The sequence below is a fragment of the Aegilops tauschii genome, chromosome 6 (genome assembly GCF_002575655.3).
Source record: "Aegilops tauschii subsp. strangulata cultivar AL8/78 chromosome 6, Aet v6.0, whole genome shotgun sequence".
Classification (NCBI taxonomy): Eukaryota; Viridiplantae; Streptophyta; class Magnoliopsida; order Poales; family Poaceae; genus Aegilops; species Aegilops tauschii.
The window spans coordinates 247927925-248000013 of NC_053040.3; the positions used below are offsets into that span (position 1 = coordinate 247927925).

General features: G+C 43.4%; 1 protein-coding gene across 1 annotated transcript; it reads right to left on the reverse strand.

Moving 5' to 3' along the window:
• Positions 1–33659: 33659 nt before the first annotated feature.
• LOC109758292 (isocitrate dehydrogenase [NAD] catalytic subunit 5, mitochondrial) lies at positions 33660–38752 on the reverse strand. Its single transcript, XM_020317142.4, has 8 exons — positions 38536–38752; positions 38095–38267; positions 35212–35532; positions 34869–35030; positions 34691–34765; positions 34451–34560; positions 34302–34374; positions 33660–34120 (listed from the first exon to the last, which is right to left on the reverse strand). Exons 2-8 carry the CDS (start codon positions 38248–38250, stop codon positions 33929–33931), a joined length of 1089 nt encoding a protein of 362 aa, XP_020172731.1. The 5' UTR covers positions 38251–38267; positions 38536–38752; the 3' UTR covers positions 33660–33928.
• Positions 38753–72089: the final 33337 nt, after the last annotated feature.

Genomic DNA, 72089 nt, shown 5'->3' on the forward strand with positions numbered 1-72089 from the left:
ATCTTATGGGAATGAGCTCTACATGTGTTTTAATGTATGCCATGCCATCTTTACAGTGGTGTATACTATGTATTTTTTTTATCTCTGTGGTGACTAGCACAAGCATGCAAACTAGGCTTCGTGATGTTTCTGATTTCAGGGACTTAGTAATTTTACCAAGTCTGTGGCTGCTGTTATTTTGTTGCTATGTATCCATGTGTCTACAGAGAGATTCATGATCCTTTTGGAGATGTTCAGTAAGGATGTTTTGTATATATATTTGTGCTCTATCAATTCATGCCCTTGTTTGCAATTATGGAGTACCCTAGCATGACTCAATCTTGCTCTACTTTTGCTACAAAATGTTCCTGGCATATTGTTTACGTGTTATTCAATTTTGCCAAGCTTGTTGTAGTTGATCCTTTCATGCTATGTATTTACTCTTGCCATGGATAGTTTCATAAACATGCCATCTTGCTGTAGGTATGCTTGATTTGTCATGCATTGCTTTGTGGTGAGTGCTTCAAGCTCACCAAGATGCCTTCATAATACTGTTTCTGCCATGCTCTGTTTTCTGCTAAGTCTGGAACCTGTTAATGAAACTTGCTATGTTTACATGGTTGCCATCGTATCTTCTGATCCTTTTTGGCTTATGGTCAGTAAGGGACTTTTTTCATATGCATTTAGTAGATTCATCCCGTGCCTTGCTTTGTAATGTTAAGTTCCTGTAGCATGTTGATTTCATGCTCTGATCATTGCTACCTGATGCTGTTTCTACCATGTCCATTAATTTCACTAAGTCTGTGAACCTGTTATCTTTTGCACTTTTGCCATGCTTGTCTGAACCTGCTGTGTTGTGATCTAGCCGTAGCTCAGTGTTCATATTTTGTCAAGCATCTCCTGTAGATTACTTCCATATGCTTTTTTGCTATGTTGGAGTGCTGTAGCATAGTTTCTTGATGTATTCTAAGTGCTATTATGCTGTTAATCGCAGATTCGTGTCATTCTTATTTTGCTTGCCATTTGCAAACCGTGCATCCGTTTCCGGTGATCTTTATATCGATTTCAACCGAAATCATCTCATCTTTCCAGTGGTATGCTTGGTTTGCCAAGGTACTGCCTTGTTCATCATTTTTCTTCCGGAGCACGCATATGCATCGCATATCATATCTCGCATATAATACATGTTTTGCATCATGTTGCTTGTGCATTTCTCGTGATTGATTGTGGTTCCGTTGCTGGTGTTCTTGTTTTGGGTAGAGCAGGGAGACGAGTTCGTGAACGAGGAACCTGTTGAGTACGCTTACGAGGATCAAGCTTTCGACAACTCTGAGAACCTTGCACGCAAGATGACCATACCCTCGAAATCACTTCTATCTTTGCTTTGCTAGTTCTTCGTTCTATTGCCATACTGCGCTACCTACCACTTGCTATATCATGCCTCCCATATTGCCATGTCAAGCCTCTAACCATCCTTTCCTAGCAAACCGTTGTTTGGCTAAGTTACCGCTTTTGCTCAGCCCTTCTTATAGCGTTGCTAGTTGCAGGTAGTTGAAGTTGGTTCCATGTTGGAACATGGATATTTTGGAATATCACAATATCTCTTATTTAATTAATGCATCTATATATTTGGTAAAGGGTGGAAGGCTCAGCCTTATGCCTGGTGTTTTGTTCCACTCTTGCCGCCCTAGTTTCCGTCATACCGGTATTATGTTCCTTGAGTTTTGCGTTCCTTACGCGGTTGGGTGATTTATGGGACCCCCTTGACAGTTCGCCTTGAATAAAACTCCTCCAGCAAGGCCCAACCTTGGTTTTACCATTTGCCACCTAAGCTTTTTTCCCTTGGGTTTTCGCGAGCCCGAGGGTCATCTTTATTTAAACCCCCGGGCCAGTGCTCCTCCGAGTGTTGGTCCAAACTAGAGCATCGTGCGGGACCGTCCCTTGGCAACTTGGGTTACGTTGGTACCTGTACGCTTAGCTTATCCGGTGTGCCCTGAGAATGAGATATGTGCAGCTCCTATCGGGATTTGTCGGCACAGCGGGTGGTCTTGCTGGTCTTGTTTTACCATTGTCGAAATGTCTTGTAAACCGGGATTCCAAGACTGATCGGGTCTTCCTGGGAGAAGGTTTATCCTTTGTTGACCGTGAGAGCTTATGATGGGCCAAGTTGGGACACCCCTGCAGGGTATTATTTTTCGAAAGTCGTGCCCGCGGTTATGAGGCGGATGGGAATTTGTTAATGTCCGGTTGTACAGAATTTGTCACTTGACTTGTTTAAAATACATCAACCGCGTGTGTAGCCGTGATGGTCTCTTCTCGGCGGAGTCCGGGAAGTGAACACGGTTTCTGGGTTATGTTTGACGTAAGTAGGTGTTCAGGATCACTTCTTGGTCATTACTAGTTGACGACCGTTCCGCTGTTTCTCTTCTCGCTCTCATTTGCGTATGTTAGCCACCATATATGCTTAGTGCTTGCTGCAGCTCCACCTCATTACACCATCCTTTCCTATAAGCTTAAATAGTCTTGATCTCGCGGGTGTGAGATTGCTGAGTCCTCGCGACTCACAGATTCTACCAAAACAGTTGCAGGTGCCGAAGATGCCAGCGCAAATGACGCAACCGAGCTCAAGTGGGAGTTCGACGAGGAACGTGGGCGTTATTATGTTTCTTTTCCTGATGATCAGTAGTGGAGCCCAGTTGGGATGATCGGGGATCTAGCTTTTGGGGTTATCTTATTTTCTTTTGGATTTGACCGTAGTCGGTCTATTGTGTGAAGTGGCGATTGTAAGCCAACTCTCGTTATCCCATTCTTGTTCATTACATGGGATTGTGTGAAGATGACCCTTCTTGCGACAAAACCACTATGCGGTTATGCCTCTAAGTCGTGCCTCGACACGTGGGAGATATAGTCGCATCGTGGGCATTACAAGTTGGTAATCAGAGCCATCCCCGACTTAGGAGCCCCCTGCTTGACCAAATCGCTAGCATTGTTGAGTCTAGAACAAAAAATGTTTTGAGTCTTAGGATTATATATATCAGAGAGTAGGATTATTTTTACTCCTCAGTCCCTTCGTCACTCTGGTGAGGTCTCCTGACGTAGAAGTTTTGACTCTTCTCTCCTCAAATTTCACAAAAAAAAATTAGGATCACGCGGGTATCTTGGAATCGTTCCGATGGTTTTGTGACGAGAACATTGTTCTTGGTGCCTCCTGACATTTAGGGGTTGTGGCAGTGTCCCGGGGAGTTGAGCTCCGAGGTGTTGTCGTCACAATTTTATCGTTGCAGTTCTGGAATACCTGAGTTTCGCCGACATCGAAATCTCTTTTATGCAGTTGTTGGAGAGATCACCTCGACGCCACCCAGTACTGGGGCGGGAGTTCGGGAGTATTTCCATAACTCGTATAACGGATGCTTTTCGAAGGTTGAGGTAAACGATTTCCGAAGTTTTCTTGGTTATGTGTTGACAGATGGATATAGCTGGATCTAGGGATTGCTAGTTTGGGTGATATATTTTTGTGTCCCCTGTATCCCCAACACCAGATTGCATAACCAGATAGTTTCGGGAGTTTATAAGTGGGAATTCAAGTAGCTCCTAGGATATCTTTCCGACAAACGCATGATATGAGATTGGGGTTCGACGTCTAGTGGTCCGCCTTTCCACGGTTGGTTTTACAGTGGTCTCGTAGTGTCTTAAAGAGTCCTTGGCTATGCCGACTCGGGGACGCTTCGTATGTCATGTGCACTGCCTTGTACATGATGGTGTTGTACGATCGAGCCCGTGTGGGCCCCACCACGAAAACTTCGGACGAAATCTCTATCATATGTTTGTTCCGGCTTATTCTGCAAGCCAGTACTTTGTTTTGTTTTGAATTGTGGTATTCGAGTCGCTTCGAAGTCAAATGTTGATTCCTTACCTTTTTTTTCCAAGTGGCTTCTCAACTTATGGAAGTGTGATGATTTACTATGGAATTCATTCGTTCATCCTCGTTCGAAGGTTTATTGTCAAGACTATATGTTGCAATTTCTATCCGTTGATTCTACTTGTCTATTTGTCTATCAAGATGCTAACGGATGTCACCCTCTTCAGGATGGCTCCGCCAACGCGTCAGAATCCGGAACGCAATGAAGGGAGTCAGGCGAACCCTCCGCCACCACCTCTGCCTCCGGAGGCATGGCAAGCTATCATGGCAGCCACCAACGCCAATGCTCAGATGATTCTGCAACTCTTGCAAGAACGCACCCAAGGGCAAGGCAATCAAGGAAATCAAGGCCAAGGCAACAATCAGCCTCATTTCGCTACCCTCAACCAGTTTCTCGCAAATCAGCCCAAGTCTTTCAGCTACTGTGCCGAGGCCACAGATGTCGATGATTGGCTCGTGGACATCAACAAGCATTTTGAATGTAGCAATGTCAGGCCTGAGGACTATGTCAAGTTCGCTTCTTTTCAGCTGAAGGACCAAGCTGCTGATTGGTATCAACAATACAAAGATTCCAAAGGAGGTCGTGTGATCATTTGGACTGACTTCTGTCGAGACTTCAAAGCGCACCACATTCCACAAAGTGTTGTTGAGAGCAAGCGTGAGGAGTTCCGCAATCTCAAGCAAGGCAACATGTCTGTGTATCAATTCAACATCTAGTTTCAGAAACTTGCTCGCTTCGCTAAACAAGACATTCCTGATGAAAAGAGCATGATCTATCACTTCAGAGGTGGCCTTAGAGAGGATCTGCAGTTAGCTCTCGTTCTTGTTGAGCCTACTCAGTTTGATCAATTCTATAATATGGCACTGAAGCAAGAGGCTGCTCAGCTCAAGTGTGAGGCTTCTAAGAAGAGAGTCAGGGACGCAGTTTAGTCTTCTTCTTCCTCACTAGTGGCTGCTAAGCAACAGAAGTTCTGGTTGCCTCCTCCTCCTCCGTTTCGTCAGCCTTTCCAGCAGAAGAACAAAGGTGGCCATGGATCTTCCCACTCATCCAACTCTGGCTATCAGAACAAGTCTCAGAATCAAGCTCCAAAGTCGAATGCTCCTTATCATCGTCCACTCTCAGAGGTGACTTGCAACAAGTGTCAGCAGAAAGGTCACTATGCTAACAAGTGCTTCAATCAAAGGCGTCTTCTGCCTCCTCCTCCTGTGAGATCTTCCAGCAATGCAGTGGTCAAGCATAATCCAAAGTCTGCAAAGGTGAACATGATGAATGCAGCTCAAGCGGAGGAATCTACTGATGTGATAATGGGTAATCTCTCATTTAATGATATTCCTGCAAAAGTTCTTTTTGACACTGGTGCATCGCATTGTTTCATGTCAAGATCATTTGTTGCAAAGCATGATTTCATTTCGAAAATGTTGGAAAAACCCATGGGAGTTGTTTCTCCGGGCTCTTCTATGAGGGCTACCACAATGATTCCGGATGTTTCTATCAAGATGGGCAACTATAAATTTCTGTCTAAACCTTTTGTTCTTGGTGACTCGGATATTGATCTAATTCTCGGGATGGACTGGCTTTCTAAGCACAAGGCTCAACTTGATTGTGCTGCCAGGAAAATTCAATTGACACACTCTTCTGAGGATGTGATTATTTATGCCGCTCGTGATGAAACCATTCGGTTGTTTTCTCTCAATGAGAAGGGCGAATTGAATGCTATTTCTCAAATTCCAGTCGTTTGTGAGTACCAAGATGTCTTTCCAGAAGAGCTTCCGGGTATGCCTCCTCACCGGCCAATTGAGTTCGTTATCGATCTTGAGCCGGGCACTGAACCCGTTTGCAAGCGTCCATACAAGCTTGGACCCAAGGAGCTGAAGGAATTGAAGAAACAGCTCGATGAACAAGAGCGTCTGGGTTTGATCAGACCGAGTTCATCTCCATGGCGTTCTTTTTGTCCAGAAGAAGGATGGCACGGAAAGACTTTGTGTCGACTACCGTCCATTGAACAAGAAGACAATCAAGAACAAGTATCCACTTCCCAACATCAATGAGTTATTCGAGCAACTCAAAGGTGCTAAAGTTTTCTCCAAGCTTGACCTTCGTATGGGTTATCATCAGATTCGCATTCGTGAAGAAGATATTCCCAAGACAGCATTCAGAACAAACTTTGGTTCTTATGAATATACTGTCATGTCTTTCGGCCTTGTCAATGCTCCTCCAACATTCTCTCGAATGATGAATTTCATCTTCAACCCCTATACCAATGAATTCGTCCTGGTGTATCTCGATGATATCTTGGTCTTCTCCAAGAATAAGAAGGATCATGCCAAACATTTGCGATTGGTGCTCGACAAGCTCAGAGAGTATCAATTCTATGCGAAGTTTTCAAAATGTGAGTTTTGGCTTGATGAAGTTCTTTACCTTGGTCATATCATCTCTGCCAAGGGCATTGCTGTTAATCCCGAGAAGGTGTCTGCAATTGTGAATTGGGAACCTCCTTAGAATGTCAAGCAGCTTCGCAGTTTTCTTGGTCTTGTAAGCTATTGCCGAAGATTCGTTGAGAATTTCTCTAAGATTGCAAAGCCTCTTTCCAACCTCCTCCAGAAGCATGTGAAGTATGTCTGGTCTCCTGAGTGTGACGTTGCTTTCAACACTCTCAAAGAGAAACTCGTCACAGCTCCTGTCTTGACTCCTCCTGACGAATCCAAGCCATTTGAAGTTTTCTGTGATGCTTCTCTTCAAGGTCTCGGTGATGTGTTAATGCAAGAGAAGAAAGTTGTGGCCTATACCTCTCGTCAGTTGAAGCCCAACGAAAAGAACTACCCCACTCACGATCTTGAGTTGGCGGCAGTTGTCCATGCATTAATAACATGGAGACATCTCTTGTTGGGAAGACAAGTGGACATATTCACCGATCACAAGAGTCTCAAGTACATCTTCACTCAGCCCAACCTCAACCTCAGGCAAACTCGATGGGTTGAAATGATTCAAGAGTACAATCCGAGTATTGAGTATACTCCAGGCAAGGCCAATGTCATTGCAGATGCTTTGAGCAGGAAGGCTTATTGCAACTGCTTAATTCTCAAGCCATTCCAACCGGATCTTTGTGAAGCTTTCCGCAAGCTGAATCTCCAAGTTGTTCCTCAAGGCTTTCTTGCCAACCTCATAGTCTCTCCTACTTTGGAAGATCAAATTCATGAGGCACAACTCCTGGATACCATGGTGAAGAAGGTGAAACGTGGTATCGACAAGGGTCTTTCCAAATACAAGTGCTATCGCATTGATGACAGAGACACTTTATTCTTCGAGGACCGGATTGTGGTTCCTAAAGGTGATCTAAGGAAGGTCATAATGAACGAAGCGCACAATTCTCTTCTTTCCATTCATCCTGGAAGTACAAAGATGTACCATGACCTCAAGCAGTCGTATTGGTGGACTCGAATGAAGCGAGAAATCGCTCAATTCGTGAATGAATGTGATGTCTGTCGAAGGGTGAAAGCAGAACACCAACGACCAGCTGGTCTCCTCCAACCTCTTGCTATCCCAGAATGGAAGTTTGACCATATCGAAATGGACTTCGTGACTGGATTCCCTAAGTCCAAGCGTGGAAATGATGCTATCTTCGTTGTCATCGACAAGCTTACCAAAGTGGCTCATTTCCTTCCTATCAAAGAATCCATCACAGCAGCTCAGTTGGCAGAGCTATACACCTCCAGGATTGTCTCCCTGCACAGCATTCCACAATTGATTTCTTCAGATCGTGGAAGCATCTTCACTTCTAAGTTCTGGGACTCCTTCCAGAAGGCCATGGGCACCAACATTCGCTTCAGCACAGCTTTCCATCCTCAAACTAGTGGCCAAGTCGAGCGAGTAAATCAAATTCTTGAAGATATGCTCAGGGCTTGTGTCATTTCCTTTGGCATGAAATGGGAAGATTGTCTTCCATATGCCGAATTCTCCTACAACAACAGTTTCCAAGCGAGTTCGGGCAAGGCCCCATTCGAGATTCTCTATGGCAGAAAGTGTCGTACTCCTCTCAATTGGTCAGAGACTGGTGAATGCCAACTTCTTGGCAATGAATTAATCACAGGGGCTGAAGAAATGTGTAAAGTCATCCGTGAAAATCTCAAAGCCGCGCAATCGCGCCAGAAGAGTTACTATGATAGCAAGCACCGTGATGTGGCTTTCGAGATCGGAGACCATGTCTACCTCCGTGTCTCTCCAATGAAAGTCACTCGTCGCTTCGGTATCAAAGGGAAGCTTGCCCCTAGATACGTGGGTCCTTTCAAGATCTTTGGCAAAAGAGGCGACCTCGCCTATCAACTTGAGCTTCCCTCCAACTTCGCGAACGTGCACGATGTGTTCCACGTGTCACAGCTTCGCAAGTGCTTCAAGATGCCTGAGCGCACAATCAACTTCGAAGAGATTGACCTCCAAGAAGACTTGTCTTATCATGAGCACCCCGTTACTATTCTTGAAGAAACTGAGCACAAGACTCGCAACAAGTCAATCAAATTCCTGAAAGTGAAGTGGTCGCATCATTCCGACCGAGAAGCCACCTGGGAAGGCGAGGACCATCTCCGTTCCGAATATCCGGAGTTCTTTCAGTCCTAGATCTCGGGACGAGATCCTCTCGTAGTGGTGGAGTGTTGTAACACCCCGGATGTAACTTTCCATATGTGTAACTCCAACTCTTGCCATTTTCGGCTATGTGTTATGATATTCCCTTCGTGGTCGGGTTTTGTTTTTTCCGTGTTGCATTTTGTTCATGTCATGCATCTCATATCATGTCATCATGTGCATCTCATTTTGCATACGTGTTCGTCTCATGCATCCGAGCATTTTCCCCGTCGTCAGTTTTGCAATCCGGCACTCCCACCTCCTCCGGCGCACCCCTCTTGTTTTCTTTTCGTGAGCGGGTGTTAAACGTTCTCGGAATGGACCGAGTCTTGTCAAGTGGCCTTGGTATACCACTGGTAGACCACCTATCAAGTTTCGTGCCATTTGGAGGTCGTTTGATGCTCCAACGGTTAACCGGGTAACCGCAAAGTCCTTTTGTGTGTTGCAGCAAACCCCCCCCCTCCAAACAACCCAAAACCCCTCTAAGTCTCTTCCATGCTCTAGGTCGTTCGATCACGATCGTGTGGGCGAAAACCGCACTCCATTTGGAGTCTCCTAGCTCCCTCTACCTATAAAAACACCTCCCCCTCCGAAATATTCGCGGTGCAAAACCCTAGTCCCCTTCCCCTCTCCGCGGCCGGACGCGTCCGCCGCCGCCGGACAAAACCCGCCGCCGCGCCCGACCAATCTCTGCGCGCCACGTCATCGCCACGTCCCCCGCGCCGCCCGCGGCCCGGCGAGCCCGCAGCCGGCCCCCGAGGCCCGTCTCCTCCCCCGCGGCCCGAGCGCCTCCGCCTCCGGCCGCCGGGCCCCGCGCCGCCGCCGCCATCGCCGCCCGAGGCGCCGTCCGCCAACACCGCCGCCTCGGTGCCCGCCTGCGCCGCCCGTCGCTGCTCCCCCTCCGCGCTGCCCCGCCGCCCGAGCGCCTCCCCGAGCCCTCCTCTCCTCCGGCCGCCGCGTCGCCCTTCCCCTCCATCTTCTCTGGCGAGCTCGAGCTCGGCCGGCCCGATCCGACCTGAAATCGCCTAGGGTTGACTTCTCTCCCCTCTCCCCGAAATAGTGTCATGAAATATTTGCAATACATGCTCATGTTCATCGCATCACAACTCTCTGTATATAGCTCTGTTTCGTGCGTGTAATATATCGCAATGTTTGCCACGAGATGCTCTTCATTTTGTTCCATTGCAGCATGTTCATTTGATTCCATCTTGATGCCCAAATCTCGGGTGCAAGTGTGCTAATTGCTGTTAACTGCTGTTACTTATCAGAACTTAGGATTTTGTTATTTTTGTTGCATTTAATCTGTGCATCTTATGGGCATGAGCTCTACATGTGTTTTAATGTATGCCATGCCATCTTTACAGTGGTGTATGCTATGTATTTTGTTTATCTCTGTGGTGACTAGCACAAGCATGCAAACTTGGCTTCGTGATGTTTCTGATTTCAGGGACTTAGTAATTTTACCAAGTCTGTGACTGCTGTTATTTTGTTGCTATGTATCCATGTGTCCACAGAGAGATCCATGCTCCTTTTGGAGATGTTCAGTAAGGATGTTTTGTAGATATATTTGTGCTCTATCCATCCATGCCCCTGTTTGCAATTATGGAGTATCCTAGCATGACTCAATCTTGCTCTACTTTTGCTATAAAATGTTCCTGGCAGATTGTTTACGTGTTATTCAATTTTGCCAAGCTTGTTGTAGTTGATCCTTTAATGCTATGTATTTACTCTTGCCATGGATAGCTTCATAAACATGCCATATTGCTGTAGGTATGCTTGTTTTTTCATGCATTGCTTTGTGGTGAGTGCTTCAAGCTCACCAAGATGCCTTCATAATACTGTTTCTGCCATGCTCTGTTTTCTGCTAAGTCTGAAACCTGTTAACGAAACTTGCTATGTTTACATGGTTGCCATCATATCTTCTAGGCCTTTTTGGCTTATAGTCAGCAAGGAACTTTTGTCATATGCATTTAGTAGATTCATCTCATGCCTCGTTTTGTTATGCTAAGTTCCTTTAGCATGTTGATTTCGTGCTCTGATCATTGCTACCTGATGCTGTTTCTGCCATGTCCAGTAATTTCACCAAGTCTGTGAACCTGTTATCTTTTGCACTTTTGCCATGCTTGTTTGAACCTACTGTGGTGTGATCTAGCCATAGCTCAGTGTTCATCTTTTGTCAAGCATCTCCTATAGATTACTGTCATATGCTTTGTTGCTATGTTGGAGTGCTGTAGCATAGTTTTTTGATGTATTCTAAGTGCTATCATGCTGTTAATCGCAGATTCGTGTCATTCTTGTTTTGCTTGCCATTTGCAAACCGTGCATCCGTTTCCGGTGATCTTTATATCGATTTCAACCGAAATCATCTCATCTTTCCACTGGCATGCTTGGTTTGCCAAGGTACTGCCTTGTTCATCATTTTTCTTCCGGAGCACGCATATGCATCGCATATCATATCTCGCATATCATACATGTTTTGCATCATGTTGCTTGTGCATTTCTCGTGATTGATTGTGGTTCCGTTGCTGGTGTTCTTGTTTTGGGTAGAGCCGAGAGACGAGTTCGTGAATGAGGAACCTGTTGAGTACGCTTACGAGGATCAAGCTTTCGACAACTCTGAGAACCTTGGAGGCAAGATGACCATACTCTCGAAATCACTTCTATCTTTGCTTTGCTAGTTGTTCGTTATATTGCCATACTGCGCTAACTACCACTTGCTATATCATGCCTCCCATATTGCCTTGTCAAGCCTATAACCATCCTTTCCTAGCAAACCGTTGTTTGGCTAAGTTACCGCTTTTGCTAAGCCCTTATTATAGCGTTGCTAGTTGCAGGTAGTTGAAGTTGGTTCCATGTTGGAACATGGATATTTTGGAATCAATATCTCTTATTTAATTAATGCATCTATATATTTGGTAAAGGGTGGAAGGCTCGGCCTTATGCCTGGTGTTTTGTTCCACTCTAGCCGCCCTAGTTTCCGTCATACCGGTATTATGTTCCTTGAGTTTTGCGTTCCTTACGTGGTTGGGTGATTTATGGGACCCCCTTGACAGTTCGCCTTGAATAAAACTCCTCCAGCAAGGCCCAACCTTGGTTTTACCATTTTCCACCTAAGCCTTTTTCCCTTGGGTTTTCGCGAGCCCGAGGGTCATCTTTATTTAAACCCCCGGGCCAGTGCTCCTCCGAGTGTTGGTCCAAACTAGAGCACCGTGCGGGACCGTCCCTTGGCAACTTGGGTTACGTTGGTACATGTACGCTTAGCTTATCCGGTGTGCCCTGAGAACGAGATATGTGCAGCTCCTATCGGGATTTGTCGGCACAGCGGGTGGTCTTGCTGGTCTTGTTTTACCATTGTTGAAATGTCTTGTAAACCGGGATTCCGAGACTGACCGGGTCTTCCTGGGAGAAGGTTTATCCTTCGTTGACCGTGAGAGCTTATGATGGGCTAAGTTGGGACACCCTTGCAGGGTATTATCTTTTGAAAGCCGTGCCCACGGTTATGAGGCAGATGGGAATTTGTTAATGTCCGGTTGTACAGAATTTGTCACTTGACTTATTTAAAATACATCAACCGCGTGTGTAGCCGTGATGGTCTCTTCTCGGCGGAGTCCGGGAAGTGAACACGGTTTCTAGGTTATGTTTGACGTAAGTAGGAGTTCAGGATCACTTCTTGGTCATTACTAGTTGTCGATCGTTCCGCTGTTTCTCTTCTCGCTCTCATTTGCGTATGTTAGCCACCATATATGCTTAGTGCTTGCTGCAACTCCACCTCATTACACCATCCTTTCCTATAAGCTTAAATAGTCTTGATCTCGCGGGTGTGAGATTGCTGAGTCCTCGTGACTCACAGATTCTACCAAAACAGTTGCAGGTGCCGACGATGCCAGTGCAAATGACGCAACCGAGCTCAAGTGGGAGTTCGACGAGGAACGTGGGCGTTATTATGTTTCTTTTCCTGATGATCAGTAGTGGAGCCCAGTTGGGATGATCGGGGATCTAGCTTTTGGGGTTATCTTATTTTCTTTTGGATTTGACCGTAGTTGGTCTATGTGTGGATTTTGGATGATGTATGAATTATATTTATGTATTGTGTGAAGTGGCGATTGTAAGCCAACTCTCGTTATCCCATTCTTGTTCATTACATGGGATTGTGTGAAGATGACCCTTCTTGCGACAAAACCACTATGCGGTTATGCCTCTAAGTCGTGCCTCGACACGTGGGAGATATAGCCGCATCGTGGGCGTTACAAAATTCCCCCCTCTTCCTCCATATATACAGCCCTTAGGGCGTCGTTTAGACTTTGGGTTTTGTTTAGATTAAAAGTTCACCATAGCTGCAACTTCGCGTACTTCGTTTGTGTTCAACGACCAGACCAAGGCATCACAGAACCCCACCTTCATTAATAAAGTTTTCCTCTTTATATTCGCAATATCCAGATTGCAATCTTAGTTTCTTGCTTGTTCTTCGTTTGCTCGCAGGAAATAGGCCCTCGTGGTCCGGTTGATCGTGCTCCGGCGTGGTCAATAACCCTCGAAAGTTGGTTTAGCGATTGCTAAGGTGCGACGTCTCGCACGTTCGTAGTCGGATCGTCAAGGTCGACTCCCACAGAAAACGATAGCCACCATCTCATCGAAACATCGGGACACCTTTGCCTCTATCAAGTGGTATCAGATTTCCAGGTTGCTTGGTGAAATTTTACAGTTTTTCGTAGTTTAGATCGAGTCTATTCTTCATACCTATAGTCCACGAAAAAAGCCAAAAAAATTAGGGTTAGTTCATCCTATCCGAACCAATCTGAGCCTTTGCATAATCTTTTCTCTATTTGCTTTGTTGAATTTGCGGTTGCATCGTCATGTCAAGTTGCTGGTCTTAGCGTCTAGTCCTTTAGAGTTTCGAGTTCTGTTCACAGGTTGTCACGTCACCGCTGCCATATATCACCACCGCATCATCATCATTGCCGCTGCCATATATCACCACCGCATCATCATCATCGCCGCTGCCATATACCACCACCACATATTCACCGCCAATCCGAGTCCATATACGCCACCAAATATCAGTCGCCATCACGCCAATTCGAGTCTAGATGCAACATATATCCGCCACCAGTCTGAGTTCCACCAGATTCATCTCCGCCACCACTCCGAGATTCCACCAGATTCATCTCCGCCACCAGTCCTAGTCCGAGTCTAGTAATTGTTGCTTTGTTTTCGATTTCCAGATCACGCGATACTCCGAGTCGTGACAGAGTAGGACTCCCCAACTTCCGAGCCATCCGCAAAAGAAAAATAGTTCCAGTTTCAAAAAAAATAAGTCTGGAAAATTCTGGCTAGGCAGTTTTTAGGACATTTTTAGACTTTCTCGAAAAAAAATATTGTTGCGGAGCAAAAAAGAAAAAGAGGAAAAAAGTGAAAAAAAAAGAAAAAAAATCAGAGTATGCTCCTCCCTTGTTTATGTGCAGCGCCGTGATTTTGTTAGTGTTCTAGGCTCGCGTCTTTAGTATGGTCTAGCCTAGGACCAGCACAGTACCGTCATTGAGCGTTTATTCAACTTTGCATATCTGAATTGATTATTGCTGACCCTTTTTGCTACCATATTATAAGCCTTCCCAGCTCCACATACATCTACATCGTGCGTTTGACTCTCCTGGTAATCGCTCTATCCAAGCTTTGAGAGTTTTGACTACATCGGTTGCCGATCACCGCCTGCTGCTGGGTAAGAACTAGTAAGAATTTGAGATTTGCTTGACGGATTTGTGACACCCACCACCACCACCACTTGTTAGTAGTCTGTAGGATCCTATTCTTGTGTGTTTCTATTGCTGCTAACCATGCCAGGATCACAAGCCGACGAGATTGACTGGGAGAACATAACGAACAAGGAGCTTCATGATAAGTTTCAGCAACTGATGACTGAACAGGTGCAAGATGTTCTGAACAATTTTGAAGAGGCCATGGAGAAGATCACTGGCCTTGAGAAGACGTTCGAAACAAAGCTCGATAACAGATTTAATGAACTGCTTGTGCGTCTTCCACCACTGGTTGCACCTGCCGCACCTCTGCAACAACAACAACTACTACTACTACTACTACCTCCACGTCGCGAAACAGCCCTCTGCCGAGCGAGCCGTGTCCTTCTTCAGCCTGGCCAAACTGTTGGTGCTGCTGTTGATACTTCTATGGCTCCTGCTGCTGATGTGGAGGAGGATGATTATGCGGGAGATTACGAGGATGAGGTTGATCAAAATCAGAACTACGTGCAACCACCAGCACCACAACCACCAGGTCGTCCACATGCAAATAATCACAATGGTAGGGCTCTCCCTCAGGTACAAGATCATGACCATCTTCCTAAACTGAAATTGAATATTCCACCATTTGACGGTAGATATGTTCCTGATATATATCTTACTTGGGAGTTAGAAACTGAACAACGATTTACATGTTTACAATATCCTGACGAGAGACATGTTCCTGCTGCTATTTGTGTTTTCACTAGCTTTGCATGTGTTTGGTGGTCTGAACATTATAGATTATATCCTATTCCAGCTACTTGGGCTGCTTTGAAAACTGCTATGCGTACTCGTTGGGTTCCACCATATTATCAACGTGAATTAATTCAAAAATTGCAGCGTTTGAGACAAGGAAAAAATTATGTAGAAGAATATTATCAGGAATTACAAACTGGCATGATTAGATGTGGTATTGTTGAGGAGAATGAAGCTATGCTTGCGCGTTTTATGGGTGGATTAAAAAGAGAGATTCAGACCATTCTAGAGTATAAGGAGTATAATAATATCACTCGTTTGTTCCATCTTGCTTGTAAAGTTGAACGTGAAGTGCAGGATCGACAAGCATTGGCGCGAACTAACTTTTCTGCAGGTCGATCTTCATCATGGACACCACGTGCATCCTCTACTTCCACTGCACCAGCACCTCCATCAGGTGCCACCTCCAACCGTGATACAAGAAAGCAGGCACAACCACCACTATCTGCCAAGAGCACACCTGTCGGGCCTGCGCAGAGCTCTTCTTCTTCCAAGGCATCAACAGGGCACACAAGTGATATTATTTGTCGTCGTTGTAAGGGAAGAGGACATTTTGTGAGAGAATGCAAATCTCAGCGTGTGATGATTGCTACTGAGGATGGTGGGTATGAGTCCGCTAGTGACTATGATGAGGAGACTTTGGCTCTTATTACACATGAAGAACACGGTGGAGATGATTCTGATCATGAGACGCAATACATGGCTGCTGAAGATGCTGACAGGTATGAATGTTTAGTTGCTCAGCGTGTTTTGAGTGTGTAGGTTACACAAGCTGAGCAAAATCAGAGGCATAATTTGTTCCATACAAAGGGAGTTGTGAAGGAATGTTCTGTCCGCGTCATCATAGATGGAGGGAGCTGCAACAACTTGGCTGGCATGGAGATGGTGGAGAAGCTATCTCTCACCACAAGACCACATCCACATCCTTACTACATCCAATGGTTCAACAACAGCGGCAAGGTTAAGGTAACACGTACTGTTTGTGTGCATTTTAGTATCTCTACATATGCTGATTATGTTGATTGTGATGTGGTACCTATGCAAGCATGTTCCTTATTACTTGGTAGACCATGGCAATTTCATAAAAATTATGTACACCATGGTAGAAACAATCAGTATACTCTTGTTCATAAGGACAAAAATATTACTTTGCTTCCTATGACTCCTGATTCCATTTTTAAAGATGATATTAATAGAGCTAATAAAGCAAAACAGGAGCAAAATAAGAGTGAAAATCAGATCGTGGCAAAAGAATTTGAGCAACAAATGAAGCTTAATAATAAACCATCTAGTGTTGCTTCTAAAATTAAATTGAAAAATGCATGTTTACTTGCCACCAAATCTGATATTGATGATCTAGATTTTAGCAAATCTGTTTGCTATGCTTTTGTGTGCAAAGAGGCATTATTTTCATTCGAGGACGTGCCTTCCTCTTTGCCTCCTGCTGTCACTAACATTTTGCAGGAGTTCGCTGACGTCTTTCCACAAGACGTGCCACCGGGATTACCACCTATTCGAGGGATTGAGCATCAAATTGACTTAATCCCCGGTGCATCATTACCCAACCGTGCACCATACCGTACCAATCCAGAGGAGACGAAGGAGATTATGCGTCAAGTACAAGAGCTGCTCGACAAAGGTTATATACGTGACTCCCTTAGTCCTTGTGTTGTTCCTATCATTTTAGTGCCGAAAAAGGATGGTACGTCGCGTATGTGCGTTGATTGTAGAGGCATTAATAATATTACTATTCGTTATCGTCATCCTATTCCTAGGCTAGATGGTATGCTTGATGAATTGAGTGGCTCTACAATATTCTCCAAAGTTGATTTGCGTAGTGGATACCATCAAATTCGTATGAAATTGGGAGATGAATGGAAAACAGCATTTAAAACTAAGTTTGGATTATATGAGTGGTTAGTCATGCCTTTTGGGTTAACTAATGCACCTAGTACTTTCATGAGATTAATGAACGAAGTTTTACGTGCTTTCATTGGACGATTTGTGGTAGTTTACTTTGATGACACATTGATTTATAGCAAATCTTTGGAGGAACATTTGGAACATTTACGTGCTGTTTTTATTGCTCTACGTGATGCACGTTTGTTTGGTAACCTTGGGAAGTGCACCTTTTGCACCGACCGAGTATCTTTTATTGGCTATGTTGTTACTCCATAGGGGATTGAAGTTGATAAAGCCAAGATTGAAGCTATTGATAGTTGGCCGCAGCCAAAAACGGTCACACAAGTAAGAGTTTCCTTGGCCTCGCTGGTTTCTATAGGCGTTTTGTGAGAGATTTCAGCACCATTGCTGCACCTCTCAACGAGCTTACAAAGAAGGATGTGCCTTTTGTTTGGGGTACCGCACAGGAAGAAGCCTTCACGGTATTGAAAGATAAGTTGACACATGCTCCTTTACTCCAACTTCCTGCTTTTAATAAGACTTTTGAGCTTGAATGTGATGCTAGTGAAATTGGATTAGGAGGTGTGTTACTACAAGATGGCAAACCTGTTCCATACTTTTCTGAAAAAAATGAGTGGGCCTAGTCTGAACTATTCTACTTATGATAAAGAATTATATGCTCTTGTTCGGACCTTAGAAACATGGCAACATTATTTATGGCCCAAAGAATTTGTTATACATTCTGATCATGAATCTTTGAAACACATTAAAAGTCAAGCAAAACTGAACCGTAGACATGCTAAATGGGTTGAATTCATTGGGACTTTCCCTTATGTCATTAAACACAAGAAGGGTAAAGAAAATGTTATTGTTGATGCCTTGTCTCGTCGTTATACTATGCTTTCACAACTTGACTTTAAAATATTTGGTTTGAAGACCATCAAAGATCAATATGTACATGATGCTGAATTTAAAGATGTATTGCAGAATTGTAAAGAAGGTAGAACATGGAACAAGTTCGTCGTTAACAATGGATTTGTGTTTCGTGCTAACAAGCTATGCATTCCAGCTAGCTCCGTTCGTCTTTTGTTGTTGCAGGAGGCGCATGGAGGAGGACTAATGGGACACTTTGGCGTGAAGAAGACGGAAGATATACTTGCTACACATTTCTTTTGGCCAAAGATGAGACGGGATGTTGAGCGTTTTGTTGCTCGCTGCACTACATGTCAAAAAGCTAACTCACGACTCAATCCTCATGGTTTATATATGCCTTTGCCTGTACCTAGTGTTCCTTGGGAGGATATATCTATGGACTTTGTTTTACGTTTACCTCGAACAAAGAAGGGGAGGGATAGCATATTTGTTGTCGTGGATAGGTTCTCGAAAATGGCACACTTTATACCATGTCATAAAAGCGATGATGCTGTTAATGTTGCTGATTTGTTCTTTCGTGAAATTATTCGCTTGCATGGTGTGCCAAATACTATTGTTTCAGATCGTGATACTAAATTTCTTAGCCACTTTTGGAGATGTTTATGGGCTAAGTTGGGGACTAAACTGCTTTTTAGTACTACTTGTCACCCCCAAACTGATGGTCAAACTGAAGTAGTCAATAGAACATTGTCTACTATGCTTAGGGATGTTTTGAAGAATAATAAGAAAATGTGGGAAGAATGCTTGCCTCATATTGAATTTGCTTATAATCGTTCGTTGCATTCTACTACTAAGATGTGCCCTTTTGAAATTGTGTATGGTTTCCTACCTCGTGCACCCATTGATTTGTTGCCTCTTCCATCTTCGAAGAAGGTTAATTTTGATGCTAAACAACATGCTGAATTGATCTTAAAAATGCATGAGTTAACTAAGGAAAACATTGAGTGTATGAATGATAAATATAAACTTGCTGGAGATAAGGGTAGAAAACATGTTGTCTTTGCACCTAGAGATCTTGTTTGGTTACATTTGCGTAAGGATAGGTTTCCTAATTTGCGCAAAACAAAGCTAATGCCACGTGTTGATGGTCCTTTTAAGGTGTTAGAGAAAATAAATGATAATGCATATAAACTTGAGCTGCCTGCAAATTTTGGGGTTAGCCCCACTTTTAACATTGCAGATTTGAAGCCTTATTTGGGTGAGGAAGATGAGCTTCCGTCGAGGACGACTTCATTTCAAGAAGGGGAGGATGATGAGGACATCAATACCATTGTTACACCCACAGCCCCTGCTGCTATACATACTGGACCAATTACTAGAGCTCGCGCACGCCAATTGAATTAACAGGTACTTTTGTTTCTTGGTAATGATTCTAATGTTCATAAGAATATGATGCTGCCTAAATTGGATACATTTGTTTTGCTTACAAATGAAGGGCCTGGCATGGATAAGAGGGATGAACACCGGAGCAAGACCAAGCAGGGAGATGATGGCATGCGCAAGGGGATCAAGAACGGAGTTACAAGTGATGATTTCAGGACTTTGAAGCCACCATAAGGAGTGCATGAAGCCTTGGACGAAATATACAAGATGTCACTTCATAAATTTCGTCCGGAGGCTATTCTAGGTGCTGCGTCACCTTATTATTGGGTCGGGCCCATGTATTTTCGAAATACTTAAGTATAGGCTGTTTTTCGAGTCCGTATGTGTGGGGAAACAAGAGTTAGGGTTGGTTTTGGACCCCTCCTCCAAGGGCCACGAAATTCCCCCATCTTCCTCCATATATACAGCCCTTAGGGCGTCGTTTAGACTTTGGGTTTTGTTTAGATTAAAAGTTCGCCATAGCTGCAACTTTGCGTACTTCGTTTGTGTTCAACGACCAGACCAATGCGTCACAGAACCCCACCTTCATTAATAAAGTTTTCCTCTTATATTCGCAATATCCAAATTGCAATCTTAATTTCTTGCTTGTTCTTCGTTTGCTCGCAGGAAATAAGCCCTCGTGGTCAGGTTGATCATGCTCCGACGTGGTCAATAACCCTCGGAAGTTGGTTTAGCGATTGCTAAGGCGCGACATCTCCCACGTTCGTAGTCGGATCGTCAAGGTCAACTCCCACAGAAAACGATAGCCACCATCTCATCGAAACATCAGGACACCTTTGCCTCTATCAGTTAGCCTTAGAATGCCCTAGAAGCACCCCCTCCGATTATCAAGGCACCCCTCCCATCGGTGATTGAAGTGGGCACTTCTCTGAAGATTGCATGTACTCCCTCCGTCCGGAAATACTTGTCATCAAAATAAATAAAAGGGAATGTGTCGTGGAATTGTCACGGCAGATGTCCTCGTGCTAGGACTTAGTTGTGGAGCCATCGCAGCTAGGAAGCTTAAAGGGGTTAAACGGGACAAGGAATACGAGGGTTATACTGGTTCGGCCCCTTACGGAGAAGGTAAAAGCCTACATCCAGTTGAGGTGGTATTGATTAGGGTTTCGATGACCAGGGAGCTTAATCGCTATGCCTGGCTCTCGACGAGATCTTACTTGTCCCTAAACCGCCGCCGGGTCGCCCCTTTATATAGAGAGGTTGACGCCCAGCGGCTCTCAGAGTCCCGGCCGGCTCATAAGAGTGTCCGGCTCGGACTCTCAACTATTCTTGCCTTACACTACAAGTTCCACCATAATGGCGGTTATCACTACGGGCCTTAAGCCATCTCCGGGTCTTAAGCCCATTATTGACCCGCCGTCTTCAAACCCGGTACTGGGCTTCGCGTGATGACCATTATGAGTAACCCGGCCCCTCCTGGGCGGGTGACTCTAATGGTTATATCCTCAACATTAGGCCCCAGATTGATTTGAACCGGTTCATGTCAATCTTCAATTCCTTTGAGAGAAAAAATCTTCAATTCCTTTGAGAGAAAAAATCTTCCGGCTTATGGTCGTGTGAAGGTTATAACCCGCCGTGACGTCATCTTCTGGAGTCCTGGTAACCCGCCGTGACGTCATCTTCCATTAAGTCCATTTTTTTATTCTGTTATACTCCAACGGATCTTATCTTTAATGGCTATCCTGAAAATCGAGGCGCTTTCGTGGCGAGATAATCACGCCGTGGCCTCCTCGTTTCTCGCGCCCACTTATGAGCCTCACCTTATAAATAGCCCGGCCCATGAGCCTCCAGTTACTCGTCGCCTCCATCTTCTTCCTCCTCTCGCCACTGTGCTGCCGCCCGAGCTCCGCCGCCGCCGCGGGTTTCCTCGTCTTCACCAACTCAGGCCGCTGCATCAACCTGACGTGACCAGAGAAACACGACGAACCTCCGCAGTAACTCCACATCTATAAGCTTTCTCCTCCCTGTTCCTCAGATCCGCATTAGCGACCTTCGAGTTCGTCGCTGTTCGTCATGAACACTTGATAGATTCCACTCTTAATACCCCTTCTTGATCTTTAGACGGTATAGAACTGCTGCGGTAGCTGTTTCGCACCCGTTCCAAATGTACATAGATCCATTTTCATTGCACAGAGGCTCCGTTCGAACCTCTGAACTTCCTCTGTGTCAGTCTAGGTCTAGAAATTTTCCCTTTCCAGTCGATCGTTTGATCCAGAATAACTACTGTGATCTGTGAAACTTGTTTGCGCCGCACTTAGTCAAAAATTGCCTCTGTTTAGATATGGCGGCTCATATCTCCGGCTTAAAAGAGGCCACGCGCTGTAGAATTTCCGGCTCATTTATGATAAAACTGTAGACAATTTGAATTACTCACGATGCCCTCAGCGGCTTAGATAACCCGATGCACTTAGCCATATGTCATTAGGCCCCTTCATAAGCCGCCATTTGAGTATTGAACTGTAGACGTCTTCTGGCTTATAATTGAACCGGACATTTCCCTTTTGTCATAGGCTTCATCTTTCACAATGCCACCCAAAGCTCCCAAGGCACCCATCACGTGCAACTGGATGAGATCCAATGTCACCGATGATACTTTAGCTGATTTCGTGAAGACGGGTTACTTTCCCAAGAAGGAGATCATGTCTTATCGTGCCCCTGACCCGTCGGAGGAAAGACCTCAACCAAGAGATGGTGAGGTGGTGATATTTGCTGATCACATGAGCCGGGGCTTCGCACCACCCAGCTCAAAATTCTTTAGAGAGGTTCTGAACTTCTTTGATCTGCGGCCGCAAGACATAGAACCCAATTCCGTGTCGAATATCTGCAATTTTCAAGTATTCTGCGAAGTCTATCTTGGAGAAGAGCCCAGCCTACTGCTTTTTAGGGAGTTGTTCTATCTAAATCGCCAGAATGAGTGCGCCAACGGGCCTAGCCTGGAACTTGGCGGAATCTCCATTCAACGACGGAGAGATTGCCTTTTTCCTTACGCTGAACCGCCAAGCCATCCAAAGGACTGGAACCAGACGTGGTTCTACTGCCAGGACACTTCTCCGGCTGACGAGAGCCCTCTGCTCGGCTTTCGTGCCCTGCGTCTGGAGCCAAATCACCCTCTGCCAGACAAACTATCTCAAGCTGAGCGTCAACCTCTGATTCCCACCATCAATAAGATCAAGGCTCTCCTGGGAAACGGCCTCAACGGCATTGATCTGGTCCGGGTTTGGATCTCTTGGGGGGTGATCCCCTTGAGCCGCCGCCCCGGCTTAATGTGTGCTTACACGGGCCGGAAGGATGACCCTCTGCGGCACAGCCCCAACGATCTTCCTGAGGACGTTGTGGATGACATGACCAAGTCTCTCCTGAATGAGAGCTTAGCCGACTGTGGGAGGACCGGCTTAAACCCCTTCTGCCAAGCTAACCCGGCTCCGGCGGTAAGCCACTGACCTGAACACCTTGGTTTTCCTTTTAATAGTTTTCATCTGAACTTTAAGAAATCTTTGTTGTATGTTTCAGGCTAATGACAAGTTCTGGAAGGTCAAATATGACCATGAGGCGGCCAAAAAAGCCAGGAAGGCTAAGAAAGCCACCAGGAGAGCCGCTCCCCGCAAGAAGGGAAGCAGGCCTACTGCCTCAGAGCTGCTTCAGCTAAGTGACAGCTCCGAGTCAGAGGTAACCCCTGAATCTGTAGGCTCTTCTTTTGTTTCTTGTTTATTCCTATCCGCCTTATCGATACCGATCATCAGCAGGATGACACCGGAGCAAGTAACCCGGTGACTGAAGAGGTAACGACACTTTCCTCTGACTCGGAGCCCTTGCCAAGGCTGAAAGTCCGAAGAGTAACCTGGAAAGTAAGATTTTCACATCCTTTAGCTTATCAAGATCCTCAATTTCTTTTGAAGCAACAGATTCATGAGAGCCGGCGGCACACCCGGACCAACAAGGACGCATACCTCTCCTCCGGCTTACCTGAAGCATCAAGGAAGCGCCGGACCGAGGTTATCTCCAACTTATATCCTTTTCATCCTTTGGCGGGCGTTATTCGTCAACCGCTCAATTCTTCTGATTCAAATTATCAGGAAACTTCACCTTCCTCTGGTGATTCTATGCAATCTAACCTGCCGGCTTTCAAGACCGCACCCGGGTAACGATGATCATCTTGTGTTGTGCTCATCTTTACTCATGCTTTTGTACTAACCTTTTGTCCTTTTAGTGCCCAGGCAAAGCTCAGCAAGAGGGCGAAGAAGAATAAACCGGTCGAAGAGCCGGTCCTAACTGAACCGGAGACTTCAGCTCAAGAGCCGCCATCTGCCACTGCTCCTGAAGCCACCGCTCCAACCGACGAGCCAGTCATAGAGCCTTCCGCTAACCCGGAGATCCCCAGCCCAGCTCAGCCGGCCGATGACCCGGACGTCGTAATCACCCGGACAGAGTTTGTCGAGCCGGGGAGACCCACTGCGCTGGCCAAATGCTCCGCCAAAGAAGAACTGTTGGAGCGCCGCAGGGCCAGGCTGGAGATCACTGACTATGCGAATTTGAGCATTGGAGACATCGTCTCAAGTTACATTGGTCAAGTGCACAACAGCCGAGACTTACAGATTGACATGATAAAGCAAATACAGCAAAAATTTGAGGTACCTCTCTTGCTTACTCCATAGTCATTCTCCCCATGCTAGCCCCCAAGTCTACCACTGATGATAGAATATGTTGTAGACTTAACTTCCGGCTTACTTTCATGAACAGGCCATTTGTAAATAGAACCTTTCAGCATGCATTAGCCCCCAAGTGCCAAGTGTCTTTGCTTGGAAAGTGCTTGGGACTTTAAAGTTGTATAATAATTACTCATACTATAACCCAGAATTTGTACAGGCTGCTTGCAAGAAATTTGAAGCTGAGATCTCTGAGCTGAAGAACCGCCTGAAGACTCAGGAAACTGAGACCCGGAAGGCCAACGCTAAATTTGAGTTCAGTGTTGCTGCACAAGAGAAGCTGAAGAAGAAGTTTGAAACCGAAAGGAAGACTTGGGCCGAGGAGAAAGCTGCTCTGGTCAGCCGGGCCGAACAAGCGGAGGTGGCTCTGACGGAGAGAACCACCGAACTCTCCGGCTTAAAACGCCATGTGTCACAGATGGTCGCCGCAATCTTCGGTAAACCATTCTGCAGGCTTTCAACAAGTTTACATTCTTTATGTCTCATAAGTCCCATCATTGCTAGCGGCTTACCTTACTTTGTTAAACAGGTCCCAGAAGCGCCAACCTCAATCAGAATGTGCTGACCAAGCTGAAGGCCGTGTACACCTTGGTGGAGCAACTCTACACCGGGTCATAGCGCGCCTTGGCCGTTGTGGCCCTGTCCAATGAGGTTCCGACTCACCTGGCGGACGTACTTCGGCGGCTTGCCGTTCTTCCTCAGCGCTTCCAAGAGCTACGACGGGCCTCTGCAAGAGCCGGAGCCATAGCTGCTCTGAGCCGGGCCAAGGCTTTCCTCCCGGAGCTAGACCCGGCGGAGATCGCGCTTGGATACCCTAGTCTGAAGGAAGACGGCACTCCCTTTGATCAAAAAGACTTTGCTGCCTGCGTGAAGAGTGTGCGCCCGGTGGCTACCTCGATTGGGAATGACACCGACCTCACCAAGTATCAGCCGGGCTATGACTCGGAGAATCAGAGGATCCCCACTCCACGCTACGAAGCAATCAGCTTGATCCCTCCAACTCGTAAGCATACCTTCGCCCCAGAAGTTGACCCGGCCGGGTTAATTGACGAGGAGGCTCAATTTGAAGCTTTGAGCGGCATTGACTGGAAATCGTCAACCTTCCAGGTCATGGGAACAGCCGGAGGAGCGGAGAGGGATGAGCCGGAAGCTTCGACCCAGCAAGCATCTTGACTCTTAGGCGGCCCATGGTTACGCCTTTAAAACAATGCCTCACCTTTTGGACTCGGGGAGTCTTGTAATAGAGTAGGACAAACATGTTAAACTTGTCGTGCCATCGTGCACATGTTGAATGCTTAGCTCCATTGAAGTTGCTTCCTTATATTCCTCCGGGTCATAATTGATCATTTATTGTCCTTAAGCTCGAATAGCTGTCTTTAACCATCCTGCATAGAAAAACAAGTCACAAGTCTCTAGGCGGCTTACCGCACTGAGAACCATAGACCTTACATATATAACCCAGAATATGAATTAAACATCACCAAAGACTGGCCCTCAATTACATCTTTGATGTAACCATAATAGCATACTTACAAGCCTTCAAGTATAGTTCCGGCTTATGTAACCCGAATAATGAGGTGAAGATCTCAACTCCGGTTTACCAGCATCAAGAATACTTACTATATGTTATCAACATTGTGAATCAAAATTAAGTCGGCAAAGGAAAAGCCGCCCTTGCACACTGTTGATGTGACCAACAGAACTTGTTGTAAGTCAGAAGATCAAAAACTTAGGGGCTTCCGGTTCGAATACGACCAGAGAACCGTCCCAAAGGGGTTAAGCTAAGATTCGAATGCGATCATATAGCCCCCAGTGGCTTTGGCGATGCCAATCAAGAGGGTACCGACAGCTATGTTCTCTTTGGTTCGAATACGACCCATGTTTGAACAGGAAGCCCCCAAATGACCTTAAGAGTTGTTTAACGACGCTGATTCGAATACGATCCACGTCGGTTCCCAAAGGGGGTTGAGCTATGATTCAAATATGATCAAAGAAAACTCCCCAATGAGCTCGGCACTTTGCCAATCAAGTGGGTATCGACAGCTATGTTCTCTTTGGTTCGAATACGACCTATGTTTGAACAGGAAGCCCCCAGGTGATTATATTGTTTACGACTAGATTCGAATACGATCATAAGCCGGATCCACCTCCAAGTGACCATGTGATGTTGTAATGGAAATAACACGTTTACCTTTGGAGGAGAAAAGGACAGAGGTCCTGCTTTATTATTTAACATAATATATACATGGCTATAGAAATATGTACATTATGAGAGCCGGTGGCTCAAGTGTAATAAGGCCGAAGCTGAGCTATGTTCCACGGCCGACGGGTCTCTTCCTCTGACTTGCGTGAATCTTTATGCTCCCGAACGTCAATAAGGTAGTATGACCCGTTGTGCAAGTTCTTGCTGACCACAAAGGGCCCTTCCCAAGGCGGGGATAGCTTGTGTGCATCTGTTTGATCTTGGATGAGCCGGAGCACCAGATCACCTTCCTGGAAGACCCGGGACTTAACCCGGCGACTGTGATAACGGCGCAGGTCTTGTTGGTAAATCGCTGAGCGAGCTGCTGCCACGTCACGCTGTTCGTCCAACAAGTCAAGAGCATCTTGGCGCGCCTGTTCATTATCCGCCTCAACATAAGCCGCCACTCGAGGCGAGTCATGACGGATGTCACTGGGCAGGACTGCTTCCGCTCCATAAACCATGGAGAAAGGCGTGTAACCCGTAGACCTGTTAGGAGTAGTATTGATGCTCCATAGCACGGAGGGTAACTCCTCCACCCAACAACCCGGCGTCCGTTGCAAAGGGACCAAAAGCCGGGGCTTAATGCCCTTCAAGATCTCCTGATTAGCTCTCTCAGCTTGACCATTGGATTGAGGATGAGCCACTGATGAAACATCAAGTCGAATATGCTCTCGTTGACAAAACTCCTCCATGGCGCCCTTAGACAGATTGGTACCATTGTCAGTTATAATGCTGTGTGGAAAGCCGAAGCGAAATATCACCCTTTTCATGAACTGAACCGCCGTGGCCGCGTCACACTTGCTAACTGGCTCTGCCTCAACCCACTTTGTGAACTTGTCAACTGCCATCAAAAGGTGGGTCTTCTTATCCTTGGACCTTTTAAAAGGCCCAACCATATCAAGCCCCCAGACTGCAAATGGCCAAGTAATTGGAATCATCCTCAGCTCCTGAGCCGGCACATGAGCCCGTCGCGCTGGCAACCATCACATTTACTGACCAAGTCCTCCGCATCAGCATGAGCCGTCAGCCAATAAAAACCATGAAGAAAAGCCTTGGCCACAAGAGATTTTGAGCCGGCATGATGGCCACAATCCCCCTCGTGAATCTCACGCAAAATATCTTGGCCTTCCTCAGGGGAAACACAACGCTGGAAAGTTCCAGTGACACTGCGGCGATGTAGCTCACCATTGATAATTATCATTGACTTAGACCGCCGGGTTATCTGTCTAGCCAAAGTTTCATCCTCAGGCAACTCTCCCCGGGTCATGTAAGCCAAGTATGGTACTGTCCAGTCTGGGGTGATGTGGAGAGCCGCCACCAACTGTGCTTCCGGGTCAGGGATAGCCAAGTCTTCCTCTGTAGGTAACTTAACAGAATGGTTATGCAAGATATCCAAGAAAGTATTAGGCGGCACCGCCTTTCGCTGAGAGCCCAGCCGGCTTAGTGCATCAGCCGCCTCGTTCTTCCTGCGATCGATGTGCTCTACTTGGTAACCCTGAAAATGTCCAGCAATGGCATCAACTTCACGGCGATAAGCCGCCATGAGAGGGTCCTTGGAATCCCACTTGCCTGATACTTGTTGAGCCACTAAGTATGAGTCGCCGAAGCACCTTACCCGGCTCAAGCTCATCTCCTTAGCCATCTGAAGACCATGGAGCAAGGCCTCGTACTCAGCCGCATTGTTAGTACAAGGAAACATCAACCGTAGCACATAATGAAACTTGTCACCTTTAGGGGAAGCCAATACAACTCCAGCCCCCGAGCCCTCCAATTGCCTAGACCCATCGAAGTGAATAGTCCAATATGTATTATCCGGCTTTTCTTCGGGCACCTATAGCTCTGTCCAATCGTTGATGAAATCCACCAAGGCTTGAGATTTAACAGCAGTGCGCGGTATGTATTTCAGACCATGAGGCCCAAGCTCTATAGCCCACTTAGCCACTCCTCCTGTGGCTTCTCTATTTTGGATGATATCTCCAAGGGGAGCAGAACTAACCACAGTGATGGGGTGACCTTGGAAATAATGCTTAAGCTTCCGGCTTGCCATGAACACACCATAAACAAGCTTCTGCCAATGCGGATACCGCTGTTTGGACTCGATGAGCACTTCACTGACGTAATAAACCGGCCGCTGAACCGGAAACTCCTTACCCTCTTCCTTGCGCTCCACCACCACAGCCACACTGACGGCTCGTGTGTTAGCAGCTACATACAGTAATAAGGGCTCCTTATCAACCGGAGCAGCAAGGACTGGGGGCTCAGCCAACTGTCTCTTCAAATTCTCAAAAGCAGTATTAGCAGCATCATTCCAGACAAAGTCATCAGTTTTCTTCATCAACTGGTACAATGGCATGGCCTTTTCACCCAAACGGCTTATAAACCGGCTCAAAGCAGCGATGCGGCCTGCTAGACACTGGACGTCGTTGATGCACGCCGGCTTAGCCAGAGAGGTGATTGCCTTTATCTTTTCCGGGTTAGCTTCAATGCCTCTGTTGGAAACCAGAAAACCCAAGAGCTTGCCTGCAGGAACACCAAAAACACACTTGGCCGGGTTAAGCATCATCTTGTAAACCCGGAGATTATCAAAGGTTTCTCTAAGGTCACCTACCAGGGTCTCCTTCTCCCTGGACTTAACCACGATATCATCCACATAGGCGTGAACATTGCGCCCAATCTGGTTATGAAGACAATTCTGCACACAACGCTGGTAAGTCGCCTGTGCACTCTTGAGTCCAAAAGGCATAGACACATAACATAAGGCTCCAAAGGGAGTGATGAACGCCGTCTTCTCCTGGTCCTTAACTGCCATTTTAATCTGATGGTATCCAGAATACGCATCCAAGAAACTTAAACGCTCACAACCCGCCGTGGCATCAATGATTTGATCAATACGGGGGAGAGCAAAAGGATCAGCCGGACACGCCTTGTTTAAGTCCGTGTAGTCCACACACATCCGCCAGGTGCCATTCTTCTTGAGCACGAGCACCGGGTTAGCTAACCATTCTGGATGAAAAACTTCGACAATAAACCCGGCCGCCAAGAGCCGGGCCACCTCCTCACCAATGGCTTTCCGCCTCTCTTCATTAAACCGCCGAAGGAATTGCCTGACCGGCTTAAATTTCGGATCAATATTGAGAGTGTGCTCAGCGAGTTCTCTAGGTACACCTGGCATGTCAGAAGGTTTCCATGCAAAAATGTCCCTGTTCTCACTGATGAACTCGATGAGCGCGCTTTCCTATTTTGGATCCAGATTTGCACTGATGCTAAACTGCTGAGATGAGTCACCTGGAACGAAATCAACAAGTTTAGTCTCATCAACCGACTTAAATTTCATTGCCGGCTCATGCTCCGTGGTCGGTTTTTTCAGAGATGTCATATCTGTTGGGTCAACATTGTCTTTGTAAAACTTCAACTCCTCTGTTGCACAAACAGATTCTGCATAAGCCGCGTCGCCTTCCTCACACTCCAAGGCTATCTTTCGGCTGCCATGAACCGTAATGGTCCCATTGTGACCCGGCATCTTGAGCTGTAAGTATACGTAACACAGCCGTGCCATGAACTTGGCGTAAGCCGGCCGCCCAAATATGGCATGGTACGGACTTCTTATCTTGACCACCTCAAAGGTCAATTTTTCCACCCTGTAGTTGTATTCATCTCCAAAGGCCACTTCCAGTTCGATCTTACCAACTGGATAAGCCGACTTACCAGGCACCACACCATGGAAAACAGTATTGGACTGGCTGAGGTTCTTATCAATCAACCCCATGCGACGGAAGGTTTCATAATAGAGGATGTTGATGCTGCTACCTCCATCCATGAGCACCTTAGTGAACTTATATCCTCCCACCCGAGGAGCCACCACCAAGGCCAGGTGACCCGGATTATCAACCCGGGGAGGGTGATCCTCCCTACTCCACACAATGGGCTGCTCAGACCATCTTAAATAGCGTGGAACCGCCGGCTCAACAGCATTCACAGCCCTCTTATGAAGCTTCTGATCTCGCTTACACAGACTGGTGGTAAACACATGATACTGTCCACCATTGAGCTGCTTTGGATTGGTCTGGTATCCCCCCTGTTGCTGTTGATGACCCTGGCCGGACTGCTGATTAAAGCCCCCTTGAACATTCTGAGGATTGGAATTTGAGCCGCCGCCCGGGCCATGAAAGCCGCCAGCGCCCGAGCCGCCGCCCGAGCCACTGTTGCCATTAAAGGCATTGGAATTCTTAAAGGCCTTCATGATTGCGCAATCTTTCCATAGATGAGTAGCTGGCTTCTCCCTAGAGCCATGCCTTGGACAAGGCTCATTCAACAACTGCTCAAGCGTTGGGCCTGAACCGCCGGCTCGGGGAGGTGGCCTCCCCTTACGTCGCTGGTTGTTACCCTGCGAGCTGGCATTGGCCACAAACTCCATGCTGCCATCAGCCTTACGCTTATTACCTCCTTGGTTCGCCGGGTTATGCTGAGGACCCTTGCCATTGCCGTTCTTCTTTCCCTTCCCTGTCCTTTCATCATCTGACGCGGGGTCCTTGGTACTATCAGAGTCGGCGTACTTGACGAGAACCGCCATCAGCGTACCCATATCATTGCAATCGCGCTTGAGCCGCCCAAGTTTCATCTTCAGGGGCAGGAAACGACAATTCTGCTCCAACATTAAGACTGCAGAACCGGCATCCATCTTGTCAGATGAATGTATTATCTCTTTGACCCGGCGAACCCAATGTGTCGTAGACTCACCCTCCTGCTGCTTACAGTTAGTCAAATCCACAATTGACATAGACTGCCTACAGGTATCTTGGAAGTTTTGGATGAACCGGGCTTTCAGCTCAGCCCAAGACCCGATAGAATTCGATGGCAGCCCTTTCAACCAAGTGCGGGCAGTCCCATCTAACATCATGGTGAAGTACTTGGCCATCTCCGCTTCGCTGACCTCCAGCAATTCCATGGCCATCTCGTAACTCTCGATCCAGGCTCCGGGTTGTAAATCAGCCGTGTAATTAGGCACCTTCCTAGGCCCTTTGAAGTCCTTGGGTAGACGTTCATTGCGGAGAGCCGGCACTAAACAAGGGACACCTCCAGTCCTCGTAGGGATGCCCACATCGACGGAAGCCGTCGGATAAGCTGGGGGTGGCTGGTAAGCCGTCAACTGAGGCACCTGCTCCGCCTCTTGCCGTGCTCTGTCTTGGTCTGCTGCGTGAAAGGCCCCGTTATGAGCCGGGCCGTGGCCAGGCGGCAAGTCATGGCGTCGGACATTGCTTGAGCCGGTCGCTGAGACCATGTGTCTGCTATAACTCGGGCTTCGGCCTGGACGAGGGGTTGAATGGATCTTGTCCCGGCTATAAGAGTACGCCTCTTGTTATGCCAGAGCTGTCTGAAGGAGTTCTCTGACCCGGCGGGTTTCAACCGCCGTTGGAGAGTCACCATCAATTGGGAGAGCCGCCAGCCGTGCCGCCGCGGCAACCATGTTTTCCAACGGCTTGGCATAATGACCCGGTGGTATTGGCACGTACTGAGGCGGGGCAGGGTTCACCCGGGGAGGTCCCATCACTTGGGGCTGAGTTGGCGTCCCAGCCCCGGGCACTATGATCTCCGGCGGGTTACTAGACCCTGCACCCGGCGTGTTGAAGAGATTTCGAGGATCGTAAACCGGAGGGAGTCAAGATTGGGCCTTTTGATGCCTCCTTCTCATGACCTCATTGGACGCGTTCTGATCCATCGTGAGCCGGAAGGACTGCGCCTTAATCAACTGAGTCTGGGCGTCGAGAGCCGCCCTCTCCGCAACCATCCTGATCCCCTCCGCCGCCAGATCCTCCTTGGCCTTTGCTAGATCCAGCTTTAACTGTGCCACCTCCGCGTCATGTTGAACTTGATCCGCCGGAGCTACCGTAGCGGTCAACAGGACCGTCATCTTGTCTGTGAGATCCATCAGCACCTGAGCCGGCGAGGGCACCGGGCTTCCTGACCCGGAGGCGGGGTTTTGAACAGGTTGCGCGCCGGCCATGAAGATTCCAACCCGGCTCGGCGGTTCAAAGGGGTCCGGAATGCTGTCGCCGTCGGAACAGCCCCTGAGCCTGCCATCCTGAAGTTGATATAACGAATTTGACTCATCCGTAGCCGACTCGCCGTCAGAGCCGGCAGCCGTCTCATTACCAGATCCAGACCCTTCAGAGAGTCCTCCATGGACACATCCCACGAAAGCATGCTTCAAGGCAGGTAGAGCCCGGGCGGGTCGTGCACGCTGAGCCGTCTCGATGAGATCGGTGCAGAGTTCCGGCTCAGGGCCCGGCTCACCAATCTTACCAATGAAGACGTGGATTCCGCCGAAGGGGACCCGGTACCCGTACTCGATTGAGCCGGCGTCGGGGCCCCAGGTTGCATCGTCGATGTAGAGCTTGTCGCGACGACTCTTGGTCATCCGGCCCACAGCGTATCCCTTGAGCCCTTCGAAGCTGCCCTTCAAGAACTCAAATCCACCGTGCGTCAGCCCCACGGTGGGCGCCAACTGTCGTGGTATTGTCACGGCAGATGTCCTCGTGCTAGAACTTAGTTGTGGAGCCATCGCAGCTAGGAAGCTTAAAGGGGTTAAACGGGACAAGGAATACGAGAGTTATACTGGTTCGGCCCCTTACGGAGAAGGTAAAAGCCTACATCCAGTTGAGGTGGTATTGATTAGGGTTTCGATGACCAGGAAGCTTAATCGCTATGCCTGGCTCTCGACGAGATCTTACTTGTCCCTAAACCGCCGCCGGGTCGCCCCTTTATATAGAGAGGTTGACGCCCAGCGGCTCTCAGAGTCCCGGCCGGCTCATAAGAGTGTCCGGCTCGGACTCTCAACTATTCTTGCCTTACACTACAAGTTTCACCATAATGGCGGTTATCACTACGGGCCTTAAGCCATCTCCGGGTCTTAAGCCCATTATTGACCCGTCGTCTTTAAACCCGGTACTGGGCTTCGCGTGATGACCATTATGAGTAACCCGGCCCCTCCTGAGCGGGTGACTCTAATGGTTATATCCTCAACAAAATGTATCTAGATGTATTTTAGTTTTAGATACACCCATTTTTGTTCATTTTGATGACAAGTATTTTCAGACGAAGGGAGTATGAGAAGAGGGAAGACCATCCAAGATTCCCCAAGAAGTTGCCCAATCCCATAAATGTCAAGTTCAAGAAAAGGCTCTTAGCTCAAATCTCCGAACCCCAATAATGTTTTATGTGTTAACGATGTAGCCCAATTAAAGCTTGTCAAGAAGGATGACAAGGTGGTCAAGTACCAGTACATGGCAAGCATGGATCCTACGAGTACCAAATGTTGTGACAAGTTTTAGTTAGTTTTTGAATCTAAAGTGAAGTATGATCGCTAAGTTATGTTAACTGACCTTGTTGAGCACAACGAGGACGGTAATACCATGACAAAAAGCAAAAGAAAGATCAAAATCCAGTTCTCTAAGAACTAGAACAAACAAATTATATGCGCTGATGCTGCCAATGATTATTACAGACGATTCTTCAGCTTGACTGCAATGCTGGTAAAACTTTTCCAAGGACAAGAATGCGAGGATTATTCAGGAGCCTTAAACGGTGTCTCAACACCCAAGGAAATCGAGGTGCCTGCCACTTACCTACTCAGGCTAAAGCTCCCGGTATGCAACAAAATTAGGTGGGAGACAAATAATCGAGAGAAAGAGCAGCTGGTGCTCAGATATGATCGCAAACTGCTTTTGTGTAGTCTGACGTTGATGACTTCCCACCAAGATCAGCGGTTCTGTACTTCCCCTCGGCAATTGTCTGGAGGATGGCATTGTGGATCCGGTCTGCTTGGTCATTGAATTGCAAGTGGCGCAACATCATAACAGCACTCAACATAAGAGCAGTTGGGTTTGCAAGGTTCTGCAGGCAATCGAATATCATTCAGTCGACAAAGGGACATCATAAAGACTGTCTAGACATCACGAGAGAACTTTGGTTTCATATACACATAACGAACAAAGCCAGAAACCCATCAATTAAAACATCATGAACATGTACATACTGAGAAATCTCATATGGTAGATATTTAAGATCACTTTACCTTGCCAGAGATATCAGGTGCAGAACCATGAACAGCCTCTGCCAGACAAATGCCACCTTCACCAATGTTGCAGCTGGGGAATAAACAATAGTTAGTTGATATCGTCTAAAAAACACAGTAAATCGACTCGTGAAGATAAAAATCTCTACCTGGGAGTTAAGCCCAAGCCTCCAATCAAACCAGCACATAGATCACTAATAATGTCACCATACAGATTTGGCATCACTAATACATCAAATGTACCAGGATTCTTCACGAGCTGCAAGAGGATGCAGTTCATACTCAGTGATGTTATAGAAGTAAATGGCCTACTTTCAGTACATGATTATCAAGTGTGCAAACGGTAAAATTAACAAGTGTGAAGTTTCAGTGTTGACAGATCAACATACTGTCATGCAGCAATTGTCAATAATGACTTCCTCATATGTGATTTCAGGGTACTTCTCAGCTACTTCACGGCAACACTAAAATTGTACATATAAAATAACCATGAGTTAGCTCTCAAGACAAATCAAAATGGGGAACAGATAGCATCAACAAGAAGGAACAGGGGTGTAGCCATCAAACCTTGAGGAAAAGTCCATCTGTTTTCCTCATGATATTAGCTTTATGTATCGCAGAGACCCTCTCCCTGCCATTGGCTTTGGCATAATGGAAAGCATACTCTGCCACTCTCAAACTTGCTTGGCGGGTAATAATTTTCAAACTTTCCACAACACCCCTCACAACCTGAAGAAAAAGAACCGTGCCATGACTAACAAGAACAAGAACAACAACCACCAAGCCTTTAGTGTCCCAAACAAGTTGGGGTAGGCTAGAGCTGAAACCCATAAGATCTCAAAACCAGCTCAGCTCATGACTAACAAGAACGATGGAAAGAAAACTATCTTTAGGAATGAATACACCATACCTGATGCTCAAGGCCACTATACTCTCCTTCAGTATTTTCACGGATTGTCACAAGGTTCACATCATCATATCTAGTCTTGTAGCCTGGGAGGCTGTTGCAAGGTCTGACATTGGCGTAGAGTCCAAGTTCTTTCCTTAATGTAAGATTCAAAGAACGGTGGCCTTTTCCAATAGGTGTAGCCATAGGACCTTTCAAGCCAACTTTGTTTCTACGCACCGACTCCAGGCTCTCCCATGTCAAAAAGCTCTCTGTTCTGGGATCAACTTCCGTACCAACATAATGTTCTTCCCATTCTATCGGTACACCTGCAACATTGAATACCTGAAACAGCAAAAGAAAATATTAGAAGTACGGAAGTAGAACAAGCTACCTTCAAAGAAATCATGCATGAATGAGTTTTGTCCGTGAATGTAATCACTCATCTTAGTAGCAGTGTTCTTGCGAAACTCAGTTGCAAAAGTACAGTTTACAGGTAAAGCAATTAGCTTCAGATAGCTGGAACCATGTACCGAAGTTCAAGATGAGAGAGACGATCATGTGACTGCAATTTAAAAACAGATGGGCAGCCTGGCGCAAAAGACAGGCGGGGCAGCTCAGGCTTTGACTTCACCAGTCCAACAAGCCTGGCCTGGCCCGACAACTCTGATAGCAACTAATCCAGCAGGCAGCCACCATCTAAAATTGCCCATCCCCAACTCATCTCCACTCCCGTCTCCCTCACCTCCACAATGTTAGGGGTCCCCCTCCCTCTCAAATCCATAACTGGAAATGGTTGCAAGCTTCAGCCCCTCCCCTCTGAACGACATGAGTCAAGGACGCCAGCCGAACCCCTTGTTAAGATCCACCAGCAAGCTCAAGATCGCCTGCATCCTTACCTTTGAGCTCTTTGGAATCTGTGTTTTCCGGCTGCTCGTCATGATTTTAACGCGAGATGAAAATCCCAGCCGCATCTGACCTCAGAATGTTTTGCAGTAGATGTGCAGATGTATTGTCCAACCTGGTAGCTAGACTTTCGATGCTGGCAAATTAATCTAGTTTGTACAAAAATATATTGATGTAGTGATGTTTTAATAGCAAAAATATACTATTGATTTGATTTGTTACTAATAATAGCTTTATATGCATCTACCAAAAGGGATACCAGTGAGCAGCTGGCATGTCATCAACCAGCAAATAAGGCCTTGATAGGAAATAAGGTTCTAGCGGATCTTTGTAAAAAATCTAACACTATATAAATGCAGTACAGATACTGTTCCTTAGTTTCTAGTTGATCCAATCCCCAAGATATCAGTCACTTGTTCCTTTTCTGCATAACATCTTTGTCAATTGCATATTACAGAAAAAATAATTGTTATGTTCTTGTCCACGATGATTTTTAAGCATCTAAGGCAACTTAAGGACATACCACCTCTCACCTATTGGCTTTGAACCTTTGATCATCCTGGGTTCAGTATACAGGTACAACAGAATGAATGTCATTGTAGACATGGAGTAGATATCCACACTTTATGAATGAACAATGTATACGAGTTATTTCAGATCAAAATTGGCAAAGATGCATATTCTGAACTTTCTAGAATGACAGGAGCATCCAAGGTAATTATTCAGAAATATTACTGAAATCCCAATAGCCATTCTGTTGCAAAAAAAGGAGCCAAAAATCAAAACAATAGCATAACCAAGTTACACAAATGACACAAAGTTCCAAAGTGAAACAGGGTTTTCACAGAAATACAAGCAAATTCAACCCCAAATTCTGAACAGCCAGAAGTCCAGCTTTCTGCAAAAGAATAAATCATCTTTACTATTGAAGGGTAGTCTGCCATCGTCGTCGTCATGGTTAGACCTCCCCTCCCCTCGTATGTGCTCCCCTCCCACCAATTTCTCCATACCACCGCCTCCCCCAGTCCTCGAGAGCGGTTTGTGCTCTCTTGCTCCTTTCCTCTCTGTACGTTTCCTCTGTCCCATGATTCAGAACGTGAAAATACCCTCTGCCACCCCATCCAATCTCACTTCTACCTTAACCCGTCATGGACTCCTTGCACCATGACTTTGACGCTGCCCCCCCCCCCCCCTTCCCCCTACCATCCATGATGTGCATCCCCCCTAGCCTCACCCTGCACCTGCAGTCCCTCCCTGCCCAATCCAATCGTTGTTGCACCGCCAAAAAAAAAAATAGCACAGATGAAACAGCAAAAAAATAATGCTGTTGGGGAGCCTCAAACCACACACCTGCGTCTACACCCAGCTTAATCAAACCAGCAAGCGACCAGCTCACTCATGTTCTGAATGAGAAAGTATTTACAAGTACATGTCAGTGTTTCCATGGTCCGTGCGCACTTACAGGTGCAGTGTTGCGTGCTTGCTTGAGTTTTTCTTTGAACTGTTGCAAGTCCATTGATTGTTGTATACAAATCCGACACAACTCCAATTATTTTGTAGTCCCGTAGCAACGTGCGGTCTAGTTACTGTTTCTAAATGTATGACGTTTTGGCAGTTAAAATTGAACTGCCAAAACGTCTTATATTTAGGAACAGAGAGTGTATTAATTATGCTGGGTGTGAGGATAAAACTCACACCTGTTAATATCGTATCAAACATAAGGAAAATCTTCTACCTTTCTTGCTAAACTTAAAATTGCATGGGGCCAGGGAAATTGCAAGAGATGTCACTAGCCATCTAGGGAGGCCAACCACTATAAAATTCTATAGAGCTCAGCATTAACGATATGCCCTTGTTGGCGTAGCTTCAAACCTTGATCAAATCAAGTATAAAGACATTTCTACATCATAAGGAAACAGAAAAGCAGACCAAGTTGTGGTAAGAAATCATACATGAGTCTATCACACAAATACGACACCCAAGAGAAACAAAATCCTCTACCTGCTTGACCGACTCGGCGATCTCAGGCCCGATGCCATCACCAGGAAACAGGGTTGCGCGGATAGTCTCCCCAGCCTCCGTGGAAAACGATGCCCCAACATGCCGGCCCGTCGTCCGCGGTAGGACAATCCCCTGAAGCAGCCTCCGGAGTGCCATGTCTCCTCTCCACCACTCTGAAAGGCAAAAACAACAATCAAACCCATACTCCAGATGACTCCAGATATCTACGCAGGCGCGTCGATTCGACCAAGCAGGCATGCATTAATTTCCAAAGACTAGGCAGAATGAGCGCGCATGCATCGCGAATCGATGGATCGACCAACAGAGCACGGAACGCCACGCCCGATGGTAACCGATCGAATCGGGGATAATTCAGGAACCGCGAAATCGAGAGGAGCGAGATCGGATCGGGTAGAGGGAAAGCGACGGTGAGGAATGTACCGGAAGAAGGAGATTCGCGGGTAGTGTCAACGGCGGCGGCGGCGGGCGGCGGATGGGGTCCGCGGCGAGAGGGGGGAGGGGTGGACGAAAGATGGGGATGGGAAAGGGAGCAAAAAGGGTGCCAACTTGCACAGACTCTTGGCCTCCACCCAGGGCCAGGTCTGCGGTTCCTCCTCTTCCCATTTGGCAATCCATCTGAATCTGACGGTCTGCGTTTCCTCAATCAATATTTTTTTTTCCTCCAATATTTGTGTTGTTGCGTACCCAAGTGAAGAAATATGCCCCGGAGGCAATAATAAAGTTGTTATTTATATTTTCTTATATCATGATAAATGTTATTCATGCTAGAATTGTATTAACCGGAAACTTGATACATGTGTGAATACATAGACAATACATAGTGTCCCTAGTATGCCTCTACTAGACTAGCTCGTTAATCAAAGATGGTTAAGTTTTCTAACCATAGACATGTGTTGTCATTTGATGAACGGGATCACATCATTCTACCCATCCGTTAGCTTACCATAATGATCGTTAAATTTTATTGCTATTGTTTTCTTCATGACTTATACACATTCTTTTGACTATGAGATTATGCAACTCTCGAATACCGGAGGAATAGCTTGTGTGCTATCAAACGTCACAATGTAACTGGGTGATTATAAAAAGCTCTACATGTATCTCCGAAGGTGTTTGTTGGGTTGGCGTAGATCAAGATTAGGATTTGTCACTCCGAGTATCGGAGAGGTATCTCTCGGCCCTCTCGGTAATGCACATCATGATAAGCCTTGCAAGCAATGTGACTAATGAGTTAGTTGCGGGATGATGTATTACGGAACGAGTAAAGAGACTTGTCGGTAACGAGACTGAACTAGGTATGAAGATACCGACGATCGAATCTCGGGCAAGTAACATACCGATGACAAAGGGAGTGACGTATGTTGGTTCCACTGTTGGTTACTGACCGGAGATGTGTCTCGGTCATGTCTACATAGTTCTCGAACCCGTAGGGTCCGCACGCTTAACGTTGGATGACGATTTGTATTATGAGTTATGTGTTTTGGTGACCAAAGATTGTTCGGAGTCCGGGATGAGATCACGGACATGACGAGGAGTCTCGAAATGGCCGAGAGGTAAAGATTGATATATTAGGCGATAGTATTCAGACACCGGAAGTGTTTCAGAATGTATCGGGTACATAACAGAGTACCGGGGGGTTACTGGAACCCCACGGGGGAAGATATGGGCCATAGGAGGGAGGCAAGGCAGCCCACAAGGGGTGGCGCCCCCCCCCCACCTGGGAAGGAGTCCGAATTGGACCAGGGGAGGGTGCACGGCCCCCTTTCCTTCTCCTCCTCCCTTTCCTTCCCCCTTTCCCCTTCCGGTAAAAGGAAAGGGGGGCGAATTGGACTAGGAGTCCAAGTGGGACTCCTCCCACTTGGCGCGCCCCTAGGCCGGCCTCCTCCCCTCTCCCTCCTTTATATACTGGGGCGGGAGGGGCACTTCTAAGGCACATCAATTGTTCTTAGCCGTGTGCGGTGCCCCCTTCCATCGTTTACTCCTCCGGTCATATTGTCGTAGTGCTTAGGCGAAGCCCTGCGTGGATCACTTCACCATCACCGTCATCACGCCGTCGTGCTGACAAAACTCTCCCTCGACACTTTGCTAGATCAAGAGTTTGAGGGACGTCATCGAGCTGAACGTGTGCAGAACTCGGAGGTGCCGTACGTTCAGTGCTTGATCGGTTGAGTCGAGAAGACGTTCGACTACATCAACCGCGTTAAGCTAACGCTTCTGCTTTCGGTCTACGAGGGTACGTGGACACACTCTCCCCCTCTCGTTGTTATGCATCTCCTAGATAGATATTGTGTGATCGTAGAATTTTTTTTGAAATTGCATGCTACGTTCCCCAACAGTGGCATCCGAGCCAAGTCTATGCGTAGATGATATGCACGAGTAGAACACAAAGAGTTGTGGGCAATCATAGTCATACTACTTACCACCAACGTCTTATTTTGATTCGGCGGTATTGTTGGATGAAGCGGCCCGGACCAACCTTACATGACCACGTTCATGAGACCGGTTCCACCGACAAACATGCAACTTGTTTTGCATAAAGGTGGTTGGCGGGTGTCTGTTTCTCTAACTTTAGTTGAATCGAATTTGACTATAGCCGGTCCTTATTGAAGGTTAAAACAACGAACTTGACGAAACATCGTTGTGGTTTTGATGCATAGGTAAGAACGGTTCTTACTAGAAGCCTGTAGCAGCCACGTAAAACTTGCAACAACAAAGTAGAGGACGTCTAGCTTGAAGCTATGTCAGTATTTCCCAAAAGAGGAAGGGATGATGCAGCACAGTGGCGGTAGGTATTTCCATCAGATATGAAACTAAGGTTATCGAACCAGTAGGAGTACCAAGCAACACAACATAAACAACCCCTGCACACAGATAACAAATCCTCACACACCGACATGTTAAAGGGGTTGTCAATCCCTTCCGGGGTACGGCGCCTCAAGTGGCAAACGGGCGTGAGATAAATTTGTAGTAAATTGATAGATTGAACGCCAAATAAAATAAAGAAAGAAAAATTGCAGCAAGGTATTTTGTATTTTTGGTTTAATAGATCTGAAAATAAATGGAAGGAAATAAGTAGATCGCAAAGGCAAATATATGAGAAAGAAGACCCGGGGGCCGTAGGTTTCACTAGTGGCTTCTCTCGAGAAAATAGCAAACGGTGGGTAAAGAAATTACTGTTGGGCAATTGATAGAACTTTGAATAATCATGACAATATCTAGACAATGATCATTATATAGCATCACGTCCAAGATTAGTAGACCGACTCCTGCCTGCATCTACTACTATTACTCCACACATCGACTGCTATCCAGCATGCATCTAGTGTATTAAGTTCATGGAGAAACGAAGTAATGCAATAAGAACGATGACATGATGTAGACAAGATCTATCTATGTAGAGATAGACCCCATCGTTTTATCCTTAGTAGCAACGATACATACGTGTTGTTTCCCTTTCTGTCACTGGGATCAAGCACCGTAAGATCGAACCCACTACAAAGCACCTCTTCCCATTGCAAGATAAATAGATCAAGTTGGCCAAACAAAACCCAAATATCGGAGAAGAAATACGAGGCTATAAGCAATCATGCATATAAGAGATCAAAGAAACTCAAATAACTTTCATGGATATAAAAAGATATAACTGATCATAAACTCAAAGTTCATCAGATCCCAACAAACACACCACAAAAAGAGTTACATCATATGGATCTCTAAGACACCATTGTATTGAGAATCCAGAGAGAGAGAAAGCCATCTAGCTACTAACTACGGACCTGAAGGTCCACAAAGAACTACTCACGCATCATCGGAGAGGCACCAATGGAGGTGGTGAACCCCATCCGAGATGGTGTCTAGATTGGATCTGGTGGTTCTAGACTCTGCGGCGGCTGGATGAATATTTCGTCGATGCCTTTAGGGTTTCTGGAATATTGGGGTATTTATAGAGCAGAGAGGCGGTCTGGGGGCACCTGAGGTGGGCACAACCCACCAGGGCGCGCTTGGGCCTCCTGGCGCGCCCTGGTGGGTTGTGCCCCCCTCGGGGCAACCCCCAGCCGCAGCCAGGGCCCGTTGTGTTCCTTCTGGCCCATAAAAATTCTCCGTAAAGTTTCGGGGCATTTGGACTCCGTCTGATATTGATTTTCTGCGATGTAAAAAATGGAAAAAAGAACAACTAGCACTTGGCACTATGTCAATAGGTTAGTACCAAAAAATGATATAAAATGACTATAAATGATTGTAGAACATCCAAGATTGATAATATAACAGCATGGAACAATCAAAAATTATAGATACGTTGGATACGTACCAGCATCCCCAAGCTTAACTGCTACTCGTCCTCGAGTAGGTAAGTGATAAAAACAAATTTTTTGATGGAATGCTGCCTAACATGTCATATTATATTTCTTTTCTTTATAGCATGGGCATTTGGACTTTTAGTTGTTCAAAGCAATAGTCTAGTTTTGACATGATAATTTTGATACTCAAGCATATCAACAAGCAACCATGTGTTTCAAAATATCAACGCTAAAATAAATTATCCCTAGCCCATCATGCTCAAACATTGTTCCATTCATGAAACACATTCGAATATTAGCTACACCCAATACTTAAGTACAATCATATTACTCCTAGTCGGTGCTTTTATAAGAGAAGATGGAGACTCAAAATAAAAGTTGCATAAAGTAAATGAAAGGCCCTTCGCAGAGGGAAGTAGGGATTTGTAGAGGTGTCAGAGCTCAAAGCGAAGAACTTAGAGATAAAAACATTTTGGGAGGTGTATCCATCCCACCAACGAAAACAACTTAGAGTTCCCAACACTTTCCATGCTAGATATATCATAGGCGGTTCCAAACAGAAAATAAAGTGTATTCCTTTTTCCACCATACTTTCACTTCCATGGCTAGCCGTATCCACGGTTGCCCTCCATACCAACACTTTTCAAGAAATTTATTATTTGACAACATAAAGTAAATTCATTTTTCATTTCGGGACTGGGCATCCCTAATACTTTTGCCTTACTCTCGTGCAATGACAAGCGAATAAACACTCATCGTGAGAATAACACATCTAGCATGGAAAATATTAGCCACCCCTCACTGCTCCGCGAGCGAAACAAACGCACAAAAGATAAGTTTATTTTGAAAATTAGAGATGGCACATACAAATTTGCTTAGAACGGCAAAAGAATACCGCATATAGGTAGATATAGTGGACTCATGTGGCAAAACTGGTTTAAGGGTTTTTGGATGCACAAGTAGAGATCATACTTAGTGCAAAATGAAGGCTAGCAAAAGATTGAGAAGCGACCAACCAAGAAACAGATAATCTCATAAGCAATCATTAAGCATAAATAACACCGAATAATGCACCACAAGTAGGATATAATTTCATTGCATGACTATTGACTTTCGTACTTGCATAGGGAATCACAAACCTTAACACCAATATTCTTACTAAAGCATAATTACTCACCAACATGACTCACATATCACATCATCATATCTCAAAACTATTACTAAGAATCAAGTTTATTTTGTCCAATGATCTTCATGTAAGTTTTTATTATATCCTTCTTGGATATCTATCACTTTGGGACTAATTTTCATGTGTTGCTTTTGACAAGCTCAAACAAATATAAGTGAAGATCATGAGCATAATTTTTTTTCTTTCTCAAATTAATTTAAGTGAAGCAAGAGAGAATTTCTTGAAAATTTTACTAACTCTCAAATAAATCTAAGTGAAGCAAGAGAGCATTTCTTCAAAAATACTAAAGCACACTGTGCTCAAAAAGATATAAGTGAAGCACTAGAGCAAGTCCACTGCTCATAAAAATTTAAGTGAAGCATAGAAAGCAATTCTAACAAGTCATGACATAATTTTGGCTCTCAAATAGGTGTGTCCAACAAGGATTTTGATGACTTAAAGCACAAAATAAAACAAGCAAAGACTCATATCATACAAGACGCTCCAAGAAAAACACATATCATGTGACGAATAAAAATATAGTTTCGAGTAAAATACCGATGGTTGTTAGAAGAAAGAGGGGATGCCACTCGGGGGCATCCCCAAGCTTAGTTGGTTGCTCATTTTTTGGATAATAGCTTGGGATGTCAGGCCATCCCCAAGCTTAGGCTCTTCTATCCTTCCTTCATCCATCGTAAGATAACCCAAAACTTGAAAACTTCAATCACACAAAACTCAACAAAACCTCCGTGAGATCCGTTAGTGTAAGAAAGCAAACTACTACTATAAGTACTGTATCAAACCAATTCATATTTTGTTTTTGTATTATATCTATTGTATTCCAACTTTTCTATGTCAAAAACTCATCAAATAAAACCATAGAGCCATCAAAATAAGCACACAACACAAAGAAAACAGAACCTGTCAAAACAAAATAGTCTATAGCAATCTGACTTAGACGAAAACTTCTGGAACTCCAAAAATTCTGAAAAAATAGGACGACCTCAGCAATTTGTATATTAATCTTTTGCAAAAAGAATCAGGGCAAAAGTACTTTCTGATAAAAAATGAGAATTATTTTCGTGAGCGTAAAGTTTATGTCTTTTTCAGCAAGGTCAAACAACTATCAACCAAGAAGATCCTATCGGTTCTACTTGGCACAAACACTAATTAAAACACAATCATAGTAGTAGCATAATTGTGCTAACACTCAAGAACAGAAAGCAAAAAGCAAAAAATAAATTTTATTCATTGGGTTGCCTCCCAACAAGCGCTATAGTTTTACGCCCTTAGCTAGGCATAAAGCAAGGATCTAAGTTTTGTCATCTTTGGTTCGAGATCCATAAGATGCCCTCATGATTGATTCATAAGGTGGCTTAATTCTAGTTCTAGGAAAGTGTTCCATACCCTTCCTCAAAGGAAATTGAAACTTAATATTGCCTTCTTTCATATCAATCACGGCACCGATAGTGCATAAAAACGGTCTACCAAGAATAATTGGACAAGACAGATTGCAATCAATATCAAGAACAATAAAATCTATGGGCACATAATTCCTATTTGCAAGAATAAGAACATCATTATTTTTTCCCATGGGCTTTTTAATAGTAGAATCCGCCAAGTGCAAATTCAAAGAACATTCTTCAAGGTTAGTAAGACCAAGCACATCACATAAAGATTTCGGAATTGTAGAAACACTTGCACCCAAGTCACACAAAGCAAAACACTCATATTTTTTAATCTTGACTTTGATAGTCGGTTCCCATTCATCATGCAATTTTTATAGGAATTGAAACTTCTAATCCTAATTTTTCTTCAAGAGCTTTCATCATAGCATCAACAATATGTTTAGTAAAAGCCTTATTTTGTTCATAAGCATGGGGTGAATTTATCATGGATTGCAACAAATAAATACAATCAATCAAAGAGAAACTATCACAATTAAAGTCTTTGTAATCCAAAAGAGTGGGCACATCACTAGTTAAAGTTTTGACCTCTGCAAACCCACTTTCATCAATTTTCTCAACAAGATTTTCACCCTCCGAAATATTGGGACGCCTTCTACCTAAAGTTGACTCTTCTCCGGTCCCTTTTTCATCAATCTTAACTTTACTAAACAAGGAAGCAATAGAAGAAACACCAATCATTTCATGATCTTCATCACTTTTGCGAAAGAAATCACTAGAAAACGCTTTTTCTAAAAATTCTCTTTTAGCTCTAAGCATAGCGGTTCTTTTCTTACTTTCATCCATAGAAACATAAAGAGCTTTAATTTATTCATCTACTTTAGGCACACAAAAATTTGTCTTGAGATTTTCCACATCATGAGCAATTCTGTCAACACTTCTAGACAAATCATCAATCTTACTCAACTTTTCTTCTATGGAAGTGTTGAAAACTTTTTGTGTGTTGATAAATTCTTTAATATTATTCTCAATATCAGAGGTGTTCCTATTATTATTATTATAAGATTGATTTCCATAGGAATTACCATAATTATTAGAGGAATTACTAGGGAAAGGCCTAGGATTAAAATTACGTGTATAAGCATTGTTATTGAAATTATTTCGAGAGATAAAATTCACATCTATGGCATCACTATTTTGCTCAATCAAAGTAGACAAAGGCATATCGTTAAAATCAATAGGAGTACTTTTACTAGCAACCAATTTCATAAGAGCATCAACTTTTTCACTCAAAGAAGAAATTTCTTCAACCGAATTAACTTTTTTACTAGTAGGAGCCCTTTCGGTATGCCATTGTGAATAATTTGCCATAATATTATCAAGCAATTTGGTGGCTTCACCCAAAGTAATTTCCATAAAAGTACCACTCGCGGCGGAATCTAAAAGATTACGAGAAACAAAATTCAACCCCGCATAAAATTTTTGTATGATCATCCAAAGATTTAACCCATGATTTGGGCAATCCTTAGCATCATTTTCATCCATACCCAAGATTGTGCAACATGCTCATGTTCAAGTTGCTTGAAATTCATGATCTGGGTTATAAGGGAAATAATTTTTGTGGGAGGAAAATACTTAGTGATAAAAGCATCTTTGCACTTATTCCAAGAATCGATACTATTGCGAGGCAAAGAAGAGAACCAAATTTTTGCAGAATCACACAAAGAAAACGAAAATAATTTCATCTTCACCACATCATTGTCCACATCTTTTTTTCTTTTGCACATCGCATAATTCCACGAAGGTATTAAGATGGGACGCGACATCCTCATTAGGAGTACCGGAAAATTGATCATTCATAACAAGATTCAACAAAGCAGTATTAATATCACAAGACTCCGCACTAGCGGCGGGAGGAGCAATCAGAGTGCCAATAAAATCATTGTTGTTGGTATTTGAGAAATCACATAACTTGGTGTTCTCTTGAGTCATGATGACTACACAACAAGATTGCACTCAAAAATAGATCCGGTAAGAAAACGGCAAACAGAAAAGAGAGGCAAATAAAACGGCAAATTTTTGTGAAGTGGGGGAGAGGAAAATGAGAGGCAAATGGAAAATAATGTAAATTGTGAGGAGATGAGATTTGTGATTAGGAACCTGGTATATGTTGAAGATCCTCCCCGGCAACGACGCTAGAAATTCCTTTTGATGTCACTTGCAGCTACGTCGGTATTTCCCCAAAGAGGAAGGGATGATGCAGCACAGCGGCGGTAGGTGTTTCCCTCAGATATGAAACCAAGGTTATCGAACCAGTAGGAGAACCAAGCAACACAACGTAAACATCCCCTGCACACAGATAACAAATCCTCGCAACCCGACATGTTAAAGGGGTTGTCAATCCCTTCCGGGGTATGGCGCCTCAAGTGGAAAATGGACGTGAGACAAATTTGTAGTAAATTGATAGATCGACCGCTAAATAAAATAAATAAAGAAAAATTATAGGAAGGTATTTTTGTATTTTTGGTTTAATAGATCTGAAAATAAATGCAAGGAAAAAAGTAGATCGCAAAGGCAAATATATGAGAAAGAAGACCCGGGGGCCGTAGGTTTCACTAGTGGCTTCTCTCGAGAAAAATAGCAAAAGGTGGGTAAACAAATTACTGTTGGGCAATTGATAGAACCGAATAATCATGACGATATCCAAGCAATGATCATTATATAGGCATCACGTCCAAGATTAGTAGGCCGACTCCTGCCTGCATCTACTACTATTAGTCCACACATCGACCGCTGTCCAACATGCATCTAGTGTATTAAGTTCATGGATAAACGGAGTAATGCAATAAGAACGATGACATGATGTAGACAAGATATATCTATGTAGAGATAGACCCCATCATTTTATCCTTAGTAGCAACGATATATACACGTCGTTTCCCTTTCTGTCACTGGGATCAAGCACCGTAGGATCGAACCCACTACAAAGTACCTCTTCCCATTGCAAGATAAATAGATCAAGTTGGCCAAACAAAACCCAAATATCGGAGAAGAAATATGAGGCTATAAGAAATCATGCATATAAGAGATCAAAGAAACTCAAATAACTTTCATGGATATAAAAGGATATAACTCATCATAAACACAAAGTTCATCAGATCCCAACAAACACACCGCAAAAAGAGTTACATCATATGGATCTCCAAGAGACCATTGTATTGAGAATCCCGTGAGTGAGAGAAAGCCATTTAGCTACTAACTACGGACCCGAAGGTCTACAAAGAACTACTCACACATCATCGGAGAGGCACCAATGGAGGTGGTGAACCCCATCCAAGATGGTGTCTAGATTGGATCTGGTGGTTCTGGACTCTGCGGTGGCTGGATGAATATTTCGTCGATGCCTTTAGGGTTTCCGGAATATTGGGGTATTTATAGAGCAAAGAGGCGGTCCGGGGGGCACCCGAGGTGGGCACAACCCACCAGGTCACGCCTGGACCTCCTGGCGCGCCCCCAGGCGCAGCCAGGGCCCGTTGTGTTCCTTCTGGCTCATAAAATTCTCCGTAAAGTTTGAGGGCATTTGGACTCCGTCTGATATTGATTTTCTGCGATGTAAAAAACATGGAAAAAACAGCAACTGGCACTTGGCACTATGTCAATAGGTTAGTACCAAAAAATGATATAAAATGACTATAAATGATTGTAAAAATCCAAGATTGATAATATAACATCATGGAACAATCAAAAATTATAGATACGTTGGAGACGTATCAATGTGATATACGTTATTGTATGAGATGATCATGTTTTGTAAAAGTTATCGGCAACTGGCAGGAGCCTTATGGTTGTCGCTTTATTGTATGAAATGCAATTGCCATGTAATTGCTTTACTTTATCACTATGCGTTAGCAATAGTTGTAGAGCAATAGATTGGCAAGACGACAACGATGCTACGATGGAGATCAAGGTGTCAAGCCGGTGACGATGGAGATCATGACGGTGCTTTGGAGATGGAGATCAAAGGCACAAGATGATGATGGCCATATCATGTCACATATTTTGATTGCATGTGATGTTTATCTTTTATGCATCTTATTTTGCTTAGTACGGTGGTAGCATTATAAGATGATCCCTCACTAAATTTTCAAGGTATAAGTGTTCTCCTTGAGTATGCACTGTTGCGACAGTTCGTCGTGCCGAGACACCACGTGATGATCGGGTGTGATAAGATCTACGTTCACATACAATGGGTGCAAGACAGTTTTGCACGTGCGGAATACTCGGGTTAAACTTGACGAGCCTAGCATGTACAGACATGGCCTCGGAACACTGAGACCGAAAGGTCGAACGTGAATCATATAGTAGATATGATCAAAATAGAGATGTTCACCATTGAAAACTACTCCATCTCACGTGATGATCGGATATGGTTTAGTTGATATGGATCACATGATCATTTAGATGACTCGAGGGATGTCTATCTAAGTGGAAGTTCTTAAGTAATATGATTAATTGAACTTAATTTATCATGAACTTAGTCCTGTTAGTTTTTGCATATCTATGTTGTAGATCAATGGCCCGTGCTACCGTTCCCTTGAATTTTAATGCGTTCCTAGAGAAAGCTAAGTTGAAAGATGATGGTAGCAACTACACGGACTGGGTCCGTAACTTGAGGATTATCCTCATTGCTGCACAGAAGAATTATGTCCTTGATGCACCGCTAGGTGTGCCACCCCCTCCAGCAACTGCAGACGTTATGAATGCCTGGCAGTCGCGTGTTGATGACTACTCAATAGTTCAGTGTGCCATGCTTTACGGCTTAGAATCAGGACTTCAAAGATGTTTTGAACGTCATGGACCATATGAGATGTTCCAGGAGTTGAAGTTAATATTTCAAGCGAATGCCCGAGTTGAGAGATATGAAGTCTCCAACTAGTTCTATAGCTGCAAGATGGAGGAGAACAGTTCTGTCAGTGAACACATACTCAGAATGCCTGGGTACCATAACCACTTGACTCAGCTGGGAGTTAATCTTTCGAATGATAATGTTATTGACAGAGTTCTTCAATCACTGCCACCAAGCTATAAAGGCTTCGTGATGAACTATAATATGCAAGGGATGGATAAGACTATTCCCGAGCTCTTCGCAATGCTCAAAGCTGCAAAGGTAGAAATCAAGAAGGAGCATCAAGTGTTGATGGTTAACAAGACCACTAGTTTCAAGAAAAAGGGCAAAGGAAAGAAGGGGAACTTCAAGAAGAATGGCAAGCAAGTTGCTACTCCCGGGAAGAAACCCAAGTCTGGACCTAAGCCTGAAACTGAGTGCTTCTACTGCAAAGGGACTGGAGACTGGTAGCGGAACTGCCCCAAGTATTTGGCGGATAAGAAGGATGACAAAGTGAACAAAGGTATATTTGATATACATGTTATTGATGTGTACCTTACTAATGCTCGTAGTAATGCCTGGGTATTTGATACTGGTTTTGTTGCTCATATTTGCAACTCGAAACAGGGGCTACGGATTAAACGAGGATTGGCTAAGGACGAGGTGACGATGCGCGTAGGAAATGGTTCCAAGGTCGATGTGATCGCCATCGGCACGCTACCTCTACATCTACCTTCGGGATTAGTTTTAGACCTGAATAATTGTTATTTGGTGCCAGCGTTGAGCATGAACATTATATCTGGATCTTGTTTGATGCAAGACGGTTATTCATTTAAATCAGAGAATAATGGTTGTTCTATTTATATGAGTAATATCTTCTATGGTCATGCACCCTTGAAGAGTGGTCTATTTTTGTTGATTCTCGATCGTGGTGCTACACATATTCATAATATTGATGCCAAAAGATGCAAAGTTGATAATGATAGTGCAACATATTTGTGGCACTGCCGTTTAGGTCATATTGGTGTAAAGCGCATGAAGAAACTCCATGCGGATCGACTTTTGAAATCACTTGATTATGAATCATTTGATGCTTGCCAACCATGCCTCATGGGCAAGATGACTAAGACTCCGTTCTCTGGAACAATGGAGCGAGCCACTGACTTATTGGAAATAATACATACCGATGTATGCGGTCCGATGAGTGTTGAGGCTCGCGGCGGGTATCATTATTTTCTGGCCTTCACAGATGATTTGAGCAGATATGGGTATATCTACTTAATGAAACACAAGTTTGAAACATTTGAAAAGTTGAAAGAATTTTAGAGTGAAGTGGAAAATCATCGTAACAAGAAAATAAAGTTTCTACGACCTGATCGTGGAGGCGAATATTTGAGTTACGAGTTTGGTCTTCATTTAAAACAATGTGGAATAGTTTCGCAAGTCATGCTACCTGGAACACCACAGCGTAATTGTGTGTCCGAACGTCATAACCATACTTTATTAGATATGGTGCGATCTATGATGTCTCTTACCGATTTACCACTATTGTTTTGGGGTTATGCATTAGAGACAGCTGCATTTACGTTAAATAGGGCACCATCTAAATCCGTTGAGATGACACCGTATGAACTGTGCTTTGGAAAGAAACCTAAGCTGTCGTTTCTTAAAGTTTGGGGTTGCGATGCTTATGTGAAAAAGCTTCAGCCTGATAAGCTCGAACCCAAATCGGAGAAGTGCGTCTTCATAGGATACCAAAAAGAAACTGTTGGGTACACCTTCTATCACAGATCCGAAGGCAAAATATTTGTTGCTAAGAATGGTCCTTTCTAGAGAAGGAGTTTCTTTCGAAATAAGTGAGTGGGAGGTAAGTAGAACTTGATGAGGTAATTGTACCTTCTCTCGAATTGGGAAGTAGCTCATCACAAAAAACCGTTCCCGTGATGCCTACACAAATTAGTGAGGAAGCTAATGATGATGATCATGAAACTTCAGATCAAGTTACTACCGAACCTCATAGGTCAACCAGAGTACGTTCCACACCAGAGTGGTACGGTAATCCTATTCTGGAAGTCATGTTACTAGACCATGACGAACCTACGAACTATGAGGAAGCGATGATGAGCCTAGATTCCGTGAAATGGCTTGAGGCCATGAAATCTGAGACGGGATCCATGTATGAGAACAAAGTATGGACTTTGGTTCACTTGCCCGATGATCGGCAAGCCATAGAGAATAAATGGACCTTCAAGAAGAAGAATGACGTTGATGGTAATGTTACTGTCTACAAAGCTCGACTTGTTGCGGAAGGTTTTCGACAAGTTCAAGAGTTGACTACGATGAGACCTTCTCACCCGTAGCGATGCTTAAGTCTGCCCGAATCATGTTAGCAATTGCCGCATTTTATGATTATGAAATCTGGCAATGGACGTCAAAACTGCATTCCTTAATGGATTTCTTAAAGAAGAGTTGTATATGATGCAACCAGAAGGTTTTATCGATCCTAAAGGTGCTAACAAAGTGTGTAAGCTCCAGCGATCCATTTATGGACTGGTGCAAGCATCTCGGAGTTGGAATATATGCTTTGCTGAAGTGATCAGAGCATATGGTTTTATATAGACTTTTGGAGAAGCCTGTATTTACAAGAAAGTGAGTGGGAGCTCTGTAGCATTTCTAATATTATATGTGGATGACATATTGTTGATTGGAAATGATATAGAATTTCTGGATAGCATAAAAGGATACTTGAATAAGAGTTTTTCAATGAAAGACCTTGGTGAAGCTGCTTATATATTGGGCATCAAGATCGATAGAGAAAGATCAAGACGCTTAATTGGACTTTCACAAAGCACATACCTTGATAAAGTTTTGAAGAAGTTCAAAATGGATCAGTCAAAGAAAGGGTTCTTTCCTGTGTTACAAGGTGTGAAGTTGAGTCAGACTCAATGTCCGACCACTGCAGAAGATACAGAGAAAATGAAAGTCATTCCCTATGCCTCAGCCATAGGTTCTATCATGTATGCAATGCTGTGTACCAGACCTGATGTGTGCCTTGCTATAAGTTTAGCAGGTAGGTACCAAAGTAATCCAGGAGTGGATCACTGGACAGCGGTCAAGAACATCCTGAAGTGCCTGAAAAGGACTAAGGATATGTTTCTCGTTTATGGGGGTGACAAAGAGCTCGTCGTAAATGGTTACGTAGATGCTAGCTTTGACACTGATCCGGATGACTCTAAGTCACAAACCAGATACGTATTTATATTGAATGGTGGAGTGACACATCTCCATTGTATCTACTTTTCCAAACACTTTTGCCCTTGTTTTGGACTCTAACTTGCATGATTTGAATGGAACTAACCCGGACTTACGTTGTTTTCAGCAGAATTGCCATGGTGTTATTTTTGTGCAGAAATAAAAGTTCTCGGAATGACCTGAAACTTCACGGAGAATATTTTTGGAATATATAAAAAATACTGGCGAAAGAATCAAGACCAGGGGGCCCACACCTTGTCCACGAGGGTGGGGGCGTGCTAGGGGGGTAGGCGCGCCCCCTGCCTCGTGGCCCCCCTGGAACTCCACCGACCTCAACTCCAACTCTATATATTCACGTTCGGGGAGAAAAAACCCAGAGAGAAGGATTCATCGCGTTTTACGATACGGAGCCGCCGCCAAGCCCTAATCTCTCTAGGGAGGGCTTATCTGGAGTCCGTTCGGTGCTCCGGAGAGGGGAATCCGTCATTGTTGTCATCATCAACCTTCCTCCATCACCAATTTCATGATGCTCACCGCCGTGCGTGAGTAATTCCATCGTAGGCTTGCTAGACGGTGATGGGTTGGATGAGATTTACCATGTAATCGAGTTAGTTTTGTTAGGGTTTGATCCCTAGTATCCACTATGTTCTGAGATTGATGTTGCTACGACTTTGCTATGCTTAATGCTTGTCACTAGGGCCCGAGTGCCATGATTTCAGATCTGAACCTATTATGTTTTCATGAATATATGTGAGTTCTTGATCCTATCTTGCAAGTCAATAGTCACCTATTATGTGTTATGATCCGTTAACCCCGAAGTGACAATAATCGGGATACTTACCGGTGATGACCGTAGTTTGAGGAGTTCATGTATTCACTAAGTGTTAATGCTTTGGTCTAGTACTCTATTAAAAGGAGGCCTTAATATCCCTTAGTTTCCAATAGGACCTCGCTGCCACGGGAGGGTAGGACAAAAGATGTCATGCAAGTTCTTTTCCATAAGCACTTATGGCTATATTCGGAATACATGCCTACATTACATTGATACATTGGAGCTAGTTCCGTGTCACCCTATGTTATAACTGTTGCATGAGGAATCGCATCCGACATAATTATCCATCACTGATCCAATGCCTACGAGCTTTTCACATATTGATCTTTGCTTAGTTACTTTACCGTTGCCACTGTTACAATTACTACAAAACTGCTACTGTTACTTTTGCCACTGTTACCGTTACTTCCATACTACTTTGCTACTAAATACTTTGTTGCAGATATTAAGTTATCCAGGTGTGGTTGAATTGACAACTCAACTACTAATACTTGAGAATATTCTTTGGCTCCCCTTGTGTCGAATCAATAAATTTGGGTTGAATACTCTACCCTCCAAAACGGTTGCGATCCCCTATACTTGTGGGTTATCAAGACTATTTTCTGGCGCCGTTGCCGGGGAGCATAGCTTTATTCTTTAAGTCACTTGGCATTTATATCTGCTGGTCACTATGAGGAACTTGAAAGACGAGAAAACCAAGATTTATCCCGCAACTACGAGGGGAGGTAAAAATCTGCCATCTAGCTCTGCACTTGATTCACCTTCTGTTATGAGTAAACTTGCGACACCTAAACCTGCTTCTGCTATTGATTCTGATATGTCCCATGTTATTGATGATGCCACTTCTGCTTTGCATGATACTTATGATGAAACTACTTCTATGCTTGATAATACTGTGCCATGAGGTGAATTTCTTGATGAACAACTTGCTAGGGCTAGAGAGAATGAAATTATTGAGACTGATAATATTGATGAAAGTGATGATGAAGATTCTCCCCCTAGATATGAATTGCCTGATGTACCTGAGGGTTATGTTATGGATGAAGAAACTGCTAGAGACTTTCTTGCTTGCAATGATAGATATGATCTTAAGAGATTATTAGCTAAGCTGAAAGAAAAATCCTTGAATGCTAGAATGAAATATGACCCTGCTTTTGCTACTTCACCTATCTTTATTTCCGATAAGGATTATGATTTCTCTGTCGATCCTGAGATAATTACTTTGGTTGAATCTGATCCTTTTTATGGCTATGAATCTGAAACTGTTGTGGCACATCTTACTAAGTTAAATGATATAGCCACCCTATTCACTAATGATGAGAAAACTCGCTACTACTATATCCTTAAGTTATTTCCATTCTCATTAAAGGGTGATGCTAAAACATGGTTTAATTCTCTTGATCCTGGATGTGTGCGTAGTCCCCAGGATATGATTTATTACTTCTCTGCTAAATATTTCTCCGCTCATAAGAAACAAGCTGCTTTAAGGGAAATATATAATTTTGTGCAAATTGAAGAAGAGAGTCTCCCACAAGCTTGGGGGAGGCTTCTCCAATTACTTAATGCTTTGCCTGATCATCCTCTCAAGAAAAATGAAATACTTGATATCTTTTATAATGGACTAACCGATGCTTCCAGAGACCACCTAGATAGTTGTGCTGGTTGTGTTTTCAGGGAAAGAACTATTGATCAAGCTGAATTACTATTGAATAATATGTTGAATAATGAAAATAATTGGACACTTCCTGAACCAACTCCTAAGCCAACTCCGAAGAAAAGGGGTGTTCTATTTCTCAGTCCTGAAGATATGTAAGAGGCAAAGAAATCTATGAAAGAAAAGGGTATTAAAGCTGAAGATGTTAAGAATTTACCACCTATTGAAGAAATACATGGTCTTGATAACCCGACACAGGTAGTAAAGGTAAATTCTATCTATAGATATGATAAAGCTGAAATCCCGTCTACTAAGTATGCTAGCCAATGCTTGGATGAGTTTGATGACTTCAAGGTTAAACAAGAAAACTTTAATGCTTATGTTGGTAGACAATTGAAACGTAATGCTTATATGATTGAACACTTGAGTGATTATATGTCTAGAGTTAAACGTGAACTTAAACTTATTAGTAAACATGCTTCTATGGTTACCACTCAAGTAGAACAAGTGCTTAAAGCTCAAAATGATTTGCTCAATGAATTAATAATAAGAAAAATGATAATGTTGTTAGAGTTGTGACTAGAGGGGGTAAAATGACTCAGGAACCTTTGTATCCTGAAGGTCACCCTAAGAGAATTGAGCAAGATTCTCAGAGAACTAATGTTGATGCACCTAGTCCTTCTAAGAAGAAGAAAAAGAAAAATGATAGGACTTTGCATGCTTCTAGTGAACCTGTTGTAGACACACCTGAGAATCCCAATGATATTTCTATTTCTGATGCTGAAACACAATCTGGTGTGTTAATGATCATGTTCATGTTGATGCTCAACCTAGTAATGACAATGATGTAGAGATTGAACCTGCTGTTGATCTTGATAACCCACAATCAAAGAATCAACGTTATGATAAGAGAGACTTCGTCGCTAGGAAGCACGGTAAAGAAAGAGAACCATGGGTTCAGAAACCCATGCCTTTTCCTCCTAAACCATCCAAGAAAAAGGATGATGACGATTTTGAGCGCTTTGCTGAAATGATTAGACCTATCTTTTTGCGTATGCGTTTGACTGATATGCTTAAAATGAATCCTTATGCTAAGTATATGAAAGAAATTGTTACAAATAAAAGAAAGATACCGGAAGCTGAAAATTCCACCATGCTTGCTAATTGTACTTTTAAGGATGGAATACCGAAGAAACTTGGAGATCCAGGAGTACTAACTATACCATGCTCCATTAAAAGAAACTATGTTAAAACTGCTTTATGTGATCTTGAAGCCGGTGTTAGTGTTATGCCTCTCTCTTTATATCGTAGACTTGATTTGAATAAGTTGACACCTACTGAAATATCTTTGCAAATGGCTGATAAATCAACTGCTATACCTATCGGTATTTGTGAGGATGTGCTTGTTGTGGTTGCAAACGTTACTATCTTAACGGACTTTGTTATTCTTGATATTCCCGAGGACGACAGTATGTCGATTATCCTTGGTAGACCCTTTTTGAATACTGCAGGGGCTGTTATTGATTGCAACAAAGGCAATGTCACTTTTCATGTTAATGGTAATGAGCATATGGTACACTTCCCGAGGAAACAACCTCAAGTCCACAGTATCAATTCTATTGGAAAAATTTCATCAATTACTATTGGAGGTTTTGAATTTCCTCTTCCTACTGTCAAGAAGAAATATGATATTCTTATTATTGGGGATGTGAATATCCCCGTTGAGGTAACCTAGTGCTATTCGAAAATTCTCCGGTTTCATGCGATTCGGAATGAGTTTGTTAACAAGACTTGATCAACCTTGTTAGTGGATTCCTTTTGATGAGCATGAGAGGAATGAAGTTAGAAAGCACAACTCTCTGTACCCTCCTTTTACTTTCTGTTATTTAGATTAAATGAAGCAAAAATAGTATTTTCTGAATTAACAGTATCAATAACCCACAAGTATAGGGGATCGCAACAGTTTTTGAGGGTAGAGTATTCAACCCAAATTTATTGATTCGACACAAGGGGAGCCAAAGAATATTCTCAAGTATTAGCAGTTGAGTTGTCAATTCAACCGCACCTGGAAAACTTAAAAGTAATATGGAAGTAACGGTAACGGCGGCAAAAGTAACAGTAGCAGTTTTTAGTAATTGTAACAGTGGTAACGGAATAGTAACTAAGCAAAGATCAATATGTGAAAAGCTCGTAGGCATTGGATCAGTGATGGATAATTATGTCGGATGCGATTCCTCATGCAACAGTTATAACATAGGGTGACTGCTACCTCTTGAGCACTGCATTGGTTTTACCTTGAAGAGGAAAGGGTGATGCAGCAAAGTTGCGTAAGTATTTCCCTCAGTTTTTGAGAACCAAGGTATCAATCCAGTAGGAGGCCACACACAAGTCCCTCGTACCTACACAAACAAATAAGAACCTTGCAACCAATGCGATAAAGGGGTTGTCAATCCCTTCCCGACCACTTGCAAAAGTGAGATCTGATAGAGATGATAAGATAATATTTTTGGTATTTTTATGATAAAGACTAAAAGTAAAGAAAGCAAAATAAACGGCAACAGAAATAGCTTGTTGACGGGAGATTAATATGATGGAAAATAGACCCGGGGGCCATAGGTTTCACTAGTGGCTTCTCTCAGGATAGCATAAGTATTACGGTGGGTGAACAAATTACTATCGAGCAATTGATAGAATTGAGCATAGTTATGAGAATATCTAGGTATGATCATGTATATAGGCATCACGTCCGTGACAAGTAGACCAACTCATGCCTGCATCTACTACTATTACTCCACACATCGACCGCTATCCAGCATGCATCTAGAGTATTAAGTTCATAAGAACGGAGTAAAGCTTTAAGCAAGATGACATGATGTAGAGGGATAAACTCATGCAATATGATATAAACCCCATCTTTTTATCATCGATGGCAACAATACAATACGTGTCGTTTTTCCCCTACTGTCTCTGGGATCGAGCACCGCAAGATTGAACCCAAAGCTAAGCACTTCTCCCATTGCAAGAAAGATCAATCTAGTAGGCCAAACCAAACTGATAATTCGAAGAGACTTGCAAAGATAACCAATCATACATAAAAGAATTCAGAGAAGATTCAAATATTGTTCATAGATAATCTTGATCATAAACCCACAATTCATCGGATCTCGACAAACACACCGCAAAAGAGGATTACATCGAATAGATCTCCAAGAGAATCGAGGAGAACTTTTTATTGAGATCCAAAGATAGAGAAGAAGCCATCTAGCTAATAACTATGGACCCGAAGGTCTGAGGTAAACTACTCACACATCATCGGAGAGGCTATGGTGTTGATGTAGAAGCCCTCCGTGATCAATGCCCCCTCCGGCGGAGCGCCGGAAAAGGCCCCAAGATGGGATCTCACGGGTACAGAAGGTTGCGGCGGTGGAATTAGGTTTTAGTGGTGCTCCTCGATGGTTTCGGGGTATGTAGGTATATATAGGAGGAAGAAGTAGGTCGGTGGAGCCACAAGGGGCCCACGAGGGTGGAGGGCGCACCCAGGGGGGTAGGCGCGCCCCCTGCCTCGTGGCCTCCTCGGTGATTTCTTGACGTCCACTCCAAGTCCTTTGGATCACGTTTGTTCCAAAAATAACTCTCCCGAAGGTTTCATTCCGTTTCGACTCCGTTTGATATTCCTTTTGTGCGAAACACTGAAATAGGCAAAAAACAACAATTTGGGCTGGGCCTCCGGTTAATAGGTTAGTCCCAAAAATAATATAAAAGTGTGTAATAAAGCCCATCGAATATCCAAAACAGATAATATAATAGCATGGAGCAATGAAAAATTATAGATACATTGGAGACGTATCAAGCATCCCCAAGCTTAATTACTGCTCGTCCTCGAGTAGGTAAATGATAAAAACAGAATTTTTGATGTGGAATGCTTCTTAGCATAATTTTCAATGTAATTCTTTTTATTGTGGCATGAATATTTAGATCCAAAAGATTCAAGATAAAAGTTTAATGTTGACATAAAAGCAATAATACTTCAAACATGCTAACCAAGCAATTATGTCTTATCAAAATAACATAGCCAAAGAAAGCTTATCCCTACAAAATCATATAGTTAGGCCATGCTTCAATTTTGTCACACAAAACGTTCTCATCATGCATAACCCCGATGACAAGCTGAGCAATTGGTTCATACTTTTTAACGCGCTTCAGCCTTTTCAACCCTTACGCAATACATGAGCGTAAGCCATGGATATAGCACTATGGGTGGAATAAAGTATAATGATGGGGGTTATGTGAGAAGACAAAAAGGTAGAAAGTCTCACATTGACACGGCTAACCAATAGGCTATGGAGATGCCCATCAATTGATGTCAATGAGAGGAGTAGGGATTGCCATGCAACGGATGCACTAGAGCTATAAATATATGAAAGCTCAACAAAAGAAACTAAGTGGGTGTGCGTCTAACTTGCTTGCTCACGAAGACCTAGGGCATTTTGAGGAAGCCCATCATTGGAATATACAAGCCAAGTTCTATAATGAAAAATTCCCACTAGTATATGAAAGTGATAACATAGGAGACTCTCTATCATGAAGATCACGGTGCTACTTTGAAGCACAAGTGTGGAAAAAGGATAGTAACATTGTCCCTTCTCTCTTTTTCTCTCATTTTTTTCTTGGGCCTTCTCTTTTTTTGGCCTTTTTTTATTTAGTCCGAAATCTCATCCCGACTTGTGGGGTAATCATAGTCTCCATCATCCTTTCCTCACATGGGACAATGCTCTAATAATGATGATCATCACACTTTTATTACTTACAACTCAAGAATTACAACTCAACACTTAGAACAAAAATATGACTCTATGTGAATGCCTCCGGCGGTGTACCAGGATATGCAATGAATCAAGAGTGACATGTATGAAAAAATTATGAATGGTGGCTTTGCCACAAATACGATGTCAACTACATGATCTTGCAAAGCAATATGACAATGATGAAGTGTGTCATAATAAACGGAACGGTGGAAAGTTGCATGGCAATATATCTCAGAATGGCTATGGAAATGCCATGATAGGTAGGTATGGTGGCTGTTTTGAGGAAGATATAAGGAGGTTTATGTGTGATAGAGCATCTCATATCACGGGGTTGGGATGCACCGGCGAAGTTTGCACCAACTCTCAAGGTGAGAAAGGGCAATGCACGGTACCGTAGAGGCTAGAAAATTGTGGAAGGTTGAGAGTGCGTATAATCCATGGACTCACATTAGTCATAAAGAACTCATATACTTATTGCAAAAGTTTATTAGCCCTCGAAGCAAAGTACTACTAAGCATGCCCCTAGAGGGATAGATTGGTAGGAAAAGACCATCGCTCGTCCCCGACCGCCACTCATAAGGAAAGCAATAAAAGAACACCTTATGTGTCAAAATTGTCACACAACTTTTACCATACGTGCATGCTACGAGACTTGCCAACCTTAACACAAGTATTTCTCAATTTCACAATTACTCAACTAGCACACTCTAATATTACCACCTTTATATCTCAAAACACTTATCAAGTATCAAACTTCTCATGATATTCAATGAACTCAATATGGAAGTTTTTATTATGCTCATCTTGGATGCCTATCGCATTCGGATTAATTTCACAATTAAAGCAAATTACCATGCTGTTGAAGACTCTCAAAATTATATAAGTGAAGCATGAGAGATCAATAATTTCTATAAAATAAAACCACCACCGTGCTCTAAAAGATATAAGTGAAGCACTAGAGCAAAAACTATATAGCTCAAAAGATATAAGTGAAGCACATAGAGTATTCTAACAAATTCCGAATCATGTGTGTCTCTCTCAAAAGGTGTGTACAGCGAGGATGATTGTGATAAACTAAAAAGCAAAGACTCAAATCATACAAGACGCTCCAAGCAAAACACATATCATGTGGTGAATAAAAATATAGCCCCAAGTAAAGTTACCGATAGATGAAGACGAAAGAGGCGATGCCTTCCGGGGCATCCCCAAGCTTAGGCTTTTGGTTGTCCTTGAATTTTACATTGGGGTGCCTTGGGAATCCCCAAGCTTAGCCTCTTGCCAATCCTTGTTCCATAGTCCATCAAATCTTTACCCAAAACTTGAAAACTTCACAACACAAAACTTAACAGAAAATCTCGTGAGCTCCGTTAGCGAAAGAAAACAAAACACCACTTGAAGGTACTGTAATGAACTCATTCTTTATTTATATTGGGTATTAAAACTTCTCTATGGTTTATAAACTCTTTTGCTAGCCATAGATTCATCAAAATATGCAAACAACACGCGAAAAACAGAATCTGTCAAAAACAGAACAGTCTGTATTAATCTGTAACTAACGCAAACTTCTGGAACTCCAAAAATTCTACCAAAATAGGAAGACCTAGATAATTTATCTATTGATCTACTGCAATTGGAATCAGTATTTTATCACGTTCTGGTGATTTTTAACAATTGTTTTCGTGAACAGAAAGTTTCTGGAATTTTCAGCAAGATCAAATAACTATCATCCAAGAAGATCCTATAGGTTTAACTTGGCACAAACACTAATTAAAACACAAAACCACATCTAAACAGAAGCTAGATGTATTATTTATTCCTAAACAGAACCAAAAAGCAAAAAAAACTAAAATAAAATTGGGTTGCCTCCCAACAAGCGCTATCGTTTAATGCCCCTAGCTAGGCATAGAAGGAAAGATAGATCTAGGTATTGCCATCTTTGGTATTTATCTTTTTAGTGGAGTTATGCTCAAATCCGGGAGGTTCCTTATGTTTCCTTTCATACTCAGAGATTCTTAGATCTAGAGGATCCAACCGTTTATTGCAAAGTGTGATCAATGTATTCATACGATTGAGGTTTCCTCCAACATTTTTAAGAGGTTCAAGAGATTTTTGCAATTCGCCTAATTTTTCTAAGATTTGGGTTCCCTCTTGGGTAAGAGTTAGTCCCTTTTGTGGGGGAAGTACTCCTACTATCCCTTCTATGATTTCATAAGCAAAACTAGGGTCAGTTTCAATAAAATTCCCTTTGGCGGCAAAATCAAGGAGTTGTCTATGGGATAAGGTTAGCCCAACATAAAAATTACAAAGTAAAGCCTTGAAATCTCCCTCTATAGTGCAACCACGATAGGATTCTATCATCCTATACCAAGCATCTTTTAAATTTTCTCCTTGTTTTTGTTTGAAGTGAAGAACTTCAAACTCGGGGGACAAAGGAGTAGATAAAGGACTAGCCATAACGACGAAGCAAGCAAAAAAGAGGGCAAATAAAACGGCAAGGGTGAAGTGGGCGAGAGGAAAACGAGAGGCAAATGGCAAATAATGTAATGCGAGGGATAAGAGTTTGTGATGGGTACTTGGTATGTCTTGACTTGTGCGTAGACTCCCCGGCAACGGCGCCAGAAATCCTTCTTGCTACCTCTTGAGCACTGCGTTGGTTTTCCCTTGAAGAGGAAAGGGTGATGCAGCAAAGTAGCATAAGTATTTCCCTCAGTTTTTGAGAACCAAGGTATCTATCCAGTAGGAGGCCACATGCAAGTCCCTCGTACCTACACAAACAAATAAGAACCTTGCAACCAATGCGATAAAGGGGTTGTCAATCCCTTCATGGCCACTTGCAAAAGTGAGATCTGATAGAGATGATAAGATAATATTTTTGGTATTTTTATGATAAAGACTAAAAGTAAAGAAAGCAAAATAAACGGCGACAGAAATATCTTGTTGACGAGAGATTAATATGATGGAAAATAGACCCGGGGGCCATAGGTTTCACTAGTGGCTTCTCTCAAGATAGCATAAGTATTACGGTGGGTGAACAAATTATTGTCGAGCAATTCATAGAATTGAGCATAGTTACGAGAATATCTAGGTATGATCATGTATATAGGCATCACGTCCGTGACAAGTAACCGACTCCTTCCCGCATCTACTACTATTACTCCACACATCGACCGCTATCCAGCATGCATCTAGAGTATTAAGTTCATAAGAACGGAGTAACGCTTTAAGCAAGATGACACGATGTAGAGGGATAAACTCATGCAATATGGTATAAACCCCATCTTTTTATCCTCGATGGCAACAATACAATACGTGTCGTTTCCCCTACTGTCACTGGGATCGAGCACCGCAAGATTGAACCCAAAGCTAAGCACTTCTCCCATTGCAAGAAAGATCAATCTAGTAGGCCAAACCAAACTGATAATTCGAAGGGACTTGCAAAGATAACCAATCATACATAAAAGAATTCAGAGAAGATTCAAATATTGTTCATAGATAATCTTGATCATAAACCCACAATTCATCGGATCTCGACAAACACACCGCAAAATAAGATTACATCGAATAGATCTCCAAGAGAATCGAGGAGAACTTTGTATTGAGATCCAAAGATAGAGAAGAAGCCATCTAGCTAATAACTATGGACCCGAAGGTCTGAGGTAAACTACTCACACATCATCGGAGAGGCTATGATGTTGATGTAGAAGCCCTCCGTGATCAATGCCCCCTCCGGCGGAGCGCCGGAAAAGGCCCCAAGATGGGATCTCACGGGTACAGAAGGTTGCGGCGGTGGAATTAGGTTTTAGTGGTGCTCCTCGATGGTTTCGGGGTATGTAGGTATATATAGGAGGAAGAAGTAGGTCGGTGGAGCCACGAGGGGCCCACGAGGGTGGAGGGCGTGCCCAGGGGGTAGGCGCGCCCCCTGCCTCGTGGCCTCCTCGGTGATTTCTTGACGTCCACTCCAAGTCCTCTGGATCACGTTTGTTCCAAAAATAACTCTCCCGAAGGTTTCATTCCGTTTGGACTCCGTTTGATATTCCTTTTCTGCAAAACACTGAAATAGGCAAAAAAACAACAATTTGGGCTGGGCCTCCGGTTAATAGGTTAGTCCCAAAAATATATAAAAGTGTATAATAAAGCCCATTGAACATCCAAAATAGATAATATAATAGCATGGAGTAATCAAAAATTATAGATACGTTGGAGACGTATCAGTGACACATAACTAGCTCCAGTTCATCAATGTAACGTAGGCATGTATTCCGAATATAGTCATACGTGCTTATGGAAAAGAACTTGCATGACATCTTTTGTCCTACCCTCCCGTGGCAGCGGGGTCCTATTGGAAACTAAGGGATATTAAGGCCTCCTTTTAATAGAGTACCAGACCAAAGCATTAACACTTAGTGAGTACATGAACTCCTCAAACTACGGTCATCACCGGTAAGTATCCCGATTATTGTCACTTCGGGGTTAACGGATCATAACATATAATAGGTGACTATAGACTTGCAAGATAGGATCAAGAACACACATATATTCATGAAAACATAACAAGTTCGGATCTGAAATCATGGCACTCGGGCCCTAGTGACAAGCATTAAGCATAGCAAAGTCATGGCAACATCAATCTCAGAACATAATTGACACTAGGGATCAAACCCTAACAAAACTAACTCGATTACATGGTAAATCTCATTCAACCCATCACCCTCCAGCAAGCCTATGATGGAATTACTCACGCACGGCGGTGAGCATCATGAAATTGGTGATGGAGGAAGGTTGATGATGACGACGGCAAAGGATTCCCCTCTCCGGAGCCCCGAACGGACTCCAGATCAGCCCTCCCGAGAGAGATTAGGGCTTGGTGGCGGCTCCGTATCGTAAAACGTGATGAATCCTTCTCTCTGATTTTTTTCTCCCCGAACGTAAATATATAGAGTTGGAGTTGAGGTCGGTGGAGCTCCAGGGGGCCCACGAGGCAGGGGGGCGCGCCCCCACCCTCGTGGATAGGGTGTGGCCCCTGGTCTTGATTCTTTCGCCAGTATTTTTTATATATTCCAAAAATATTCTCCGTGAAGTTTCAGGTCATTCCGAGAACTTTTATTTCTGCACAAAAATAATACGATGGCAATTCTGCTCAAAACAACGTCAGTCCGGGTTAGTTCCATTCAAATCATGCAATTTAGAGTCCAAAACAAGGGCAAAAGTGTTTGGAAAAGTAGATACGATGGAGACGTATCAACTCCCCCAAGCTTAAACCTTTGCTTGTCCTCAAGCAATTCAGTTGACAAACTGAAAGTGATAAAGAAAAACTTTTACAAACTCTGTTTGCTCTTGTTGTTGTAAATATGTAAAGCCAACATTCAGGTTTTCAACAAAGATTATGAACTAACCATATTCACAATAACACTTAGGTCTCATGTTTACTCATATCAATGGCATAATCAACTAGCAAGGAATAATATTAAATCTCGGATGACAACACTTTCTCAAAACAATCATAATATGATATAACATGATGGTATTTCGCTAGCCCTTTCTAAGACCGCAAAACATAAATGCAGAGCAGCTCTGAAGATCAAGGACTGACTAAACATTGTAATTCATGGTAAAAGAGATCCAGTCATAGTCATACTCAATATAAACTAATAGTAATGCATGCAAATGACAACAGTGCTCTCCAACTGGTGCTTTTTAATAAGAGATGATGACTCAACATAAAAATAAATAGATAGGCCCTTCGCTGAGGGAAGCATGGATTTGTAGAGGTGTCATAGCTTGATTATGAAACAGAGATAAATAATATTTTGAGAGGCATGATACGTCTCCAACGTATCTATAATTTTTGATTGCTCCATGCTATATTATATTCTGTTTTGGATATTATTGGGCTTTATTATTCACTTTTATATTATTTTTGGGACTAACCTATTAACCGAAGGCCCAGCCCAGAATTGCTGTTTTTTTTGCCTATTTTAGAGTTTCGCAGAAAAAGAGTATCAAACGTAGTCCAAACGGAATGAAACCTTCGGGAATGTGATTTTTGGAACGAACATGATCCAAGAGACTTGGACCCTAAGTCAGGGAAGCTTCAAGGAAGCCACGAGGTAGGGGGGCACGCCTACCCCCAGGCGCGCCCTCCACCCTCATGGGCCCCCTGTTGCTCCACCGACGTACTCCTTCCTCCTATATATACCTACGTACCCCCAAACGATCAGATACGGAGCCAAAATCCTAATTCCACCGCCGCAACCTTTTGTACCCACGAGATCCCATCTTGGGGCCTGTTCCGGAGCTCCGCCGGAGGGGGCATCGATCATGGAGGGCTTCTACATCAACACCATAGCCCCTCTAATGAAGTGTGAGTAGTTTACCTCAGACCTTCGGGTCCATAGTTATTAGCTAGATGGCTTCTTCTCTCTTTTTGGATCTCAATACAATGTTCTCCCCCTCTCTCGTGGAGATCTATTCGATGTAATCTTCTTTTGCGGTGTGTTTGTTGAGACCGATGAATTGTGGGTTTATGATCAAGTTTATCTATGAACAATATTTGAATCTTCTGAATTCTTTTACGTATGATTGGTTATCTTTGCAAGTCTCTTCGAATTATCAGTTTGGTTTGGCCTACTAGATTGATCTTTCTTGCAATGGGAGAAGTGCTTAGCTTTGGGTTCAATCTTGCGGTGTCCTTTCCCAGTGACAGTAGGGGCAGCAAGGCACGTATTGTATTGTTGCCATCGAGGATAACAAGATGGGTTTTTTATCATATTGCATGAATTTATCCCTCTACATCATGTCATCTTGCTTAAGGTGTTACTCTGTTCTTATGAACTTAATACTCTAGATGCATGCTGGATAGCGGTCGATGTGTGGAGTAATAGTAGTAGATGCAGGCAGGAGTCGGTCTACTTGTCTCGGACGTGATGCCTGTATACATGATCATACCTAGATATTCTCATAACTATGCTCAATTCTGTCAATTGCTCAACAGTAATTTGTTCACCCACCGTAAAATACTTATGCTCTTGAGAGAAGCCACTAGTGAAACCTATGGCCCTCGGGTCTATCTTCATCATATTAATCTTCCAACACTTAGTTATTTCCTTTGCTTTTTATTTTGCTTTTATTTTACTTTGCATCTTTATCATAAAAATACCAAAAATATTATCCTATCATATCTATCAGATCTCACTCTCGTAAGTGACCGTGTAGGGATTGACAACCCCTTATCGCATTGGTCGCGAGGATTTATTTGTTTTGTGTAGGTGCGAGGGACTCGCGCGTAGCCTCCTACTAGATTGATACCTTGGTTCTCAAAAACTGAGGGAAATACTTACGCTACTTTGCTGCATCACCCTTTTCTCTTCAAGGGAAAACCAACGCAGTGCTCAAGAGGTAGCAAGAAGGATATCAGGCGCCGTTGCCGGGGAGGTCTACGCAAAAGTCAACATACCAAGTACCCATCACAAACTCTTATCTCCCGCATTACATTATTTGCCATTTGCCTCTCGTTTTCCTCTCCCCCACTTCACCCTTGTCGTTTTATTCGCCCTCTCTTTTCCGTTCGCTTCTTTTTCGCTTGTTTCTCGTTGCTCGTGTGTTGGATTGCTTGTTTGTCACAATGGCTCGAGATAATACCAAATTATGTGACTTTACCAATACCAACAATAATGATTTCCTTAGCACTCCGATTGCTCCTCTTACCGATACTGAATCTTGTGAAATCAATGCTGCTTTGTTGAATCTTGTCATGAAAGATCAATTCGCCGGCCTTCCTAGTGAAGATGCCGCTACTCATCTAAATAGCTTCGTTGATTTGTGTGATATGCAAAAGAAGAAAGATGTTGACAATGATATTGTTAAATTGAAGCTATTTCCTTTTTCGCTTAGAGATCGTGCTAAGGCTTGGTTTTCGTCTTTGCCTAAAAATAGTATTGATTCTTGGAATAAGTGCAAAGATGCTTTTATCTCTAAGTATTTTCCTCCAGCTAAGATCATCTCTCTTAGAAACGACATTATGAATTTTAAGCAACTTGATCATGAACATGTTGCACAAGCTTGGGAGAGGATGAAATTAATGATACGTAATTGCCCCACTCATGGTTTGAATTTGTGGATGATTATACAAATTTTTTATGCCGGATTGAATTTTGCTTCTAGAAAATCTTTTAGATTCGGCCGCGGGAGGCACTTTTATGGAAATCACTTTAGGAGAAGCTACTAAACTCCTAGATAATATTATGGTTAATTATTCTCAATGGCACACTGAAAGATCTACTAATAAAAAAGTGCATGCGATAGAAGAAATTAATGTTTTGAGTGGAAAGATGGATGAACTATTTGCTAGTAAGAGTGTTTCTTCTGATCCTAATGATATGCCTTTGTCTACTTTGATTGAGAATAATAATGAATCTATGGATGTGAATTTTGTTGGTAGGAATAATTTTGGTAACAACGCGTATAGAGGAAACTTTAATCCAAGGCCTTATCCTAGAAATTCCTCTAATAATTATGGTAATTCCTACAATAATTCTTATGGAAATTTTAATAAGATGCCCTCTGAATTTGAGACTAGTGTTAAGGAATTTATGAATTCGCAAAAGAATTTCAATGCTTTGCTTGAAGAGAAATTGCTTAAAGTTGATGAATTGGCTAGGAACGTTGATAGAATTTCTCTTGATGTTGATTCTTTAAAGCTTAGATCTGTTCCTCCTAAGCATGATATCAATGAGTCTCTCAAAGCCATGAGAATTTCCATTGATGAGTGCAAAGAAAGAACCGCTAGGATGCGTGCTAAGAAAGATTGCTTTATGAAAGCGTGTTCTTCAAATTTCTATGAAAATAAAGATGAAGATCTAAAATTTATTGATGTGTCCCCTATTAAATATTTGTTTTGCAATGTGAATCTTGATAATGATGGGACTGAATATGATCCACCTTTACCTAGACGGCGTTCCAAAAATTTGGAGTTTTTAGATCTTGATGCTAAATTTGACAAAAGTGGGATTGAAGAAATCAAAACGTTAGATATTAATATACCCACTATTTTGGATTTCAAGGATTTTAATTATGATAGTTTCTCTTTGATAGATTGTATTTCCTTGTTGCAATCCGTGCTAAATTCTCCTCATGCTTATAGTCAAAATAAAGCTTTTACCAAACATATCGTTGATGCTTTGATGCAATCTTATGAAGAAAAGCTTGAGTTGGAAGTCTCTATCCCTAGAAAACTTTATGATGAGTCGGAACCTACTATTAAAATTAAGATTAAAGATCCTGAATGCTATGCTTTGTGTGATTTGGGTGCTAGTGTTTCCATGATTCCAAAAACTTTGTGCGATTTGCTAGGTTTCCGTGATTTTGATGATTGCTCTTTAAACTTGCACCTTGCGGATTCCACTATTAAGAAACCTATGGGAAGAATTAATGATGTTCTTATTTTTGCAAATAGGAACTATGTGCCCGTAGATTTTATCGTTCTTGATATAGATTGCAATCCTTCATGTCCTATTATTCTTGGTAGACCTTTCCTTAGAACGATTGGTGCAATTATTGATATGAAGGAAGGGAATATTAGATTCCAATTTCCATTAAAGAAAGGCATGGAACACTTCCCTGGGAAGAAAGTTAAATTACCTTATGAATCTATTATGAGAGCCACTTATGGATTGCCTACCAAAGATGGCAATACCTAGATCTATCCTTGCTTTTATGCCTAGCTAGGTGCGTTAAACGATAGCGCTTGTTGGGAGGCAACCCAATTTTATTTTTATTTTTTTTGCTTTTTGCTTCTGTTTAGGAATAAATATTTGTTCTAGCCTCTGGTTAGATGTGTTTTTATGTTTTAATTAGTGTTTGTGCCAAGTTAAACCTATAGGATCTTCTTGGATGATAGTTATTTGATCTTGCAGAAATTTCCAGAAACTTTCTGTTCACGAAAATAATTGTTAAAAATCACCAGAACGTGATAAAATACTGATTCCAATTGCTGCTGATCAATAAACAAATTGTCCAGGTCTTCCTATTTTGGCTGATTTTTTGGAGTTCCAGAAGTTTGCGTTAGTTACAGATTACTACAGGCTGTTCTATTTTTGACAGATTCTGTTTTTCGTGTGTTGTTTGCTTATTTTGATGAATCTATAGCTAGTAAAATAGTTTATAAACCATAGAGAAGTTGGAATACAGTAGGTTTAACACCAATATAAATAAAGAATGAGTTCATTACAGTACCTTGAAGTGGTCTTTTGTTTTCTTTCGCTAACGGAGCTCACGAGATTTTCTGCTGAGTTTTGTGTTGTGAAGTTTTCACGTTTTGGGTGAAAGATTTGATGGATTATGGAACAAGGAGTGGCAAGATCCTAAGCTTGGGGATGCCCATGGCACCCCCAAGATAATGTAAGGACACCAAAAAGCCAAAGCTTGGGGATGCCCCGGAAGGCATCCCCTCTTTCGTCTAATTCCATCGGTAACTTTACTTGGAGCTATATTTTTATTCACCACATGATATGTGTTTTGCTTGGAGCGTCTTGTATGATTTGAGTCTTTGATTTTTAGTTTACCACAATCATCCTTGCTGTACACACCTTTTGAGAGAGACACACATGATTCGGAAATTATTAGAATACTCTATGTGCTTCACTTATATCTTTTGAGTTATATAGTTTTGCTCTAGTACTTCACTTATATCTTTTAGAGCACGGTGGTGGATTTGTTTTATAGAAACTATTGATCTCTCATGCTTCACTTAGATTATTTTGAGAGTCTTAAATAGCATGGTAATTTGCTTAAATAATCCTAATATGCTAGGTATTCAAGATTTGTAAAAACTTCCTTATGAGTGTGTTGAATACTAAGAGAAGTTTGATGCTTGATGATTGTTTTGAGATATGGAGGTAGTAATATTAAAGTTGTGCTAGTTAAGTAGTTGTGAATTTGAGAAATACTTGTGTTGAAGTTTGCAAGTCCCGTAGGATGCACGTATGGTAAACGTTATGTAACAAATTTGAAACATGAGGTGTTCTTTGATTGTCCTCCTTATGAGTGGCGGTCGGGGACGAGCGATGGTCTTTTCCTACCAATCTATCCCCCTAGGAGCATGCGCGTAATGCTTGGTTTTTGATGACTTGTAGATTTTTGCAATAAGTATGTGAGTTCTTTATGACTAATGTTGAGTCCATGGATTATACGCACTCTCACCTTTCCATCATTGCTAGCCTCTTCGGTACCGTGCATTGCCCTTTCTCACATTGAGAGTTGGTGCAAACTTCGCCGGTGCATCCAAACCCCGTGATATGATATGCTCTTTCACACATAAACCTCCTTATATCTTCCTCAAAACAGCCACCATACCTACCTATTATGGCTTTTCCATAGCCATTCCGAGATATATTGCCATGCAACTTTCCACCATCCCGTTTATCATGACACGTTCATCATTGTCATATTGCTTAGCATGATCATGTAGTTGACATAGTATTTGTGGCAAAGCCACCGTTCATAATTCTTTCATACATGTCACTCTTGGTTCATTGCATATCCCGGTACACCGCCGGAGGCATTCATATAGAGTCATACTTTGTTCTAGTATCGAGTTGTAATCATTGAGTTGTAAATAAATAGAAGTGTGATGATCATCATTTAATAGAGCATTGTCCCAAAAAAAAGGCCAAAAAAA

Bases quoted from the DNA above. Each gene is read 5' to 3' on its own strand.
- LOC109758292 (XM_020317142.4), bottom strand. From the start codon at position 38,250: ATGGCACTCCGGAGGCTGCTTCAGGGGATTGTCCTACCGCGGACGACG. The intron at 34,766-34,868 runs GTTTGATGGCTA...GTACAATTTTAG, and splicing joins CAGATGGACTTTTCCTCAAG to TGTTGCCGTGAAGTAGCTGA. The intron at 34,121-34,301 runs GTAAAGTGATCT...GATTGCCTGCAG, and splicing joins CACCTGATATCTCTGGCAAG to AACCTTGCAAACCCAACTGC.